This window comes from Antechinus flavipes, chromosome 1 (genome assembly GCF_016432865.1).
Source record: "Antechinus flavipes isolate AdamAnt ecotype Samford, QLD, Australia chromosome 1, AdamAnt_v2, whole genome shotgun sequence".
Classification (NCBI taxonomy): Eukaryota; Metazoa; Chordata; class Mammalia; order Dasyuromorphia; family Dasyuridae; genus Antechinus; species Antechinus flavipes.
Window position 1 is genome coordinate 398,604,701 of NC_067398.1, and position 72,089 is coordinate 398,676,789.

Consider the following 72,089-nt stretch of genomic DNA (forward strand, 5'->3'; position numbering starts at 1 on the left):
GAGCAATTTGGAACTATGCTCAAAAAGTTATCAAACTGTGCATACCCTTTGATCCAGCAGTATTGCTACTGGGCTTATATCCCAAAGAGATACTAAAGAAGGGAAAGGGACCTGTATGTACAAAAATGTTATGGTAGTCCTCTTTGTAGTGGCCAGAAAGTGGAAACTGAGTGGATGCCCATCAATTGGAAAATGGCTGAATAAACTGTGGTATGTGAATATTATGCAATATTATTGTTCTGTAAAAAATGAACAGCAGGATGATTTCAGAAAGGCCTGGAGAGACTGACATGAACTAATGCTGAGTGAAATGAGCAGGATCAGAAAATCATTACTTCATCACCAATACTATATAACGATCAATTCTGATGGATGTGGCCCTCTTCAACAATGAGATGAACCAAATCAGTTCTAATAGAGCAGTAATGAACTGAACCAGCTACAGTCAGTGAAAGACCTCTGGGAGATGACTATGAACCACTGCATAGAATTCCCAATCCCTCTATTTATGTCCACTTGCATTTTTAATTTCCTTCACAGGCTAATTGTACACTATTTCAAAGTCTGATTCTTTTTGTACAGCAAAATAACTACTTGAATAAGTATACATATACTGTATTTAACTTGTACTTTAACATATTTAACATATATTGGTCAACCTGCCATCTGGGGAAAGGGCTGGGGAGAAGCAGGTGAAAAGTTGGAAGAAAAGGTTTTGCAATTGTCAATGCTGAACAATTACCCATGCATATATCTTGTAAATAAAAAGCTGTAATAAAAAAAATAGTTTTCCAGAAAAAAGAAGCATTTGACAAAAGCATTAATATAATTATTGCAAGAATAATTTTACATTAGCAACTTTGACCACAAATAAAAAATAAAGTTATTTGATTTGTGAGGGAATAATATTAGATGTGAATTTATACTCTAATGATGCAGAGCTGAAATTTATCTGTAGTGGTTAGGTTTAAAAAGCTTTCAAGAAATTTAGTGATTTGCCAATAGTCACAAACCTAGTATGTTCAGAGACAGGGCTTGAACCCACATCCTTCTGATCTCTTTGGCCTGACTCTATTTATTCTTTGGTACGTTTCTTTATCATATATATTTGTAAAACCTAGAACTGTGCTGTAATCTATGTAGGTGGGAAATACTATGCAAAATTTATAGGCCAGAATACTATGTTCAGGGATAAGTCATTGAGAAATCAGCCAAAATCTTTCAATTATCTGTGTTCAGCTGATTAGATATCATTGCATTAAGGTACTCCATCATTAAGGGGAAAATATATTTACCACACTATGCCTATTATATAGGGCATATAACAATTTAAAATTGACTTTATAGGCCAAAGTGTCTTCTATGCACTAGAAAATATGCAGGGTGGAATGAACAAATATTGATTACAAACTTGAAAAATGAGCAGTAAATAAAATAATCAGGTCTGGTATAAAGGCTCATAAATAACTGAAATGATGAAGTAGCCACATAAACTTTTGATAGCTTTATAGAATGAGAAGACTCATAAAACTGGCTTACTTACATGTTATTCATCACTAAAAATTCTCAGACTAATAATATCTGGGAAAATAATTTTGCATTGAAGCACATCACATATATGGGGTAGCTTGGTGGCAGAATGCATAGAACACTGGGATTGGAATGAGGAAGACACATATATCTGATTTCAAATATGGTCTCAGACACTTACTAGCTGTGTGACTCTAAGTAAAATTATTTAATCCTAGTTGCCTCTCTTCCTTATCTGTAAAATGAATTGGAGAAAAAAAAAAAAACATAGCAAATCACTCCAATATCTTTCCCAAGAAAATCCAAGAGACAAACATAATTGAACAACAATAATGTCATATCAAATATATAATTTAAAATATAGATTGTGTGAGATGATATAAAGCATTTTATTACCAAATTATTAAGAAGAATCAATTTTAGTTTAAATTTAAAATTTTACTTTATTTAGATTGAATTCTAAAATCCACTTTAAAAATTGACAATATACAAGAAATGCTATTGTTACTTTATGAGTATACATTGATTAACTTCTATGGAGGACTTGCTAAATAGAAATATGCATTTTGTGAAAATACATAAAATAATATGGGAAAGAAGAGAATTTATGGTTAGAATTAGCAATTCAGAAATAGCTAAAATGTTCTGTAATTTTCTCAGAAAGACTTCTGAAATTCTTAGATCTCAGTTGAAGGTTCCTAAATTCTGTGATTTATAAGTGAAAATAACTAGATTGTAAAAGTAACTAGAAAAAATTCAGGCAAATAGGTTATTTGTATAAGAGTCAGTTAAAATGTTTTGTGAGTTTCTTTGCCTTATCTGTACTTAAAAGCCAAGTATCTGACTGGATAAAAGAGACAATGATTTTTGCCACTGGGCTTAGTGTTTTCTCTATATTTAAATACACTTATAAATGCATATAATATGTTGTGTCATCTATTATTGATACATATTTTCCTTTACATGGCTACTGCATTATTCAAAGAGAAAATATATGAAGACAATTTCTCAGACCTTATTAAAAAAAGGCATTTTCAGATGAAGAACACCTAAAGATATTGATAGGCTTCTAATATCAGTTCTTGGTGTTGGGCCTATATATCTCAAAACATGAGAAACACTGACCTTTAGGAATCTTCTCAATAAAGGACTCATGACCCTCTGGGAAAATCCATGGAGCAGCATTAAATCATATGACTGAATCAAGTCATATAAAAGTTCATAAAATCTATCTCAATTTTAGCAAAATCTTTAATTTTCATTTTATGTAACTTTTCCAAAGTTCCATTCAGTTCCTTAAATTTTTTCTTGTTTATTTTTTGGTTAGATTTGTCTAGATTTGAAAAAGGAATGTTCTCTGATTTTCAAACCAAGATTGCTGGTGTAATAGTATAGTCAAGATAGCTGTAGAAGTCCCAGGAAGTCAGAGTATCTGGCACTTGATCTTGAGGGGCTTATTTAAACTTGAAATTTGGACTGCATTCTGTAGGAATTAAGCTAAACTATGAACCTGATCTCTTTCCTTTTCCAGAGACTGAGTGGTGCAAGAGTGAAGAGAGATTATATTTCTCACAAATTGAGCCAGTAAATTAGTATATTATTAAATTAGACTTTTTTGCAAAAGCTATTTTGACTTAATGACTAAATCAAACTGAGGTACAAGGAACTGCTTTAAAATTGATGGAACCTGATAAATTGGTGCTAGAGTTATTTCTAGAGAGGCTAATTATCTTGAAATCCCTGTTAAGGAAAATAAAAGTTTCTTGAGTTGTGATGAAATGCAGTCAGCAGGGAAGTGTTCAATGTTTATGTAGTTTCTCTTTTTATTTCATTTTATTTCTGTTTCTGCTGTTACCATATCTAAGATTATGATTGCTACTGATGCCTTTAAAACCATGTCCCTCTGAATCATAATGGACATAATTCTATCCTCATGAAACATGATGTTTGCCTGTGGTTTTAAATACATTTTGCTATTCCCTTTTTTATTGGTGAGTTCATCCTATTCACATTCACAGTTTTGAGTAATAATTATCTTTCTTCCCATCCAATTGTCTTCTAATTTTTTTTGTCTTTCTTTCTTGTTTTTTCTTTATTTATAATTAATAAAGTGTTAAGATAGAAGAAATGTTCTTGCTACAAATATTCTAATTTTAGTGCAATCTTCTTTTACTTCCCTATTCTCTCTCTCTTACTAAGAACCTGATAACTTCTTATCCTTCCTTTAAAAAAATCCCTCTATAGAATCAACTGTTTGTCATTAGCTTATTTTAATGATACAGTTAATTTATACTGGTGAAACTTTGAATGAAAATATAATCATTGTCAATGTCCTTTCAACCATCCATTATACCTTTTATCCCTAATAACTCATTTGAGTAGCTCAGAACTAAGTTAGTTTTGTTACATCACATGTCTTTTGCTTATTTTAATTCTTCTGTAATATTGCCATTATTGATCTTTGTGCAAACAGGCTAGCAGTATTAATATACCTAGAGATCTGAGTTAAGAATATTCTTCCATCATTGAGTCTTTTCCTGTCTGCAAATATAAAATCAATTTATTTTGATGTGATTCAGTCCATTTCCAATGAACTAATATTTCTTCCCTGAAAAAAGTTTTTATAATATTTTTATATCACTTCTTTGTAGTTCATAACTCTTTTCTATCTTTCTCATTTATTATTACTGACCACGATTTTTTCATATACTTCTTGTGATGCTGATGTAATTCTACTTTTTCATTGATGATCTTAGTAGGAAAATCTGTGTTAGTTTTTTTTTTTAATGAGTTCTTTGAAAAAATTCTTCTCTTAATCCTGTGTAACCCTTGCTGTTGCATAATCTATAATTAATTCAAATAATCTTTTCACAAATACTTAAACATACTAAAAAGTATAAAGTTCTTACAAAATGATGTTTCTTCTTTCCTTTTGCCAAAAATAAAAGCAAATTCTTACTGGTTCCAAAATGCACAATGATATTCATTCTCTTTAACTGAACCACCTCTATTTTGGGTTTCATTTATAGCAAAAATATCAAAACAAATATTATGTATTTTCTGCTGTAATATGTCTTACTATTGATCATTGGACAAGATTCTCATATTTAGAATAGCAATATCCACATTCAAGTTTGTGAAAAGTTTAAGATATATATGATGCTGACTATGAACCTTTTCTTGTCATTCTACTACATCATCTCAAATGAGAAAATGAGAGCCACAGTTGTGATAATCATGATTTTCCCCCTTGTTTAGAATTGTTATACACAAAGATTTCATCACCATGTGGCAATGCATGTTGAATTTTTCCATAAATGGGTCACAAGAACATGTTGTTTATGTAGAATGTTGATTGAACAATAGACAATCTATTCAGCAGGGTAGAATCTTTCAAAATTTAAGCTCCGTCGATATAATCCTGGAAAACCCAGAATATCTATTATATTACAATAAGGCATCAAAGTTGGACTCTGATGAAGGAAGTAAAAAGGATAATGAGAATAATCAAAATAATATTTAGGACTATTTTTTCCTTTAGTTTATGTATAAATCACTGCTGCGACCTACATAATAAGTGCTTATTAAATGCTTGATGAATGAATTTTGAAGGCACTATTAATCATGGCCTGGTCAATGGATATTCTTAATTCATTCGTGTGTTTTTTTTTTTAAGAACCTGAACTTTACCTTATAGAAGTAGTATGGAACACAGATTTTGTTCTCCATATAGTGCAGTGGAAAGAGTGCTGGATTTTAGGTAATAGTTCTAGGGTTTAAAACTTGGCTTTGCTATTTACTATTTGTGTAATTATGAGTATATCACTTAAAACTACCTGATCACTAATTTTTTTAAAAATGAGGTTGTATTAGATAATGAGGTTTCTATAAGCTCTAAATATAAAACTCTTTGATCCTAGAATTTTAGAACACACCTGGGAATGTCAGTGGTACATTGTAATGGGCCAGAACTTTGTATTTGAAACAAGGATTCTTACAAGATGCTAACTTAGGGGAATTGATGAGATAATGGTTATCTAGTTTAGCTAGTTCTCTAGTTCAATATGATTGATTTAATCTTACAACAAATAATGATATAATAATTGGCATATACTCAGTATGATGAATGGATTTAATTGTAACAGAGTATTTAAGAAGGTCAGAGTCAGACCTAGAGGGGGATTCAATGGGACTGGAACAGATTTAGGGAAGACAGAGGACTGGAGGCTGGAGCACAAGCTCCCGAACTCAGGGAGACTTCAAGACAGAGACTGTTGTGGTGGTCTCCTTGCCTCCCCCACAGAAACCAAGACACATTCCAGAGAACCTGCACAAAGCTAGCCTGGGCCCCAGGCAAGGAGACAAGACTGTGAAGAAGACAATAAAAAATTTTGAACTTTATCTCTGGCTATTCTCATGGTTATTATGCTGTTGAAATGAAAGCTAGTCCCAAGACCTCCAGAAAACCATCCAGAACACTATAGTACATGGAAGACCTTATCCTTCATAACTTCTCTTTGGAGACTTAGGAGTATTAAATACTACTGTGTAGAGTATTGAATACTAGTGGTGAATATACATCTTTTTAAATATGTACCTTGATGAACATTAATAATTTGATTTTTATCAAAATCCTTATTGTGGTTATATATTTAAAGAAATTTTTATATATTACTGTGTGTATCTATATGTGTGTGTGTTTGCTAAAGGTTAGCACTATGGTTTCAGATTTTTCTATTCTACTAAATATTTATTTATTTAGATTATAAATTTAGCCTTCATAATTTGTATAATTAATAAAAACATTCAGGAACTGAATTCATATATATATATATATATATATATATATATATATATATATATATATATATATATTCCAGCCAATATTTCAGCCAAATTGCCCTCTCCCTATATATAAATATCTTCATCACCCTTGCAATTCCGTATTCTATCCTAGGCATATAGGGAGGACTTAACCAAACGCACCTACAAAAAATTCTAGCCTACTTATCCATTGCCCACATAGGCTGAATAACAATTATTGTCCACATCAATCCTACCATGACTATCCTAAACCTTACCATCTATATCATAACCACCCTAACCACATTCCTAACCATCAACTTTTCAAACAGCACCAAAATCAAATCCCTTGGAGGCCTGTGAAATAAATCAACACCAACAAACATCATCATTCTCTTCACACTCCTTTCCCTGGGAGGCCTGCTGCCTCTCACTGGTTTTATACCCAAATGACCCATCCTACAAGAACTTATTACCAATGGTAACATCACAATAGCTACCATAACAGCTCTTTCAGCCCTGCTAAACCTGTTCTTCTATATGAATTATCTATGCATCCAGCCTTACCATATTCCCTTCTTCCAAGAATTCAAAAATACGCTATAGTAACTCAATAAAACCCACCACAATAATTCCAACAACCACAATCATCTTATCTCTCCTACTTCCCCTAACTCCCCCTATTCATTACACTCTCATAAGTTAGAATTGTAAGACTTTATCTTGCATCACTGGAATGCACTTTAATTGAGCTAAGTTCTCTCCCCAGCTCCAGCAGCACTTAATCTACTTCTTTGAATTTGGAATTCAACCTAAATATATACTTCAAAGCCCATTCAAAGGCTTAAGTTCAAACTAGACCAAAGGCCTTCAAAGCCTTAAGCAAGTGTTAAATCACCTAGTCTTTGAACACATGCAGAGCCTCCTTACCTTGTAAGAGAAAAAGGTGGGGAGGCCCCAGGGGCTCAATAGGTTACCTGGGCCTCTAAACTGGAGGGTATCTAATCCCCTAACTCTTAGTTAACAGCTAAGCACCTTGACATTTGGCTTTAATCTATTGGTAAAAAGACATATCTAATTGCTGTCTTTAAATTTGCAGTTCAATGCTTAAGCTCAGACATTTTACCTATGTTCATTACTTGTAACAGACTGAAACTGAGCAGATGCACTGAGGTTCAGACAAACAAGCACATAAGGCTAATTACCAATTGGACAATATTAGCATTTGCTTGGAAAATGTCCCACCCCACCATTCTGTGGAAGTTAGATCTTTCGGTGTATAGGGAGAGGAGGAGTGGAGAGAAGAGGGTGGAGTAGGACCAGCGAGGTGACTCCAAGCAGTAGAAGAAAGAGGAGATTCCTGTGTCCACTCTCTCTCCTTGAACTTCAACAAATAATAAAAATCAAGGACTTTTGCTTATCCTGACTCTGGCTGATTTTAAAGTATCCAGGGTGCTAATGCGGTCATCACAATTACTTGATGACTATTCTCTAATAATCATAAAGACATTGGCATTCTTTGTTTACTATTTGGTGCCTGAGCAGGCATAATTGGTACTGCCCTGAGTTCCTTATCCCAGCAGAACTTGGTCAGCGCAGAACTCTAATCAGTGATGATCATATCTACAAAGTAATCCTCACAGCTCATGCCTTTGTAATTATCTTCTTCATAGTAATACCCATTATAATTGAGGGTTTTGGCAACTGATTAGTGCCACTAATAATTGGAGCCCCAGATATAGCATTCCCCTGAATAAACACCTTAAGTTTCTGGTTGTTCCCACCATCATTCCTCCTATTTCTGGCATCTTCAACAGTTGAAGCAGATGTTGGAATGGGGTGAACAGTTGACCCACCCCTAGCAGGCAATCTCACTCATGCGAGCTGAGAGGGCCCCTGTGACTGACCATGGGCTGGGGTTTACTATGTGGTAGGCATGAGTTTGGTTGATCATTAAGGTTTCATCATATAGTTAGGTGATGATAGTGCAACTAAGAATTGTCATGTAAGTACAGGCTTACTGGTTATGCGAAAACATAGGCCTGGATAATAGCTTCGACTAGTTCTAGGATTGTGAGAAGAAAGAGGATGATGAATATGATTGATGACAGTGGGATATTGATGGATAAGAGTGCTAAAATGGCTGAACTGATCAAGTGGATTAGGAGTGGCTGGTGGTGAAGTTAGCTGTTAGTTGTACTGCTAAGGCTAGTGGTTGAAAAAACAGGCTAATTGTTTAGATGGTAATTAATATAGGGATTAGGGGTGTTGGAGTGCCTTGTGGTAGGAAGTGAGCAAGTGAGACTTTTGGTTTTTTGCAAAAGCCTATTATTACTGTTTCTACTCAAAGTGGGGTGACTACGGTAATATTTATTGAGAGTTGTGTAGTAGGGGTGAATGAGTAGGGAATAAGGCCAAGAAGGTTTGTTGTTGCAGAAATAGAATTAGGGATATAGTATTAGGGCTCATGATCGACCAAGATTATTATGCATAGATATTATTTGCTTGGTGATAAGGCAGATAAGTCAAATTTGTAGAATTTAGATTCAGTTTGGGAGTCAATGCTCAGGCATTGTAAAGATCAGACATAGAAATAGGATAATAATAGCTAGGGTGGAAATGCCTATGATGGTAGGGCAGATGAAAGGGGCAAATATATTTTCATTCATTTTTTCTCTCAGGGGAATGGAATTTCTGGAAGTTTGAGTATTTCTTCTAGAGGATAAATATAAATTATTTCGATAACGATGATTTGAAGTTGAAATGCGCAGAAAACACTGAGTAGGGTAAAGCCAGCTATGTAGAATCAAGTTGTTGTGTCTAATTGTAGCATAGGCTTTGAGGAGATATTAAGCTCTGGTAATATTTAAGTATTATGTTGATTTCTCAAAGATGTCTGCATCATATGAGGCCAGGTTTCAAAATATTTTAGGATGGGTATTTCTAGTACAATAGGCATGAAGCTGTGGTTGGAACAACAAATTTCTGAGCATTGGCCATAATAAATTCCAGGACGAGTGGAGATTAAGGTGGCCTGGGTTAGTTGTCCTGGGATAGCGTCCACTTTTAGTCAGGGCAATTTCAATTATATATAGGAATTTCAGCAAATTGGATGAAAAAAGGAAGATATTAATTAGGTAGAGGTGAATTCTACAAACCCTTGATACCCTAAAAGAAAATGAAAGTGATTACTATAAGTATTCACTAAACTAATTGGATATTACAGATTAAACTTCTCTGCTTTTAATTTCTTATTCTTTTTCTTCCAAATTTGGTTTCTTGGTATCCTAGACGATAGAAATAGAAACAATGCTTCATTTTCCTATATATGTGTGTGTATGTGTGTGTGTGTATATATATATAATACTGAAGTTCTATTTTCTTAGAAATTCACAGAGTCCTCTGCTTCATAAGGTGTTTATTTATTTTTGATTTGAATATTTATTCATAGATGTCTGTACTTGTTTAGCTGAATATATTTATATTGTCTTCTATTATTAAGATATTTTCTAACAATCTATTTGCTTTTAGCCAAAGTCTCTGAAATCTTTCTTCTTCTTTCTAAAATCTTTGGTAATTTCAGTCTTTTTCTTTTATATTCCCTTACTAATCATAGTATGACTCTTTCCCCTTTTATCAAAGTTACTCTAGAGGCTGGATCTCAAATCTGTCTCATCTTTTTTCCCCACCTGTGAAATTCATAATATTCTGCCATTAGTTTCTGGCCCAAGTTACTTCTGTGAAGTAGACAACTCATCCCAACTTCTTTTGTCTTTTTCTAAGTCTAAATGAATTGTTAAACATGATGACATTCTGACTTTGTTTCCTATAATTTTCAATTCATTGGATGAACCCTGTTATAGAGCAGACAGCTATTATACTTCTATCCTAGTTAGAGAAAGATTCTTCTTTTTTTCTTTTCTTTTCTTTTTTTCCTATGGTAGCATCAGGAGGATATTAGGTAGATTTGAAATGTTCAAACCCTTGACACCCTGTAAGAAAATGAAAACTGGTAAGGCTATAAGTGATCAATAAGCTAATTTGATATTACAGATTAGGCTTCTCTGCTTTTAATTTCTTTTTCTTTTTCTTCCAAATTTGGTTTCTTGGCGTCCTAGACTATAGAAACAGAAAAATGCTTCATTTTTCCTTATAGATAATTTCTATTGTAAGATATTTTTAAGAGGTCTGCATTATGAATAAGAAAATGTACTAATCTTAATTCTAGAATTAGATTTTCATGCCTTATTTTAGGACTTTGACCAAAAAAAAAAAACAAGAAATACAAAGACAGCTATTTTGTGAGATTTAAAGTTAAAGAAAAGTGATGACTACTACTAGTGGACAATCATGCTAGTCACAACTATGAAACTCAAGATAAATTGGGAGCAAAATTTACAACCAACTAAATTTTTGGATAGTCTCAGCTTCAAAGAACTATTTCTTTATGTAAGTATATCATATAAACATTGCCTAAGTCTAAATTCAGTGGATTACAGAAGTGTAAGATTTAGTGACCTTAAAGACTTTCTTGTTCAATCCCTTTATTTTAGATTTTTCCACTCAAAGAAAGCAACTTTTTCCAAGGACACACAGATAATTGGTAGCAAATAGTAATCTCTGACACTAGATTCCAAATCATTGGCACAATGTTAAGTGAGACATTTAAGAGCTAATTGTATTGCTATAATTCTATCTTTAAAAAAAGAGGGAAAATGTATGTAGTGATCAAAAGATATTGTTTCTGCACTTCCCCTTTATCTCAGGAAATGTGTATACCATGTCTATCCTTTGTAACTTCCTTGAACTTTAATGGTTATTTACTTATTTATTTTAATATAAACAAGTCTCTAATGAAAGAGTCATCTCAAATGTCCCTAATGATGTGTCATCCCATACTATGTCTAATAAGAAAATTATCTGAAATTCTACTCCGGTACTCTTGGCTAGTTGAAATTTCCATTAATCATAGTTTCATGGAAGCAAAGTGGATATCATTTCCACTTCTCTTTTCATTCTGTAGCATCTGATGAATCTGAGTTACTTTATCACTTCTATTATCAAATTGAAGTTATTATATAGGATTAATGTATAGACTATATATTCTAATGGACAGAAATTATAACTGATGTATAGAAAGAATACTCTTTGATAGTGTAATGCAGAAGGTAGGAAGGACACTTGTACTTTTGTAACAGATCAAATGTAGATAAAATTTAAAATAGAAATGTTTAAGAATGTTACTAGAAATTGAGGAAGTGCCCTTGTAAAAAATTCCATCATCAGGACATCATAGAATATAGATATTTTAAAGTCAAATTTATAGAGAAGTTCAAATAGTCATATCCAAATACAGTGATTGCAGTGCCACAAATTCACAATGGAAGGAAATGTGGAAAAAATAGGATCTTAATTCATTGTTGCTGGATCTGTAAGCTGATCCAACTATTTTGGAGAGAGATATAGATTTATATCTAACGCATTATTAAACTGTCTATATCCTTTGATCTAGCCATACCACTATTAGGTCTGTTTTTCAAAAGGATTTGGGAAAATGGAAAAGTATTTAGATGTTCTAAAATGTTTAAAGCAATTTTCTTTGTGTTAGCAAGGAAATGGAAGTTGTGGGGATTTCCCCCAATTGGGGAATGTCTAAACAAATTGTGTTATATTTTTATGATGGAATATTTCTTTGCTATAAGGAATTATGAGCTCAGTTATTTAGAAAAGCAGGTGAAGAACTCCATGAAATATTGAAGAGTAAAATAAGAATCCAGAGAACCTTATATACAATAACAGCAAAATTGTTTTAAGACAACTTTAAGCAGCCAAGTCACTCTTATTATCATAAATATGCAAATTAGCCTCAAAGATCCTATGAAAGAAGATGATGTTTGAATCCAGAAAGGAATATTGTTGTGGGTAGGAAATGATGAACTGGTTGATTTAGAAAAAGTTGGAAGGATTTAGACTTATGAAGATAAATGGTATCCACTTTCAGAGAAACAGATGCTAGGAGGAAATGAGCATAGTAGTCTTACATAGATGTGTATGAATGTATATGTGTATTTATGTCAATATTTTATGTTGATATCTGTGTATGTCTATTTCTATATGGATATCTAAAATATATATGCATGTGTGTATATATCTTTTTTACTTTCCATCTCTCTATCTCTCCATATTTAATTATAACTTTCTTTAGGGTGGGGGGAAGACAGAGAGGAATAAAGAAAGAAAGAAGTACACAGAAGAGAACAAAAGAAGACCAACAAGGAAAGTTGGCCAGCATTGAAAACAATATGTAGTTTTTACAATGTATATTTTATTGAAATAGAAATTTATAGTTTTATAATGAGTCTTCTCTTATGATCTTCTGTACTATGGCAATATTTTTTCTTTTCTAATTTTGTATTTAAGTGTAAAAAAATTACCAAACAAGCCCACAAATTCAACATGAGGACAATCATTAATGTAAAATAATCGGTATAATTAATTTTGTGATTGTAAGATGCAATGTTGATTAGAAATTTTTACTAAGGGACTTATGTAGAAATTAAAGTTAATTTCTAGAGAATGGTAGCACATTAGATTTTATATTTACCAACAGTGATGACCTATATGAGAAATGTAAAGTGAGGTTTCAGATCTAGAAGAATAGAAAATAAGTTGTCAGAAGGGGAAAAGATAGCTCAAAATTTGTGTAATTGGTGAATGTCATAATTTTTCAGCATAAAAGTATTTATAACTAAGTTCAAACATGTAGATAATAAATTTCCAGCAAGTTAATAATATTATAGGAAAATTTTACTGGATTCTTCAGAAACACAATTGATTGTTAAATGAAAATGCAGGACAGAGGCTTGGGAGGAAGAAACAGGCCCACTCAGGAGAAAAAAGTATAATTACCCTTGCAGTTGAGGTGATCTAAAAACAAAATAAGTTAAAAATAGGTATGAAGTGAATTTTATAGTACAATAAGAGTAGTTGGAAGGGATCAGGAATAGTATCATATGCTCTTTGTCTAGCAGAAAGACATTCCTAGTAGAGTTCAGAATCTCATTTACTATAGTTCGAAGAATATTCTCCAGAAAGATTTATTTATAAATAGAGATGCTGAAGAAATGATTTTTTATAATATCCCCTCTTCTACTTCACTTTTGTCTTCATAGTATTATAATTTTGTGGATCTAGAAAAAATAGTAATTTATGTTACTATGTTTGAGAGTCACCTGGATGTCTATCATTTATTTAAATGACAAAATTTCCTTATGAAGCAATTTAAATATTTATGTCAGTTGGGTTTTTCTTCAAGTAGACACTTGAGCATCTTTTTATTTATTGATTTACAAGGATATCAAGAAATATGAATTTCTAGTTCTCTTTTCACTAGAAGAAATCACTATGCAAAATCAACACAATCAAAAGGGCTACTTTGAATAAATTGTCAATCAGGTTCCAACCTGTTTTAATTCCAGTATAATTCAATTTTTAACAAATGTGATTACTGAAATCACTGATATGTTTGGGATAGTTTTCTGTGATGAATATGAATAATAAACTCTCAATTTCATTCCTGCAACATTTTCCCCATATAAATCCAAGTTCTGGTCCTATCACATCAATGGCTGTCTATAATTTCTATGTTCAAAATTTGATTTTTAGTATCTGACAGAGACAGAACCTGTGTCCAGGACTTCTGAGTTCACTTCAAGAAATAAAAGTTTAAAAATATCTATGCAAATACAATTGGAATTTTCTACATCTCTTCCACTGGATTCATTCTTATCGGTACATTCATTAAATAAGCTTTTATTAATGAATGAAAAATGTTCACTGAGTACTTACTATGTGTAATGTAAGCTAAGTTTGTAGTAATGTGCTAACTTTCAGGGGATTATAAATACAAAAGCAAAGAGCTTATGTCCTAATGAAATGATGATGATAAGGAAAAGGAATTACCATATGGTGAATAACAAAATTTAGGAAGGAAATAATAAAGCAGCCAATTGGTAGAGCTTTCTAGAGGTGAAGTAGCATTGCTGTGAATCCAAATCATTGAGCAAGAGATAAAAAGCAATTTTAGAGGCAATTACCCAGTGGCTGGGGTGAAGATGAGCTTGCAGGCCCTAGAATAGAGGAAGAGAGCTAAACTCTAGTTCATTGAAATGTGGAAATACACAAACACTCTCTCTCTCTCTCTCTTTCTCTCTCTCTCTCTCTCTCTCTCTCACACACACACACACACACACACACACACATATACGATATAAGTGGACCCTGTTGGGTTCTAGATTCATAAAATACATTTAATAATGTGATATTTTCAAGATAATAGCAAAATTTTTGAGTGAAACTACAAGTCCTGGGCATGGAAACTAAACATAGTAAATACATATAATGATTTCATGTATTGTTATAGCAGGACATAGGATACATTAATCTTCGACTACTTTACATAAAATAATACATACAACAAAATGAAGGAGGATATAGTGAGTATCAGAATTTTCATGCATGGATTACGACAAGAGCTGTGAAGAAGAAAAGGAGCAAATGTATCAATGAAATCTACAGTAGGAAGAGAAGACAGCTAATCATATGGTAATAAGAGATGGCTGTGTTTCACTGAGATACATAGATGTTAAATGACTTGTCCATAACCATGAAGTGATCTAATATGAGGAGGTAGATTCAAATATTGTTATTTGTTCTTCATTGAAGAGGACCATGGCAAGGGGAAGGTGATGTCATTATAAGTGAAATTGATTTAAATGAAGCATGGCTATGAAAAGTCATCAGCTTCTCTCTTGTGGAGCTTTTTGTGTTGGATGACTAGAGATAACTCTGTATGCAATAGGAAACCTTGGGCTTTTTAAGCTAAGGTCTTTCTCAGGAATCAATTTGTCTGAAATAAAACCCATTCAGTGACTAGGAATAGGTAAGAAAGAATTTTGCAAAGAATGACCTCTTTCATCTATCAAGAATATTCTGGGAAAGAAAGTCCCTCCAGGGTTTTTGAATAAAGTGGAAACAGTTGCTATTTACATCCATTCTGAGTCACCAGAGATAAAATAATCAAATGAAGCTTGGGCTGGGACCTGTTATTAGCCAATAAAGGAGTTTCAGAGTAATTGGGATTTAAGACATAGTCTTAGCATTATGTCCATTACCATATATACCAAGTTACATTGCCTTTCAAATATCTGCAGGTAAAGATAATATTGGAAAAACTGAAAAGCAAAAAGTTTAAATAAAATGAGTCAGCATTCCATAGACTAGAGAATGCTATCATTAATAGTGAGGGAATACATAGAAAAAATGAGATTGATGTCATTTTTTTCCATGTAAATTTAAAAAAAGTGAAAAAAAGTAAGAAATTATATTATAATTAACCAATTAAAACATATTTGTTAAATGCCTATAAATGAGTGATTGTTTTTTTAGTTAAAAAACTTTTTTGCATTTTTTATTTATTTTAAGCTTAAATTCAACATGAGAAAAGACAAGAAAACAGAACATTTCCCATGTACACAGCAGAACAGAAGAGAGGATGCAATATAGAACAGTACATTTACATCTCAAGAAAATCTATATAAAAATATACATAGTTTTCAAAGCTTTCCATTTTTTCTTTGCTTCCTTCTAGGTTTTCTTGGCTTTCTGTTGTGTACTTTTTATTTTATATTTTTTCATTCCTTCTGTCCTCCACCTTAAAGAAGGCTACAGTTAAATGAAGATAGCTGTCCATGTACATAAGTATCTATAAAAATACACATATATAGTTACATATGTAAGAATGTACTATGAACATATCCACTTGTGAGTTTGAGTGAATTTATCAAACATTTATTGAGTTACAAAGATTAAGATGTAGCAATGGTGAGTGGGACCAAGATACTGTTTTAAGCCATGGGAACACTGTGCTTTAAAGGTTACATTCCATCTTAACGAATCACTGAAAATGCATGCCATCAATAATTACAATGATTTGTTTCTCTTTGTATACAATTGATCATGGAATGAGAATAATCCAATGATTTATTCAAATAAAGTAACATTTTGAAATTTGTGAAATTTTAATCTGATAATTGCAGACAAACTAGAAACAATTTGGAACATATGAAACAAGAACAAGTTCTTTGGTGGAATGTAAATAAATTTAGCTCAACAAATATTGATTGAAATTCTAGATGTGCTTTTGAGAAGTTGGATAATATTTTGATGAATAAACAAAAATAGACTCTCTCCTCAAGAGGTTTTTGATACTAGTGGAAGGGAATAGAATATATAAAAGTAATTTTATTATCAAGTGAATATTAATATAAAGCACAAATACATAAATTAAACAAAACATTATGAATGTTCAAAACATGAAATGATTTTAGCTATGTGAGATATAAAGAAAAAATTTTGGGGAAAGGATGATTTTAGGGATAACTCATATTTCAAGAATTTGAAAATGATGTGATTGTGGTATGTGCAGGATATTCTACATATGGAAGATAATAAGAATAAAGACATGGGAGCAGAAAAAAATGAGCAATATGTTCAATCCACTGGTGTTTGATTAGTTTGGCTCAGGTAAAGGCTACAAGAAAGGGCACACTAGGTGATATCTAGGTAGAGCAGTAGGTAAAGTATGAGAGCTACTCAGGAAAACTAGATTTAAATTCAGCTTCAGATACATATTAGCCATGTGACCCTGGACAAAAAACATAAAATCTCCTTTCTTCTGTTTCTTCATGTGCAAAATATGAATAAAATCTACTTTCTGGGATTTCTGTAACAATAAAATAAGTAATGTATCAATGCAAATTATTATTATATTATTGTTCAGTCATTTCAGTCATGTCTGACTCTTGTGGACCCCCATTTGTAGTTTTGTTCATTTGTTTTTGGGCAAAGGTGTTGTAGTTTTGTTATTTCCTTTTTTAGTTCATTTTATAGATGAGGAACTGAGACAAAAAAAGTGTTAAGTAATTTCCTCAGGCTCACACAGGTAGTTTATTTATCTGAGGCCAAATTTGAACTCAGCAAGATGACTCTTTCTGATTTCAGGCCTAGTATTCCAGCTGCTGCATCACCCAATTATTGAAATACTAGTCCTAAAATAAAATAGGGCTGGAAATTGTAATTAAAGTCTTTGAAAATTGTTAAATATGAGAGTAATGTGATTAGGGCTGTACATTAGGCAGCTTAATTGGGCATCTCTGTGTAAAATATAAGGAAGAGGAAAAAGGATATTGGAATTGTTTTGCAATGCATCCTTGCATTGTGGGCTAAAAGAAGAATAGGATATCATGGGTGTATCATTGAAGTAATTCTAATTACTGTGTACAAATCACTATATGATACATAATTGCATGCTATAATATTCTAGATAAGCCTTCAAAATATTATGGATGGCAGAAATTAGACTAAAATAATACATTGTTCATGTATCAGAAGGAATCTGATGAAATAATTGGAATTCACCTCTAAATTTCTCTTTTTGGGAAATGGCTTTTATTAAATCCATCAAAAGAGAAGTTAAACCCGATTAGTATTGTGATATTGTGCAAATGTCTAAAATTAATATGAAGAAATATTCTGTTAAAAATCAGATTAATTTATCTCTGTGGGACTAAGGATTAAATCCAAAGTTACAAAAAAGTTGTCAAAGAATAATGACTCAAAAAAAGTCTAGATTTGTCTTACTGAGAAATAAATTTCCTTCTATGTTGTATGTTAATAATAATTACTTATTGAGTCTGCCATATTTTTCAAAATAATTTGAAGTTAATTTCATAAAACAATAAATTTTATGACAGCTGGATTGATTTTATACTTTGGAATAAATTGAAAAAAAACCAATAATTTTGAATCAATGAAATAAAATAGACTTTTGAATACAGGAAAAAGAAATAATATTTCTATCACCACCATCGTTGCCCTGAAAGTTCTGGGATTAGTTGAAATATTTGTGTTCTATTTCATTATTTGACCTGATACAACCTCATTACTACATTTCATTGAAAAAAATTAGCCAAGCTTAGTATTAAAATGAAAGTGAGGAAACTGTTGGATTCCTCAAAAATAATGTAAATATGCTGGAAGCCACTGTTATAATGCCATAATGACTGAACAATGCCAGCTTAAGGGGTAGATTTAGAGCCAATTGGATCAGTATTTGGAGAGAAATATTCCAGAGTAAAAATCAAATATGTAAAATATGATACCTGGTACTGTTTTTACACCTGGAGAATTTTTAACCATTGGATTCATATTTTGCTAATTCTTCAAATGGCTAATAATTGAATTGATATCATAACCAGGAAGCATACATAGTCTACTTCATTTAGTTTTTGAAGTCATAAACACTTTTGCTGGAGGTAAAAACAAAGTAGCATGAGATTTATGGAACTTAGAATTATGGTGGGCTCTTTTCTCCTTAATGTTTTATAGGATAAGCTATATGAAATAACAGGAAGTGATAGAAAGGACCTTAAGAGGGTACCTAGTCTAGTCCCTCATTTTACAGAATAGGAAATTAAGTTACTTAATAACTATCAGGAGAGGAACAAGCAGTAAAATAAGGATTTGAACTCAGGTCTTCTGTCTGCATATAGAAAGCTCATCCTATAAAACTGTACTAGTTCATACACACAGGAGAGAAGTAACTTACAGTGTAATGATGCATTTGTTTTTCTACTTATTTTTTCCAGTTCAAAAATCTCTTAATATTCCAAAGGATCAATGATCTCCTCAATGTAGGTACTTTCTATAGTGGTATAGATTTCAGATTTCAACTCATATATATTTTTCTACCTGTATGGATTTTTTTTGTCTTTCCAATATTAATTATAGGTTTTTGGCTCAGAGCTATTGTAAATAAAGATGAAAATTTCACCTAAACTAGTTAACAATGTTGTTTGTCAAACTACCAAATAATTGCTTTGCAGAATGGAAAAAAAAATCTGGAGGTCAAGTAATTCAAGAAAATAATCCAAGAAAGAAAATTTATCAATGACAGAGACAAAACCATATACGAAACAGTAATCATTAAATCTCTTTGATACTAGCTAAAAAATAGAAAAACCTGTTAGTGACAAAAGAACACTCTACAACTCATGGAAGTTAATAAACATAATACTATTGTGTTCAATAAGTCACAAAGACCTCAACTACTTTGATAAAACAAATGCTGAAAAAATACATTCTGGCAGAAATTAGGTTTAAACTAAGACTCACACTATATACCATAATAAATCCTAAATTAATTTTTCATACTTAGGGCAGCTAGGTAGTACAGCAGATAGAGCTTGGAATCAGAAAGACTGGCCTTTAATGAATTCAAATCTGGCTTCAAAACTGTATTTATTGTTTGATCTTGGACAAGTCTCTTAAGCCTGTTTGCCTCAGTTCCTCATCTGTGCAAATGAGTTGAAGAATCAAATGGCACATCACTCCAGTGTCTTTGTTAAGAAGACCCCAAAATGAAGTCACACATGATTGGATTCTATAGGAGTTCATGACTAAGTAAGTGATAACACATAACAGGAGACAAAAATGTTTTGCATCAAAGAAATCAGAACAGAATTTGAAGGGAAGGAGTTGACTGGGAAAAATATTTACTGCAAGTTTTTCTTAGAAATCCAAGCTATACCATATAAAAATGTTTCATATTATTTATAATTAGAAAAAAATGCAAATTAATGTAACTTTGTCCTGGAGACACTGGCCAAAGCAACAAACAGAATTTTAAAATAGCAATTCTGGATGGTACTACATGGAGAAAAAATAATTCATGCTTTTTGCCAACCTGTGAATTAGTGTAGGTATTCTAGAAAGTAAATTTAGATCTGTGCCCAAATTTTCACTACATTTTTGTGGCACATTTTGTCCTAGCAATACTGCATACTACTTATGAGGCTTAAATTCCAAAGAAATCAAAGACAACAAAAACCTATACATGTAAAAATGTTTTGAAGATAGTTTTACTTCTAGAAAAAGCTTGGAAGCAAATTTATTGCCCAATTTTCTATTCTGCAAATGGATAATGCTTGAGCAACTTTGGTTAAATTTATTGAAATATTATTGGAATCGTATAATGGCAAAATAGATAGATTAAGAGAAATTTGGGATGCCATAAACTACTACTGAAGAACAAGGTGAACACCATCAGAAGATAATTATAAATTTATTTTAGCATTATAAAACAAAACAAATGAAAGATTTAAGAACCTTGGTTAATGCACTAACCAATTGTGATGAGAGTGCTGATAACAGGACTTCCGGTTAAGAAGGCGGAGAGGAGGCACACAGCTGCATAAGCTCCGTGCTTTCTCTCACTATCCATTTCATTACAAGCCTCTGAATTAATGCTTGACTGAAAAAAAAACCCACAAAAAGTTACCAAGAAAAGCCATCCTTGAGATTCGCCAAGAAAGGTCTGTCTTTACTGGAGGGCTGGGACGGTTTTAGATCGGGCGCAGGTGGTGGGCAGTGGCAGTGAGAGCACGGGAGCAGACTGGAGAGGGGGTGGGGAGTGATTGCAGCCGTCTCTGCGGGGAGAGCTTCACTACAGGTTTGGATACTTTGCTGCGGCAGCAAGTCAGCAGCCCAGCAGAGAAGCTAAAAACACCGGGCTGAAGAATACAACCCCAAACAGTTGGAGTCTCTTGGGACCTGGCGGGCTCCCCCGTCCCCCCCCCCCACAGTGACTCAGCATGCTCTGGGATCTCAGAGCGCAGGCGCACACAGTCGGGCTAGTGCCTCACTGCTGCCCCCCACAGTTTGGAGAGGAAGCTCGGTAACACACCCAGCCCCTCCCCCAAAGAAAGACTCCAGTTTTTTCTGTTTTTCTTTGGCAGTTTGTCTTTGATTATTAGACAGAATGAGCAAGAAACTGAAGAGGACTTTAACCCTTGACAGCTTCTATACAGATAGAGAGCAGACTCTAAATCCTGAGGAGACTAAAAACAGACTGTCTCCAGGTGAATCCCCAAAGGAGGAGATCATCTGTTCCTCAGCACAGATGAACCTCATGGAAGTAATTAAAAAGGCTCTCACAAGGGAGCTAGAAGAAAAATGGGAAAAGCAGAGTGAGGCTTGGCAAAAGGAGAGGGAAGCTTGGGAAAAGGAGAGGGAGGCTTGGCAAAAGAGCCTGGAGAAAGTTAAAGAGAGAGTGGATAAAGAAGTAAAATCCTTGAAAAATAGGATTGGTGAACTGGAAAACAAAATTGGCGAAATGGAAAAAAATTCCACAGAACAAAAGAACTCAATGGGACAATTAGAAAAAGATTTTAAAAAAGTGAGTGAAGAAAATACTTCACTGAAAATCAGAATTGAACAAGTGGAATTGAATGACTCGAGGAGACAAGAAGAATCAGTCAAGCAAATCCAAAAAAATCAAACAATGGAAAAGAATGTGAAATACCTTCTGGGGAAGACAACAGACCTGGAAAACAGATCCAGGAGAGACAATCTGAGAATCATTGGACTTCCAGAAAAACATGATGAAAAAAAGAGCCTGGACACTATTTTCCAGGAAATTATCAAAGAGAACTGCCCAGAAGTCATAGGAACAGAGGAAAAAATAAACATTGAAAGGATTCATCGATCACCCACTGAAAGGGATCCTAAAATCAAAACACCAAGGAATATAGTGGCCAAATGCCAGAACCCTCAGATGAAGGAAAAAATATTGCAAGCGGCTAGAAAAACCCAATTCAAGTATCAAGGAGCCACAATAAGGATCACCCAGGATCTGGCAGCATCCACATTAAAAGATCGAAGGGCATGGAATATGATATTCCGAAAGGCTAAGGAACTTGGGATGCAACCAAAAATAACTTACCCAGCGAGAATGAGCATCTTTTTCCAGGGAAGAAGATGGACATTCAACGAAGTAAGCGAATTTCATCTATTTCTGATGAAAAAGCCAGAACTTAACAAAAAGTTTGATCTACAAATATAGAACTCAAGAGAAATCTAAAAAGGTAAAGATTAATCTTGGGAACTATATTTCGACTATATAGATGTATAAAGAATACATGTATACCTTGTTCTAGAAATTGATGTGGAAAGGACATTGTACCAGAAAAAGGGTAAAGTGGGGGTACTACATTTCATGAAGAGGCATAGGAAACCTATTATATCTGAGAGAAAGAAGGGAGGGGGATGAATATAGTGGGTATCTTACTGCCTTCAGAATTGGCTTTAAGTGAAAAATCTTAAGACATATTCAATCTATGGTGAAACTTCTCCCACCTCATTGAAAAGTGAGAAGAGAAAAGTGAAAAGGGAAGGAATAAGCTAAGCGGAAGGGAATACGGGAACTGGGAGGGAAAGGGGCAAGATAGGGGAAGGAATTCTAAGGCGGGGGGAGGGATACTAAAAGGGGAGAGCTGTGAGAAGCAAGTGGTGCTCACAAGCTTAATACTGGGAAGGGGGGAAAGGGGAAAGAAGGGAGAAAAGCGTAAACCGGGGTTAACAAGATGGCAAGTAATACAGAATTGGTCATTCTAACCATAAATGTGAATGGGGTAAACTCCTCCATAAAGAGGAAGCGGTTAGCAGAATGGATTAAAAGCCAGAATCCTACAATATGTTGTTTACAGGAAACACACCTGAAGCGGGGAGATACATGCAGGTTAAAGGTAAAAGGTTGGAGCAAAATCTACTATGCTTCAGGTGAAGTCAAAAAAGCAGGGGTAGCCATCCTGATCTCAGATCAAGCTAAAGCAAAAATTGATCTAATTAAAAGAGATAAGGAAGGGCACTATATCTTGCTAAAGGGTAGTATGGATAATGAAGCACTATCTATATTAAACATATATGCACCAAGTGGGGTAGCATCTAAATTCTTAAAAGGGAAACTAAGAGAGCTGCAAGAAGAAATAGACAGTAAAACTATAATAGTGGGAGATCTTAACCTTGCACTCTCAGAATTAGATAAATCAAACCACAAAATAAATAAGAAAGAAGTCAAAGAGGTAAATAGAATATTAGAAAAGTTAGATATGATAGATCTCTGGAGAAAATGTAATGGAGACAGAAAGGAATACACTTTCTTTTCAGCAGTTCATGGAACCTATACAAAAATTGACCATATATTAGGACATAAAAACCTCAAACTCAAATGCAGTAAAGCAGAAATAGTAAATGCATCCTTTTCAGACCACGATGCAATGAAAATTACATTCAACAAAAAAGCAGGGGGAAGTAGACCAAAAAATAATTGGAAACTAAATAATCTCATACTAAAGAATGATTGGGTGAAACAGCAAATCATAGACATAATTAATAACTTCACCCAAGAAAACGATAATAATGAGACATCATACCAAAATGTATGGGATGCAGCCAAAGCGGTAATAAGGGGAAATTTCATATCTCTAGAGGCCTATTTGTATAAAATAGAGAAAGAGAAGGTCAATGAATTGGGTTTGCAACTAAAAATGCTAGAAAAGGAACAAATTAAAAACCCCCAGTCAAACACTAAACTTGAAATTCTAAAAATAAAAGGAGAGATCAATAAAATTGAAAGTAAAAAAACTATTGAATTAATTAATAAAACTAAGAGTTGGTTCTATAAAAAAACCAACAAAATAGACAAACCCTTAGTAAATCTGATTAAAAAAAGGAAAGAGGAAAATCAAATTGTTAGTCTTAAAAATGAAAAGGGAGAACTCACCACTAACGAAGAGGAAATTAGAGCAATAATTAGGAGTTACTTTGCCCAACTTTATGCCAATAAATTCGACAACTTAAAAGAAATAGAAAAATACCTCCAAAAATATAGCTTGCCCAAACTAACAGAGGAAGAAGTAAATATCCTAAACAGTCCCATCTCAGAAAAAGAAATAGAACAAACTATCAATCAACTCCCTAAGAAAAAATCCCCAGGACCAGATGGATTTACATGTGAATTCTACCAAACATTTAAAGAACAATTAACTCCAATGTTATATAAACTATTTGAAAAAATAGGGATTGAAGGAGTCCTACCAAACTCCTTTTATGACACAGACATGGTACTGATACCTAAACCAGGTAGGCTGAAAACAGAGAAAGAAAATTATAGACCAATCTCCCTAATGAATATTGATGCTAAAATCTTAAATAAAATATTAGCAAAAAGATTACAGAAAATCGTCACCAGGATAATACACTATGACCAAGTAGGATTTATACCAAGAATGCAGGGCTGGTTCAATATTAGGAAAACTATTAGCATAATTGACTATATCAATAACCAAACAAACAAAAACCATATGATCATCTCAATAGATGCAGAAAAAGCATTTGATAAAATCCAACATCCATTCCTAATAAAAACACTTGAGAGCATAGGAATAAATGGACTTTTCCTTAAAATAGTCAGGAGCATATATTTAAAACCATCAGTAAGCATCATATGCAATGGGGAAAAACTGGAACCTTTCCCAGTAAGATCTGGAGTGAAGCAAGGTTGCCCACTATCACCATTATTATTTAATATCATATTAGAAACACTAGCCTTGGCAATAAGAGTCGAGAAAGATATTAAAGGAATTAGAGTAGGCAATGAGGAAACCAAATTATCACTCTTTGCAGATGATATGATGGTATACCTAGAGAACCCCAGAGATTCTACTAAAAAGCTATTGGAAATAATTCATAATTTTAGCAAAGTAGCTGGCTACAAAATAAATCCCCATAAATCCTCAGCATTTTTATACATCACCAACAAAACCCAACAGCAAGAGATACAAAGAGAAATTCCATTCAGAATAACTGTTGATACCATAAAATATTTGGGAATCTATCTACCAAAGGAAAGTCAGGAATTATATGAGCAAAATTATAGAAAAGTCTCCACACAAATAAAGTCAGACTTAAATAATTGGAAAAATATTAAGTGCTCTTGGATCGGCCAAGCAAACATAATAAAGATGACAATACTCCCTAAACTAATCTATTTATTTAGTGCTATACAAATCAGACTTCCAAGAAAATATTTTAATGATCTAGAAAAAATAACAACAAAATTCATATGGAACAATAAAAAGTCGAGAATCTCAAGGGAATTAATGAAAAAAAAATCAAATGAAGGTGGCCTAGCTGTACCTGATCTAAAATTATATTATAAAGCAGCAGTCACCAAAACCATTTGGTATTGGCTAAGAAATAGATTAGTGGATCAGTGGAAAAGGCTAGGTTCACAAGACAGAATAGTCAACTATAGCAATCTAGTGTTTGACAAACCCAAAGCCCCTAACTTCTGGGAAAAGAATTCATTATTTGATAAAAACTGCTGGGATAATTGGAAATTAGTATGGCAGAAATTAGGCATGGACCCACACTTAACACCATATACCAAGATAAGATCAAAATGGGTCCATGACCTAGGCATAAAGAACGAGATTATAAATAATTAGAGGAACATAGAATAGTTTATCTCTCAGACTTGTGGAGGAGAAAGAAATTTGTGATCAAAGATGAACTAGAGACCATTACTGATCACAAAATAGAAAATTTTGATTACATCAAATTAAAAAGCCTTTGTACAAATAAAACTAATGCAAACAAGATTAGAAGGGAAGCAACAAACTGGGAAAACATCTTCACAGTTAAAGGTTCTGATAAAGGCCTCATTTCCAAAATATATAGAGAACTGACTCAAATTTATAAGAAATCAAGCCATTCTCCAATTGATAAATGGTCAAAGGATATGAACAGACAATTTTCAGAGGATGAAATTGAAATTATTATCACCCATATGAAAGAGTGTTCCAAATCATTATTGATCAGAGAAATGCAAATTAAGACAACTCTGAGATACCACTACACACCTGTCAGATTGGCTAAGATGACAGGAAAAAATAATGATGAATGTTGGAGGGGATGTGGGAAAACTGGGACACTAATGCATTGTTGGTGGAGTTGTGAACGAATCCAACCATTCTGGAGAGCAATCTGGAATTATGCCCAAAAAATTATCAAATTGTGCATACCCTTTGATCCAGCAGTGTTTCTATTGGGCTTATATCCCAAAGAAATACTAAAGAAGGGAAAGGGACCTGTATGTGCCAAAATGTTTGTAGCAGCCCTGTTTGTAATGGCTAGAAACTGGAAAATGAATGGATGCCCACCAATTGGAGAATGGCTGGGTAAATTGTGGTATATGAATGTTATGGAATATTATTGTTCTGTAAGAAATGACCAGCAGGATGAATACAGAGAGGACTGGCGAGACTTACATGAACTGATGCTAAGTGAAATGAGCAGAACCAGGAGATCATTATACACTTCGACAACGATATTGTATGAGGACATATTTTGATGGAAGTGGATTTCTTTGACAAAGAGACCTAACAGAGTTTCAATTGATAAATGACGGACAAAAGCAGCTACACCCAAAGAAAGAACACTGGGAAATGAATGTGAACTATCTGCATTTTTGTTTTTCTTCCTGGGTTATTTATACCTTCTGAATCCAATTCTCCCTATGCAACAAGAGAACTGTTCGGTTCTGCAAACATATATTATATCTAGGATATACTGCAACATATCCAACATATAAAGGACTGCTTGCCATCTAGGGGAGGGGGTGGAGGGAGGGAGGGAAAAAAATCGGAACAGAAACGAGTGTCAATATAAAGTAATTATTAAATAAAAATTTTAAAAAAAAAAGAGAGTGCTGATAACAAAACATGTCACCCACCACCTGATAAAGAAGGGTGGTATTCAGGTTTGAGATTGAGATATATATTTTTGGTCTTGGCCAATGGGATCATTATTTTCTTTGGCTATGCTTATTTCTTTAAAAAGTGTTTATGTGGGTGGGTGTGGGGGGAGAGAGTGTTTATATGGCAGGGATTGGTCAAGTGAAGGTGAATATCGATAATAATGATATACCAAGAAAACAAATAAAGGTCTTTGTGAAAGGGTTCTAGTGGCACTCAGAGAGTTGTGGACATCCCCTTTTTAGTCAAAGGCGCAGATTCTTCATGAAAGAATTCATGAACCTGAAGAGTTTTAGGTGGCAAAATGGAAGTTTATTGTTGGATGAGAAGTGAGCTTTGCTAAGACAGTGACTTCTTTATTGGTAAAGTCCTATTAGGGAAATCGAGGCAGGCACTGAAAAGAGAATATCTTCTCAGCATGCAGGGTCCTGGCAGTTATACCAACGGACAAGACATAATCTTACTTTGGACATTCTGCAAAGAAATGAGGAAACAGAAACCTATTATATGAGCAGATCTTGGTGGGAGTGGGGGTGGGGGTGGGGCAGTTTGAGCTGATCAGACCAGGAGCTCCCAAATAAAATTGCTCTGAAGATTTTTTTTGTCTGAATTTGAATAGAGATCTGGCTTGTCCTAGAAATGACCCAGTCGGATGATGCTACTTAACTTGTCTGGGGAGATATGTTTCCCAAGAGGGCCTGAGAGACTTGAATCTCCCTTCTTTTTTTTTTTAATTTTTATTTTATAATAACTTTATATTGACAGAATCCATGCCAAGGTAATTTTTTTTTTTTACAACATTATCCCTTGCACTGGCTCCTGTTCTGATTTTCCCCCTCCCTCCTTCCACCCCCTCCCCTAGATGGCAAGCAGTCCTATATATGTTAAATATGTTGCAGTATATCCTAGATACAATATATGTGTGCAGAACCGAGCAGTTCTCTTGTTGCACAGGGAGAATTGGATTCAGAAGGTAAAAAACAACTTGGAAAGAAAAACAAAAATGCAAATAGTTCACATTCATTTCCCAGTGTTCTTTCTTTGGGTATAGCTGCTTCTGTCCATCATTTATCAATTGAAATTGAGTCTTTGTCAAAGAAATCCATTTCCATCAGAATACATCCTCATACAATATCGTTGTCGAAGTGTAAAGTGATCTCCTGGTTCTGCTCATTTCACTTAGCATCAGTTCATGTAGGTCTCTCCAAGCCTCTCTGTATTCATCCTGCTGGTCATTTCTTACAGAACAATAATATTCCATAACATTCATATACCACAATTTACCCAGCCAGTCTCCAGTTGATGGGCATCCATTCAATTTCCAGTTTCTAGCCACTACAAACAAGGCTGCCACAAACATTTTAGCACATACAGGTCCCTTTCCCTTCTTTAGTATTTCTTTGGGATATAAGCCCAATAGAAACACTGCTGGATCAAAGGGTATGTACAATTTGGTAACTTTTTGGGCATAATTCCAGATTGCTCTCCAGAATGGTTGGATTCGTTCACAGTTCCACCAACAATGCATCAGTGTCCTAGTTTTCCTGCATCCCCTCCAACATTCATCATTATTTTTTCCTGTCATCTTAGCCAATCTGACAGGTGTGTAGTGGTATCTCAGAGTTGTCTTATTGCATTTCTCTGATCAATAATGATTTGGAACACTCTTTCATATGAGTGGTAATAGTTTCAATTTCATCCTCTGAAAATTGTCTGTTAATATCCTTTAACCATTTATCAATTGGAGAATGGCTTGATTTCTTATAAATTTGAGTCAGTTCTCTATATATTTTGGAAATGAGGCCTTTATCAGAACCTTTAGCTGTGAAGATGTTTTCCCAGTTTGTTGCTTCCCTTCTAATCTTGTTTGCATCAGTTTTGTTTGTACAAAGGCTTTTTAATTTGATATAATCAAAATTTTCTATTTTGTGATCGGTAATAGTCTCTAGTTCATTTTTGGTCACAAATTTCTTTCTCCTCCACAAGTCTGAGAGATAAACTATCCTATGTTCCTCCAATTTATTTATAATCTCGTTCTTTATGCCTAAGTCATGGACCCATTTTGATCTTATCTTGGTATATGGTGTTAAGTATGGGTCCAGTCTCCCTTCTTTATATATCAAAGACTACACAATTTTAGAGTGTTAATTTTACAGATTAAAGGGAACACAATTTCACACCCTATCAAATGCATTAAAAAAAAACAGAAACAAAAAGCAGGAAGAGATTAATAAGGAAATTATATATATATATATATATATATATATATACATATATATATATATATATCTGTCAAACTACCAAATAATTGCTTTGCAGAATGGAAAAAAATATTAAAAAATTAATCTGGAGGTCAAGTAATTCAAGAAAATAATCCAAGAAAGAAAATTTATCAATAACAGAGACAAAACCATTCATCTGGAGGTGAAGTAATTCAAGAAAATAATCCAAGAAAGAAAATTTATCAATAACAGAGACAAAACCATTCATCTGGAGGTGAAGTAATTCAAGAAAATAATCCAAGAAAGAAAATTTATCAATAACAGAGACAAAACCATATACGACAAATATAATTTTGAAACACGTGGAATCTATTATATTATCTTGAAAATAAATACAAACTAAGTTCTGGGGTCAGAGCCAAGATGGCAGAGAAGGCACACACGACTTTCTAAGCTCCTTTCATTCCCCTCATAACCAACTATTTAATTCAGCCTCAAAAATAGCTCTTTACTGCTTAAATTCATGAAGATTAGAAGCACTACAATTTAACAGCCAATATCAATCTGGAAGATCGCCAGGAAAGGTTTGTCCTGAGGAGCCAGGAACAGACTAGCACAGGCAGCAAATTTAGAGACTAGCATCCTGAGCAGACCCTGGGTGGGGGTGATCTCTGTAACTAGAGTAATTATAGAGCCGACTCTGCTATAGGCTAACTACTCTGCCTTGACTACAAAGCAGTAAACTGGCAGAGAAATTAAAATCGTAAAACAGAGGGAACTCTAAAAAACACCAGAACCTAACGAGAGCTGGCTGTAATCACTCAAACCCAGAAGTGACTCAGGCAGACTGTAACGCAGCCCTGCAGCCACATCCAGCAGTTCAGGGCTTTTGCAGGGGCAGTCATAAATCTGTACAGCAAGGGGGCACAGCCTGGGCAGCCTCTAATCAACACAATGGGGGCTCAGCCTGGAACAATAGAACTTCCCCAGCAGACTGTGCTTCCCAGGGAGACACTTCCAGTCCCTGCAAAACCATTCATTGCTCAACCACTAATACCCACAGCTCCAAGGCCGGATTTGGCTTGGGAAGTGAAATTCTCACTGCTCAGTGTCTAGCCCCAGGGCAGTCATTATCTCACACAGCTGGTGTTCTTTGCAGGGCACTTTCCCAGCTCTGCCCTGCAGGCCTGAGTTACTCTTGGGTAGGAAACTCTTTCCCAGAGCACTCCAGTACCTCGCTGCTTTTTGTAGCCAGCTGGCAGGACAGCTACCTGTCCATACACCTTTCACTGCTTTGAAGAGGAAGCTGGTAACCTCCTGGCCCTGAAGGTAGACCCTACAGGCTTTAACAAAATGAGTAAAAAAATCAAAAGAACTATTGATAGTTTCTATACAGAAAGAGAACAGCTTTTCAACCCTGAAGAAACTAATAGCAGACAGTCTCCAGACAATTGTTGGTCCCCAATACAAAAGGCTTTCCTAAAAGAGACTATTAAAAACCTTAAAAGAGAACTAGAAGAAAAATGGGGAAAGGAAAGAGAAGCTATGCAAGAGAGTACAGAAAAGCATATAACTCACTAAAATTTGATAAAGTGGAAAAAGAAAACAACTTCTTGAAATGTGAATTGGAAAAGGTAAAAAACTCCCAAGAAATGCAGGGAAACATAATTTGTGAATTGGAAAAAGAAAATAACTCACTAAAAAAAATAGTGAAATGGAAAAAAATTCCATAGAGCAAAACAACTCAATTGTACATATACAAAAAGAAGTAAAAAAGCTAATGAAGAAAATAGCTCACTAAAAACAGAACTGAATAAATAGAAATGACTGATTCATTGAGACATCAAGAATCAGTCAAGCAAAACCAAAAAAAAAAAAAAAAAAAAAAAAAAGATACATTGGGAAAAAAAATGTCAAATATTTACTTGGAAAAACAACAGACCTGGAAAATAGATCTAGGAGAGATAACTTGAGGATCATTTGACTACCCAAAAATTATGATGAAAAAAAGAGCCTAAATACTATTTTACAGGAAATCATCAAAGAGAACTGCTCAGAAGTAAATAGAACTGGAAGGTAAAATAGGTGTTGAAAGAATTCATCGAACAGCTTCTGAAAAAGACCCTAAAATAAAGACCCTGAGGAATATTGTGGCCAAACTTCAGAATTTTCAGACTAAAGAAAAAATTTAGAAGCAGCTAGGAAAAAACAGTTTAAATACCAAGGTGCCACAAGAAGGGTCACACAAGATCGGGCTGCCTCAACATTAAAGGATCGAAGGGCCTGGAATCAGATATTCCAAAAGGCAAAAGAGCTTGGAATGCAGCCAAGAATAAACTACCCAGCTAAGCTGAGTATTTTTTTCCATGGAAGAAGATGGACATTTAATGAAATAGAGGAATTCCATTTGTTTCTAAGGAAAAAACCAGACTTAAACAAAAAAATTGATCTCCAACAACAGGATTAAAGAGAAGTAGAAAAAGGTAAAAGGGACTCTTGAGAACTGTATTTCTGTTGTGGATATACATAAAAACCATATGTATAATTTAATTTTACTGATATAACATAAAAAGGGAAGTAGAAATGGAAAGGGGATATTGTCAGAAAAAGGGAAAAGGGGAGATAAAAAGAGGGAAACTACATGTGATGATGAGGCAAAGGAAACCTATCATCTCTGAGGGAACTTAGGGGGAGGAACATTGTGTGCATCCTACTTTCATCAGAGTTGGCTCAAAGAGGAAATAATTGACATATTTGATTTACAGAGAATCTTCTCTCACTTCATTAAAAAGTGGGAAAGGAAAAGGGAAAAGGAAAAAGAGTAATAAGGTAAGGGTACCAAAAAAAGAGAAGGGATTCAAAGGGAGGAGAGAGGGATACTAAAGATGGAGAACTGCTTGACTTAAGTGGGACCAATAAGTTTAATACTAGGGAAGAAGGGAAGGAGGGCCAGAAAAAGAAAAGTATAATCTGGGGATATTAGGATGGCAGGAAATATAGAATTAGTAATTTAAACCATAAATGTGAATGGGATGAACTCTCCCATAAAGAGGAGGCAGAGAGCAGACTGGATCAAAAGTCAGAACCCTACAATGTGTTGTTTATAGGAAACACATTTAAAATAGGGAGATACATACAGAGTAAAGATAAAAAGCTGGAGCAGAATCTATTATGCTTCAGGTGAAGTCAAAAAAGCAGGGGTAGCCATCCTTATCTCAGATCAAGCAAAAGCAAAGATTGATCTAATTAAAAGAGATAAGGAAGGAAACTATATCTTGCTAAAGTGTACTATAGACAATGAAGCAATATCAGTATTAAACATATATGCACCAAGTGGTATAGCATCTAACTTCCTAAAGGAGAAGCTAAGAGAGTTGCAAGAAGAAATAGACAGCAAAACTATAATCGTGGGAGATCTCAACCTTGCCCTCTCAGATTTAGATAAATCAAATCACAAAACAAATAAGAAAGAAATTAAAGAGGTAAATAGAATATTAGAAAAATTAGGTATGATAGCTCTCTGGAGAAAACTGAATGGTGACAGAAAGGAGTATACTTTCTTCTCAGCAGTTCATGGAACCTACACAAAAACTGACCATATATTAGGACATAAAGACCTCAAAATTAAATGCAGAAAGGCAGAAATAATAAATGCTTTCTTTTCAGATCACAATGCAATAAAAACTACATTCAACAAAAAATTAGGTGTAAATAGACCAAAAAGTAATTGGAAACTAAATAATCTCATCTTAAAGAATGATTGGGTGAAACAGCAAATTATGGATACAATTAATAATTTCACTCAAGATAATGACAACAGTGAGACATCATACCAAAATTTATGGGATGCAGCCAAAGCGGTAATATGGGAAAATTTTATATCCTTAGAGGCTTACTTGAATAAAATAGAGAAACAGAAGATCAATGAATTGAGCCTGCAACTTAAAAAGCTAAAAAAAGACCAAATTAAAAACTCCCAATCAATTACTAAATTTGAAATTCTAAAATTAAAAGGAAAAATTAATAACATAGAAAGTAAAAAAAAAAACTATTGAACTAATAAATAAAACTAAGAGTTGGTTTTATGAAAAAACCAATAAAATTGATAAACCTTTGGTAAATCTGATTAGAAAAAGGAGAGAGAAAAATCAAATTAATAGTCTTAAAAATGAAAAGGGAGAACTTTCCACTGATGAAGAAGAAATTAAAGAAATAATAAGGGGTTACTTTGCCCAACTTTATGCCAATAAATTTGATAACTAAGCAAAATGGATAACCACCTCCAAAAATATAGGCTTCCCAGATTATCAGAGGAGGAAGTAAATTGCTTAAATAGTTCCATTTCAGAAAAAGAAATAGAACAAGCTATTAATCAACTCCTTAAAAAAAATCCCCCGGACCAGGTGGATTTATAAGTGAATTCTACCAAACATTCAAAGAACAATTAGCCCCAATGCTTTATAACCTATTTGAAAAAATAGGGAATGAAGGAGTCCTACCAAATTCCTTTTATGACACAGACATGGTAGTGATACCTAAAACAGGTAGGTTGAAAACAGAGAAAGAAAATTATAGACCAATCTCCCTAATGAATATTGATGCTAAAATCTTAAATAACATATTAACAAAAAGACTAAAGAAAATCATCCCCAGGATAATACACCACGATCAAGTAGGATTTATACCAGGAATGCAGGGTTGGTTCAATATTAGGAAAACTATCAGTATAATTGGCCATATTAATAATCAGATGAACAAAAACCATATGATCATGTCAATAGATGCAGAAAAAGCATTTGATAAAATCCAATATCTGTTCCTACTAAAAACTCTTGAGAGTATAGGAATAAATGGACTTTTCCTTACAATAATCAGTAGCAATTATTTAAAACCAGCAGTCAGCATCATATGTAATGGGGACAAACTGCAACCATTCCCAATAAGATCAGGAGTAAAACAAGTTTGCCCACTATCACCGTTTCTATTTAACATTGTATTAGAAATGCTAGCTTTGGCAATAAGAGTTGACAAAGAGATTAAAGGAATAAGAATAGGCAATGAGGAAACCAAATTATCACTCTTTAGTGATGATATGATGGTATACTTAGAGAACCCCAGAGATTCTACTAAAAAGGTAGTAGAAACAATCCACACCTTTAGCAAAGTTGCAGGATACAAAATGAACCCACATAAATCATAAGTATTCTTATATATCACTAACAAAACCCAGCAGTTAGAGTTACAAAGAAAAATTCCATTTAAAGTAACTGTTGATTGTGTAAAATATTTAGGAATCTATCTGACAAGGGAAAATCAGAAACTTTATGAGCAAAACTACAAAACACTTTCCACACAAATTAAGTCTGATCTAACCAACTGGAAAAATATTAAATGCTCTTGGATTGGGTGAGCAAATATAATAAAGATGACAATACTACCTAAACTAATCTATTTATTTAGCGCTATACCAATCAGACTCCCAAAAAACTATTTTGATGACCTAGAAAAAATAACAACAAAGTTCATATGGAAAAACAAAAGGTCAAGAATTTTAAGGGAATTAATGAAAAAAAAATCAAATGAAGGTGGCCTAGCTTCTACCAGATCTAAAATTATATTATAAAGCAGCAATTACTAAAATCATCTGGTATTGGCCAAGAAATAGACTAGTTGATCAATGGAATAGGTTAGGTTCAAAGGAGGAAACAGCCAATAACTTTAAAAATATAGTGTTTGACAAACCTAAAGACCCCAGTTTTGGGGATAAGAATGCATTATTTGACAAAAATTGCTGGGAAAATTGGAAATTATTATGGCAGAAACTAGGCATTGACCCACACTTAACACCGTACACCAAGATAAGGTCAAAATGGGTTCATGACCTAGACATAAAGAATGAGATTATAAAGAAATTGGAAGAGCATAGGATAGTTTACCTCTCAGACCTGTGGAAGAGGAAGGAATTTATGGCCAAAGAAGAATTAGAAATCACTATTGACCACAAAATAGAAAATTTCGATTATATCAAATTGAAAAGTGTTTGTACAAACAAAACAAATGCAGACAAGATTAGAAGGGAAACAATAAACTGGGAAAACATTTTTACAGTCAAAGGTTCTGATAAAGGCCTCATTTCCAAAATATATAGAGAATTGACTCTAATTTATAAGAAATCAAGCCATTCTCCAGTTGATAAATGGTCAAAGTATATGAACAGATAATTCTCAGATGTAGAAATTGAAACTATTTCTAGCCATATGAAAATATGCTCCAAATCATTATTAATCAGAGAAATGCAAATTAAGACAACTCTGTGATACTACTACACACCTGTCAGATAGGCTAGAATAACAGGGAAAGATAATGTGGAATGTTGGAGGGGATGTGGGAAAACAGGGACACTGATACATTGTTGGTGGAATTGTGAACATATCCAGCCATTCTGGAGAGCAATTTGGAACTATGGTCAAAAAGTTGTCAAACTGTGCATGCCCTTTGATCCAGCAATGTTTCTACTGGGCTTATACCCTAAAGAAATAGTAAAGAAGGGAAAGGGACCTGTATGTGTCAAAATGTTTGTGGCAACCCTGTTTATAGTGGCTAGAAGCTGGAAAATTAATGGATGCCCATCAATTGGAGAATGGTTGAGTAAATTGTGGTATATGAACATTATGGAATATTATTGTTTTGTAAGGAATGACCAGCAGGATGAATACAGAGAGGACTGGCGAGACTTACATAAACTGATGCTAAGTGAAATGAGCAGAACCAGGAGATCATTATATACCTCAACAACGATATTGTATGAGGATGTATTCTGATGGAAGTGGATCTCTTCAATAAAGAGATCTAATTCAATTTCAATTGATCAAGGATGGATAGAAACAGCTACACCCAAAGAAAGAACACTGGGAAATGAACATAAACTCTTGCATTTTTGTTTTTCTTCCCAGGTTATTTATACCTTCTGAATCCAATTCTCCCTGTGCAGCAAGAGAATTGTTGGGTTCTGCACACATATATTGTATCTAGGATATACTGTAACCTATTTAACATGTATAGGACGGCTTGCCATGTGGGCGAGGGGGTGAGGGGAGGGAGGGGAAAAATCGGAACAGAAGTGAGTGCAAGGGATAATGCTGTAAAAATTTACCCTGGCATGGGTTCTGTCAATAAAAAGGTATTAAAAAAAAAGAAAATAAATACAAACTTTTAAAGGTTATTCACAATTTCAAGTGCAGTCCTCTGTTTCTCTGTCTCTGTCTCTGTCCTCTCTTTCTCTTTCTGTCTTTCTCTCTTACTTTCTCCTTCTATTTTCTCTTTCTCTCTCTCTCCCTCTCCTCTTTCTTTGTCTCTGGAAATAATTATGTATGCCAAATTAAAAATAACCAAAATTTATTTAAAACATTAAAAATGATATTTGTTGGATGACTTCTTTGTGTAGACACATCAGAATTTTTAGATAGTTCTTTTTTTTCTCATTTGAATAAACCTTTTTTTTCTACTGAATTTCATGCTTAGCTACTTCTGCTCCCTCAAGGACCAGTATTAAGCTTTTGGTTTCTATTTATCTTTTTTCAGAATAATTTTAAATATGATTTCCCCAAATGTAGAAGAAAATACATAATACTATTCTTGACACTCTTCTCAGTACTAGGGAGACAAAGACAAAAAAGAAATGACTTCATTCCACTTTCTTCACAAGATTTGTCTCCTGACTACTGTGATCAACTCCAAATGCCTGGACTCCTTTTTTTCATTTTTCAGTGGAATCATTTCACACTCCAAGCAAAATGAAATCCTTAAAAATTATGTTTTATTATGTTGATAATAGTTATATGTAGATATGTAAGAACAAGTATATCCAAAGTAAATCAAAGTGATTTTGAAGGGACACCAATAAATGGAAAGGCATAATTTAGAAAATGAAACCTCAGCTAGGCCTAGATGAAAGCTAGGAATTCTGAAAGGTGCAGGTGAGCTTATATAATTGGAGTGGAATATGTGCAAAGATAGAAAGGCCATAAATGAATGTCATACATAGAGAATAGTAGATAGATTAGTTTGGGATAGAACATAAAAGTACATGCAGGAGAGTAATGTGAAATATGTCTTATAAGGTAGATGAGAGACTGGGTTGTCCTATAAAATGTTTAACAATTGGTGTAAAATATATGTACAACAGACCTTTAAATTTAAATTGCATTTTTTCATTTTCTTTCTTATGTTTAGATAATCAACAAAATCTCTGATTTGTAGCACTTGCTTATTTGTGCAATGTAAATATACATACTAAAATTTTAATAATTCACTCTGGAAAGTTGATTCAAATTGACTCCAGCAACATCCCTGAATGTAGAGATAGATTGTTAAAGATTTTAATTGTTAATTAAAAGTTTTGTATTTTTTTTCCCTGGAGGAATTTTGGCTACGTAAAATCAGATGTATACTTAAGCAAATCGTTTTTTGCAGAGGTTGTAAAATGTAAATTGAGGGAAAAGAACATTTAAACGTAGAAAGAAATATTAGGAGGCTATTATAATAGTAAAGTATTTAATTAAGTAAATAGTCAATTTGAGCCATTATCATATATGTATGTGTGTATAAATATATATTTATGTGTGTACATATAAAACATGTATTGAATTTATAGGATAATATTATTAATTCTACAAATAAAAAATCTTGAGACAAAATGCATTCTATATGCTTTATATTATATATAGATTATTGTTACTACTTTTATAACATTTCATTACATCCTAATCATTGCTCTAAAACTCCATCTGGTACGTGTGGACAAGGAGGTCTAATATCACATGGGAATTCTCAAAAGGAAACTGAGATAAGGGAGCACTAATTGCAACTGATTGTTGAAATAGATTTATATTCTACCGCTCCATCCTTACATAAGATAAAATAGAGGATTATTTAATTGCTATAAATGTGTTTCATACCTCTAGGAGTAACATAAAGAGGATATTGTAATTTTTTTAATCAAATTGTCTAAATATAATTTTCTGTTGATTTATAAAAATAGTTGCCATCAATTTGTTAAAAGAGATGACTGATTACGCATCTGCAATGGTGATTTGCACTTCTACTCCTGATTCAATCCTGATAGAAGTGAGCTGTTTAAACAATTTCAGAAGGACTATGCAAATCAATAAGGCATTTGTGGATTCTCATCTGAAACTAATCCCAAGCTTTGAACCTTCACAGAAGAGAGTTTTTCTAGCATGATTAGAAAAGTCTCAATGGACTTTAGAATAGGATTATTTATTTTGAATTGTTTTCTGTGGCTCCTCTAATTAAGTCAACACACACTTTCTTGAGTGATTTCACATTGCTGCTGGTGAGTGTGTCACAGATCCCACACTTATGGGCTCCATAAGTGTCTTGCTGGTGTCTTTGAATGGAATGGCAAAAGAGCAGCTTCCTGGATGACTTTTTCTTGAGAACAAACAACTGTGTCAGAAGAAGAGGCAGGGACTGTCTCCTGCACAGGGTTGAAGCAATGTTATCTTCACTAAAGACCTCTGCTGATTTTTAATTATTATTTTTAGATCTCAGCTTACCTGGTGTTTTGTTATTGGGCAACTACACACACTCACACACAATAATAATTATATGAATTTATTACACCCAATTAATGCTTTTCCTCTAGTCATTAGAATGTTCATAATAAACATACATTATTTGCATTTCAGAGATGTATTATGGTTTTATGTGTCCAATGAAGTGGTGATCTAATAATAGCACAAGATACTGAAACTTAATGGACACTGCAATGAAGATTGTACTAGTAAGATGCTTTAATACTACAATGGACCCTGCAGATAGTGTCTGATCCCTGGCTTCTCAATATGGTATCATGAGAATAATAGCAGACTGTGACTCAAGGGAGACATCCTATTTTTGTCATTGATTAATTGTGTCAAAAGAAATAATTAATTAAACTTTCTGAACTTAAATTTCTTTATTTGACATACAGGGATAATAATACCTATACACATCTTGCAGAGGTTTTGTGTATAGTAAGAGTATTTGACAGAAATAAGAGAAAGGGCTGCTGTCTTTTCTGATTAAAAATCCGGGTTGAGATAAAAATTTCTCATCACCTGTTGAAATTTATGACTGTTCACTTCTGCTCAGTCAGCATTTATTAAGAGTCTACAATTTACCAGGCACTGTGTGTTAAGTGCTAGTGATAGAAAGGCAAAATAAAATCATTTTTTCCAAGCTTTCACAGTTTAATGGAAGAAATAGCATTCAAACTCCTATGTAAAAACAAACTACACATGTCTTAAGCTGGAGAAAGTAAATGTAGAGAAGGCAGAAGATTTAAAGGGGATCAGAAAAAGTATCCTTCAGAAGGTGAAATTTTCACTAAGACTTGAAGGAAGTCAGGAGGTAAAGATGATGAATGAATGTCTTCTACATTGGAGATAGTCAAAGGGCCAAAGAGGAATATCAGGGAAATCAGATGCTCAATGATTTACTGATAGAGTGGATAAAAGAGGGGAAGAAGAAGAAGAAGGATAGCATGAACATAAGGAAGCTAGGAAACATTTTTGAGAATTGTGAAGTCTTGAGTCAAAATCTGTAGACCTTAAAAGGGTAAAAGAGGACATTTTCATGTAAAAATAACTTGTTACACTTAAACAATTATATGCTATCAGTTATTGATAATTTTGTTCATATATTTTTATGAGATTTTGATAGAAATTGTTAAAGGTGAAGTCAAGATGTTATTTTTTATTTACTATTTTGGGGAGAAATCATGCATATGATGGCCATGGTGAACATTTTGAATCTATTCTTGACTTAACCATTTTATAGGCTGAGATAAACTAATGTTAGTTGCATTCAACCCCGAAGAATCTATCTACTCCTAGCTTTTATTATTGCTAAGTGAAAAATTATTTATTGTTTCTAAACCATTGCTCTAAGATTTTAATCTAATTAGATGCTATGAGAACATTTACCAGTCTTCTGCTTTCTTTTTGATGAGAAAACTTTGTCATTTTATAGCCTCTTTAGGAGTGCAAAGTTTTGGATTTTATGAATATTTAAATATCTTAAAATACTTTCTAAATTTCTTGTAATCATTTTACTCTTAAAATTGTGTAAGTTGTTTCATATTGTACAGATGTTAATTGCTCTGAATGTATTTCTGAAAATTGTCCACAGAGGATTTCTCTAGTGCATTGGAAATATTCCTCTGATTGCTTTTAATTTTCCTGAGATACCAGTGTAGCACTTGGGCTGCTCAAATATTATTTCACTGTCTTACTGCTGTACTAAAAACAGTTTTACCACTGGATAAATAAACAGAGCATTTAATAAGCACTTACTGTATGTTAGATACTGTGCTAAATGCCAGGGATACAAATACAAGCAAGAGCATTTTCCTCAAGGAAAATAAATTGTCTTCTCTAAAAAGAAAAGATGCTAGAAAGATTGGGATGTGACTGACTTGATGATTAGACAACAGGGCACTGACATGATAAAGTATAAGCCTACTTTATCAAGCTAGTTAGAGTTCAAGCTTTGAAGAAAAATCAGGATGAAAAATGAAATACAGATCACTACACACCTCTTGGACAGGCTAAGATGACAGGAAAAGATAAAGATGAATTTTGGAGCACCTGTGGGAAGACTGGGACTCTATTACATTGTTGGTGAAACTGTGAATGGATCCAACATTTCTGGAGAACAATTTGGAACTATGCTTAAAAGTTATCAAACTGTGCATACCTTTTGACCCAGCAATGTTACTACTGGGCTTATATCCTAAAGAGATTTTAAAAGAGGGAAAGGGACCCACATGTGCAAAAATATTTGTGGCAGCCCTTTTTGTAGTGGCAAGAAACTGGAAACTGAGTGGATGCTTATCAATTGGAGAATGGCTGAATAAATTATAGTATATGAATGTTATGGAATATTATTGTTTTGTAAGAAATGATCAACAGGATGATTCCAGAAAGGCCTGGAGAGACTTACATGAACTGATGCAAAGTGAAATGAGCAGAACCAGGAGATCATTATACATGGAAAAAACAAGACTATATGGCAATCAATTCTAATGGACATGGCTCTTCTTCAACAATGAGTTGATTCAAACCAATTCCATTGGTTTAGCAATGAAAAGAGCCATCTATGCCCAGAAAGAAGATCATGGGGACCGAGTGTGAACATAACATTATGTATGCATTCTCACTCTTTCTGTTGTTGTTTGCTTGCATTTTGTTTTCTTTCTCAGTTTTTTTTTTCCCCTTCTTGATCTGTTTTTTTTCCTTGTGCAGCAAGATAACTGTATAAATATCTATACATATATTGGATTTAACATATTTTAACATATTTGATATTAATATATTAGCTTTCATAATAATTTAAATTATACTTGGCAGTAGTGGGATTGGAAACAGGACTTAAGAGTCCTATTCTAAGAATTCCATAAATTTAAAATAATGATGTCATGAAAAGTACCACTTCAATAGAAAATAGGAATAGGCAAACCTTCCAGTTCACTAACCCTACTTCTGGACTGGACCTCAGAGCCATCACTGAAGGAAGCAATCCCAATGAAGAAAGGATCTAATCTCCTTGCCACTACAGCAATTGCTGTTGAGCATCAACAAGTAGGTATGTTAATGGCCTATGAGTCTCAGCACAGTCTCACTCTAAAATACCTAATTAAATCTTGCCATGAAAATCTTGGGTCATTTCCAATGATTCAACATTAACAAAACAAAACAAAACAAAAAAACCTTGATAAGATTCTTATTAATAGAAATTATTTTAAAGATGATGCATAATAAGCTGCTTTGCCACTCTTTCTTAAGATTCATGAAACCTTTTTCCTGTGACTAGTAGTTGGAATGTTCTTTGTATTATATATCCTATCAGAATATGAGCTCCTTTAGGACAAAGAACTATCTTTTCTATTTTTAGTCCCAGTGTCTAGCACTATGAAAGCATGTAATAAATGTCTTTTCATACATTCATTTATATAATTCTGCATTGTCTTGTTCAATCAAAATGATTTTGCAAATTAATTATCAGGACAAATCTATTGATTATAAATAGATTCCTTGTATCTTATAATTCAGGCCAGTTTTTACATACAAATAAGCAAATACTTATTTATATGTAGCCATATTATTTGAATATGAGGCAGTGCAATACAATAAAATCATAAAAGTTTGTTTTAAATTTTAGATTTGACACTTACTGTCTGTGTCACCTTGAAATAGTTATCTCCTTTAGTCTCAGTTTCCTCATTTAAAAAATAAAGACGTTTCATTAGGTGACCTTTAAGATCTCTTCCAGCTCTAAATGTATGTTCTCATGATTTGTAGGTAGTTTGACAGAGAATAGCAAGTACTTCTGTGTCTTTCATAGGGGATTTCAGTATTATATAAGATGTATATTCTATAAGGACACCGGATAAGCATGTAAATTCATTAATGCCTTTAGATATGATTGATCATATAAGCATTTATTACTTCTGCTTAATAGATTCCATTGCAATACTTTAATTTTTCTTGTAATATTTACATAGCAATGGATTTCAGATAAAGTTGCATTTTTCTTCAAATTATTGATATTATACCATTAAAATTACATATACACAGATAGTTATTCATATGCACATATACATGTGGGTATATACATGTTTATATAAAAAGATACATATATTATTACAAAGTATAAGTAAATTTCTGAATATCCCAATATTATTAGTTACTTCCATAGAAAAATTAGATAAAGTGATATTGCAAGAGAGAGTTAGGCAGACTCTTATTGATGGACAGGACAGCAAAGGATGTTATAAAAGGGAAACATCCAATATGTATGTGTCTATGAATACACACCTTATTAGACACAGCAAGGAATCTGATATTTTCTCTCATGCTGCCTTGAGATTGTTGCAAATATTATGTTACAAATGAGGAAACAGACAAAATAGACTTATTTTAGTTGGATTTGTTCATACTATTGTGAAATGTGATTACACAACAGAATGGGGGCAGAATTTTATGGGAGCATAACTTTTTATGGTATAAATTGTGATAGTTTTGAGTCAAAGGAGTCAGACATTTCCATTTTGACAATTTAACCTCTTGCATCTAGTCATGTGGGCAAGGTTCTTCATTTAATACTTGCTCTTCCTCACTAAAAAAACGGATTGAGCTGGATTCCAAATTCAATTGACAGGTAAAACGGAAATTGCTTAAGAACAGTCCTGGGGCAAGAATGTCAGACACTTGCAGACCTGATGCAATCAGGTACTTAAATTAAATTCTTTCACCTGAAACATGTAAGTTTTTTTTTTTTTTTTTTTTTTTTTGGATAGCTTTCCTTCTATTGCCATTGCTCATAGATGCAAAGAAAATAGAACTCTAAGACCCCGGTTCCCCTTTAAAAGAACACTTCAGCAGACCATCTGTATTTCATTCTCTTTTATCAAGCAGAACTTCAAGAAGCAAAGTGTTCCCCTCTTGTGAAGAGGAGGCTGTTTTTTCCCTTCTTCCCTTGAAAAAGCTTTAGTTTTAAAGCTGGTGAATAACACATCCCCCACCTCCACAGCTTCTGATTTGAATAAAATGATTGAGAAAATTAACTTCACACTTGAAATCATAGAGTCTGTTACTTTTAAGTCTTTTTCAGAAAATCCTCTTAAAATATGTACTTTCAAATAGAGAAAAGCATTTCTCATTATAACATCCTTAGAGAAAACTGTGGATTTAGACTGACTTTTCACAGAGGAGAAAAGATCAATTAACATGTAATCACTGAAGCAGTATAAGTTGCAGAAGGCTAACAGAGGCCCTACTTTCCTTATTTTCAAAAATTGATTTCTGCTTCTTAGCTATAACAAAGAAACTCTTGATTTATATAGATGCTACTCATTCACTTAAGGACTATGCCCACAAAACAATAAAAATGCATTTAAAAGAGCCTTTAAATATGACTCCCTGCCAATGTAGATAGCAATGTTATATCTTGTTATCTCCAGAATTACTTTGACCTAAAACAAAATGAATTCGCCACAAATCAAGTAACAGGAGCAATTATTAATATTACTTTATTTTTGTATCTCAGATGACTGATATAATAAATAAATATTTTGTAAAGGGTAGTGTTGGGAATAGAGAGAGATAAGGTGAAGAACTTAAAGGAATGTATGAATTCTTTTTCTGTATTTTATTTTCATTATCTCTGTGTTTCCCCTATGACCTGTATAATATGTGCAGGCTCATATTTACTTGAGCTGTGGCCAGCTAGAAACATATTTACTTGACCTGACCTGATGACATTTATCGGTACTTGACATTTATTGATATTTAGTCTATTAGCTTGACCACTATCTGCTTGATTAAGCCTGAAGGCCTGACTTTCTGTTTCCTAGAAATCAGGAGATTTTGGGGAAAAAGAAACCTTCCATTCCAATCTCCCCAAATAGCAACAACCAATTAGATGCCTCCCCCTCCCCTTCTCAATGCTCTCTTACTTGTGATGTAATTTCTTGTATAAAAGCTATGTATTTTTATTACATCTTTAGCCCTCCTACTGTGAGCTTTCTCTTTCTTATGTTACGATGGGATGGCTCATCCTCTGCAGGTTTTCAATAAACAACTTTTCTGCCTTCTACTGAGTGATCTCTGAGTAGTCATTTTGGGTAAGGGTCTTCTACATCCCTCACAGTATGTGACTTTATCAATGTGAATAACTTTAGTATTAAATCTCACTACTAACACAGATGAGGTCTCATTGACCAATCAATAGGTAAGTCCTAGGGAATTACTTGAGGCACATAAAGATTATTTTGTATTTAAAAACCTTTGCAACCTGGTACTATTCATCTTTCAAGACATTATAAATCATACCTTTTAAATCACATTATGCTCGATCCAAATTGACTTTCTATTCTCCTCCTTGGAGAACTTCATATTCTTTCTTTGCTTTTGTGTTGGCTATCTTCAGTGGATGGAATGTCCTTTATCCTTTGCACTTACTGAAACCCCTAGTTTCCTTCAAATGTCATCATAAACAACATTTTCTTCCCTCTAAAACAATATTACATTTAGTATATGTATTTATGTATGTATGTATATATGTATGTGTCCCATAGAATGTTAGCTCCTAGAGGTTTTTTTTTTTTTGTTCTTGTATCCCTCACACCTATTAAATTCCTGACACATAATAGGCATTTAATAAGTATTTGTTTATTGCTTAATACTTGCTCAGGATAGCTAACTTTCATGTGAATAAGTGACAGAGGCTATATATGAAATTGGGTCTTAGTCAATCTAAGATTGACACTTTATTCACAGGACTAATGAAAGCTTTATATACTATCATAAAAGTCCTCATAATCACAATTGCAAATAAGTTTTTATGTAACTGTTCCTTATTGACCCCTGAATATTATAGATTCCAAATAAATCCAGTCTAAGTTAAATGCAAGCAATAAAATAAACATGATTTACCTTGTAGCCTTTGGTTAATCACATTTCTAGTGATGTGGCATCATTTCTAGTTACCTCTTGAATGAAAAGTACTCTACTTAAAAAAAAAAAAACTTCATTTTTTACTCTATAAATCAAAAACATCATTCAGTAATTAAACGAGCAACATTTAAAAAAATAAATGATGCCATCATATCATTCTTCCATGAAAAGTACAACAATAGGATGAAACTAACAATGTATTTATGTCTTGTAGAAACTGATGAGATATACTGAGGCCTCTTTATATGCTCCAAGAACATTAAGATTCTGCCAGCAATACATAATAAGGATGTGTTTATTAAAACAGCTTAAATATAGTTAAAATTTAACCATGCAAAACATTACTTGAAAAGACATATCCTAGCTATTTACCTTCTTACATCTCTTTTGTGTGAAAATAACTACTTAGAGAACATTTTTAAAAACACAATTCATATTTGAAACTGAAGCAAAAATAATTTGCTTGTCCAGAGAGAACAAGAAAATTAAAAAGGACCTTAAATGATTTATTTTCCAGGAGTTTAAAATATGCAAACAACAATTCTAACATCATTTCTTGCTGCATGTTAAATTGTACATTTTCTAAGCATCTGCTTATGTACTTATGTACATAGTTTTATTATTTTATTTTACATTATGATTTTCTACTAATTCTTTTTGTCCATAAAAAACATTTATAGTATTTTAATAGACACTCAAATTTACAGATATGTATTTCCTTTTAAATATACTAAATAGAAAGTTATCAATTACCTTTATTTTAAATATTACTAAAACATAATTATGTAAAATAAGTCCTTAGGAATATTTTCACAAATTGAGTTTTACTTTTTTTTTAGTGATTGAATTCATTTGGAATTATGGTTCACAATAACAAGATAATGAAGGAGCAGGCAAATAAATATCTACATTATAACCAAAAAGTAGAATAGATAACTTGGCACTGTCACAAAGTCCAATTCAGGAACTAAAATTGATTAATAGAGAAAATCAAGTAAAATACTGAATAATATTTTAAAAACTAGATCTAGAAATTCCTAAAGATATGTGTCTTAAAATATCATTACAATAGCCACCAGTGATTCAAAGGAAAGAAAATGGATTTTGCAGAATGATTATATGAATCCTTCAAACAAATTAAGCACAAATTAAAAATAGTATTAAGAAAAGGTTATGGAGGAAGGACACAAAGGAGAATAAAAGTTTACAAAAGAAAGTAGAGTAGCTGTAAGGTAGAATTAAGATGATAGCATAAGATGTAGTCTTTTTACAGGTGCAATTTATCTCACCTGTAAACTAGAAAACATACTAGAATAAATTGAGAAAGCCATGAAAAAGTAACAGAGAGAGAGTTCTTCAAACATTGGGTCAGGGGCTGATCAGGAATGCAATAGTCTAGTAAGTGGTAGTGAGCATGGCAATGGCCTGTAGGAGTGGTATAGTGGTGGACACCATTCTATCATAGGAAAAGTAAGACTAAGAAAGGAAGCACATGAGCAAAAAAAAGATCACAGTAGAACCCTACACTTGTACAGGGTGCAGGAGCAGTGTGTTCTAGCATTTCTGTTGCCAATTATCCAGGCCCACTTCACAGTTCCAAGGCAAAGAGGAGTGGTCATGAGGGAGCAAGTGTCTTTCATTTATAAGGAACAAGGAACAAGTTCCAGAAAAATAGTTGTGTGGCTCTAATCATAACAGTGGAATGGAGAATATTTTTATTAAATATTTACAAAACATATTCATAGATAATTTTCAAAATTCACTCTTGTAAAACTTTGTGTTCTGATTTCCCCCCTCCCTTCTGCTTATTCCCACCCCTAGACTACAAGTATTCCAATAAATATTAAACACATTCAATTCTTCTATACATATTTCCACAATTATCAAGCTGTATAAGAAAAATCAGATTGAAAAGGAAAAAAAAAAACCAAGAAAGAAAAAATGCAAGCAAACAACAACAAAAAAGTAAAAATACTATATTGTGATGCACACTCAGTCCCCACAGTCTTCTCTCTGAGTGCAGATGGCTCTTTCCATTATAAGTCTATTGGAACGAGCCTGAATCACCTTGCTGTTGAAAAGAACGACATCTATCTGAATACTGTTGCTGTGTAAATTCTTCTCCTAGTTCTATTCTATATAGTAACAGTTCACATAAACCATCCCATTGATCATTTCATATAGAAAAATAATATTCCATTACATTCATATACCATTACTTATTCAGCTATTCTCCAACTGATGGGCATCTACTCAGTTTCCAGTTCCTTGCCATTAAAAAAAGGGCTTCTATAAATATTTTTGCACATGTGGGTCCTTTTCCCTTTTTTACGATCTCTTTGAGATATAGTGTCCAGCAGAGACACTGCTGGAACAAAAGATACAGACAGTTTGATAGCCCTTTGGGAATAATTGCAAATTGCTTGAAGAATCATTTGTAATCTTTAGCCTTGCAAATAAACCTAGAATGGAACAAAATGGAGGGGAGACCAAAAACTAAGGAGAAGCAGTAATTCAGTAACTTTGAACTTACAGAACCTTCTAATCCCAGGATGAGAAGGATTTGCAAATAAATTCTGTCAAACATTTGAAGAACAATTTATTCCAATACTATATAACTATTTGAAAAAAAAATTGGTTCAAAAGAGAGTGCTAGTATATTCCTTCTTTGACATAAACATGGTCTTCACAGCTAAACTAAAGAGAGACAAAATAGAGCAAGGAAACTAGAGACAAATTGTTTTAATGAATATTGGTCCAAACATTTGAAACAAGATGCCAGCAAGAAGATTACAATAACATATTACAAAGATCATACATTATGACCAGATTAGATTTATGAGAATGCAAAATGAGGATGTGGGAAAATAGGTATAGTAATGTATATAATGTAGAGCTATAAACTATTCTAATCATTTTGGAAAATATTTTTTATATATTCTCCCAAAACAATTAGAAAGTACATAACTTTTCATCCAGGAATATTGTAGCTAGGAATAAATCTTTAATTAAGGAGTTTAAAGAAAAAGGGGAAAGGATCAATATCTTTTTTTTTTTAAGTCACAGTTATTTTTGTGGTGACAAACAATTGTAAATGGAAGAAATGTCCATAAAATTGGGAAATGAATAAACATTATGATTTGTGAATGCTATGGAATATTCTTACTATGTAAGAGAAAATAAAGGGAATAGTTTTAGACAATACTGAAAAGTCTTTTGTAAACTAATGCAAAAAGAAGTGAACAGAATCAAAATAAAAAACATACACAGAAAAAGTAATATTGTAAAGATGATCATCTGTGAAAGATTCAATTCTACTAAATACTACTATAATTTCAAAATTCTCATAATACAAAAATGTTATCCACTTCGAGATAATTTGTTAACTCAGAGTGCAAATTGAAGCATATTTTTCAATCTTTTAAAAAATGACCACTTTTAGTAATTTGTCTTGTACAACCTCATATTTGTAGTGCATTTTCTTTTTATTGTTTTCCATAGTGATAGATAAAAAATGGAAATAAAAATGAAATTAATTGAAAAGTTAAAACTAAATCACAATCCTTACATAAGAAATTATTTCCTTTAAATCTAGAATTAGAACAAAGAGAAAGAAATAACTCTATCCCATGGCAAAAAAAAAAAAAACCCAGAATTTTAAAACATTTTAAATAGAAGAAAATATAAGACATTTGATAAAAATGAAAATGACAAGTGAATCATCCAATTACAAAAACAAAAAATCATCTAAGTATCCAAAAATAAGATGTTTAAGTACCAAGGAACCATAATCAGAATCACATAAAACCTGATAACTTCTATTATAAATAAGAGGAGATCTTTGAATATAGTAACTTAAAAGTCCAAATATATATGCTGTAATCAAGAATAACATCCTTCAACAATGGCTTTATTTGGGTGATTGGTAGGGACTGCATTATGTTAAGATCCTAATAATGATTAAGAAATAAGTTTCTTATCTGAAGTTAAACGGGCTCAAGGCATACATCATGGGTAGGCTGAACTAATATAATAAAAATGACAATTCTGCCTAAATAGGTCTACTTTTTCAGTGTCATACCAATCAAAGTTCCATGCCAATCAAAGTAAAAAGAAAGTATTTTATAAAACCAGAAAAAATAATAACAAAATTAATCTGGAAGAACAAAAGGTCAAACATATCAATAGAATTAGTGAAAAAATACAAAGGATGGTAGTGTAACAGTACTACATTAAAACTACATTAAAAAGTAGTAGTCATCAAAGCCATTTGCTACTGGCTAAGAAATAGAATGGTGGATCAGTGGAATGGATTATATACACACACGACTAAATAATCAAGGCCTATAGCAATCTAGTATTTGATAAACCACCAAACTCCAGCTTCTGGAAAAATAACTCACTATTTGACAAAAATTGGTGAGAAAATTAGAAAACAATATGTCAGAAACTCAGCATAGACCTACATCTCACACCCCATACCAAAATAAGGTCAAAATGAGTACATGATTTCAACATAAAGGATGATACCATAAACAAATTAGGAGAGCAAGGGATCATTTACCTATCAGAAGGTAAGGAGAAGAAAGGAATTTATGACCAAAGAAGAACTAGAAAAAATTATGAAAGGCAGTATGGACAACTTTAATTACATTAAATTAAAAAGGTTTTGTAGAAACAAAACCAACAGAAACAAGGTTAAAAGGAAAGTAAAAAGCTGGGAAAAATTTACATCAGTATTTCTGATAAAGATTTCTTCTAAAATATATAAAAAACTGTCAAATTTATAACAATACAAATCATTTTTCGATTGTTAAATGTTCAAAGGTTATGAACGCACAATTTTCAAATGGAGAAATTAAATCCATCTAAAATCATATGAAAAATACTCTAAATCACTATTGATTTGTGAAATGCAAATTCAAACAACTCTGTGATACTACTACATACTTCTCATATTGGCTAAGATGACAAAAAAATAGATAACTGTTGGTGGGGATGTGGGAAAACAGGGACATTAATGCATTGTTAGTGTGTGAAATGATCCAACCATTTTGGAGAGCAATCTGGAACTATGCCCAAAGGGCTATAAAACTGTGCATACCCTTTGACCTAGCAGTGCCACTACTGGGTCTGTATCTCAAGGAAATCATAAAGAAGGGAAAAGGAATTACATATGCAAAAAATGTTTTTATCAGCTTTTTTGTGGTAGCAAAGAATTGGAAAATGAGTAGGTACCTATCAATTGGGGAATGGTTGAATAAGTTGTAATATATGGTGTATTGTCAATAAAAATGATAAACAAGTTAATTGTAGAAAGGCTTGGGAAGATTTACATGAACTGATGCTGAATGAAACAAACATAACCAAGAATACATTGTACAACTTAATAGCAAGAATGTGATGATCATCTATGAAAGACTTGATCCTTCACTGTGGTTCAGTGCCAAAGCAATCCTAATAGACTTTGGATAGAAAATGTCATTTGTATCCAGAAAAAGAACTATGGAGATTGAATGTAAATCAATACATATTCTGTTCACTTCCTTTTTCTGTTTTTTGATCTTTCCCCTTTTGATCTGATTTTTCTCTTACAACAATATTCATAAAGAAATTTATATTTAAAAGAATGTTTTTTAAAGAGAGATAGTAAGTTGAACAAGAAAAATAGTGGTCCAAATGTGAGCTGCTTTTCTTCTAAAAATTTAAACAGGGATATATTTTAGTGCCTTTTTAATATTTAATTAAAAATTTTTAGTTTACATATGTACATTCATTTGTTTTACATATTTCCATATGAGTCAGATTGGGAGAGGAAAATAAGAACAAAAGGGAAAAACCATGAGAAAGAAAAAAAAAAAGAAAAAAAGCTAAAAATAATGTCCATTTATCTAAATTCAGTCTTCATGGGTCTCTCTCTGTGTTTTCCTCCATCCTATTTTCTCCCTTGAGTATACTTTTTTCCCTCTCTTTCTATCCTATTCTCAGTCTAGTGTTTTTCTACAACCCACCCCACCTACTACCTTATATCCTATAATCCCTCTCCCCTTCTATTACTACTTTTTTTAATCCTCTCCACTCACTACCCTATCTTCTATTAACCATTTCTCCCTTCTCTTACCTTTTCCTCTAGTGTTTTTGTCCTCTTTTCTATCCTGTCCTTCCTTTTTCTTTTCCTCTTTCTCCTTCTAATTCTTTATAGGCTTAAATATATTTCTGTACTCAATTGGATGATTAAATTATTTTATTTTAAAGCCAAAACTGATGAGATCATGCTCAGACAATGTTCATCCCTCTCCCTTCTTTTCCTTGATTGTAATAGGTATTTTGCACCTCTTCATATTAACTAATTGTCCCATTATACCTCCCCTTTGTTTTTGTTTTTCAAATACAGATCTTTTCCCAGCCCCAAATGTCTTTTTCTTTGATATCATCACATTAAGGACCATTCACAACCATACTCAGTCCATAAGATGCCTCCCTCTGTCTGCTCCAATGACAAAGAGAATTCTCAAGTTACAAGTATTATTTTGCCAACTAGGAGTGCAAACAGTTTAACTTTAAATGTATATTTTCTTTCTGTTTACCTTTCTGTGGTTCTTGAAGTCCTGTGGTTAAATTTTTTGTTTAGTTCTGATTTTTCAATAGAAATGCCTTAAAATCTCTTAATTCATTGAATCTCTATCTCCTCTCCAAAAAAGATGATGCTGAATCTTGCTGGATAATTGATTCTTGGTTGTAACTCCAATTCCTTTGCCTTTTCTGAACTATGGTATTCCATATCCTCTGAACATTTATTTGAGAAGATGCCAGATCCTGGGTAATACTGACTGTGACTCCTTAATATTTGAATTGTTTTTGTCTGTCAGCTTGCAGTATTTTTTTCCTTGAGATTCTAATTTTGGAGTTTCACAATAATGTCCCTTGGGGTTTTCCTTGTGGGATCTCTTTCCAAAGGTGATTGAAGAATTCTTTCAATCATTAAATTCCCCTCTGAATTGGGGCAGTTTTCCTTAAGGACTTCTTGTAGAATGCTATTCAGGCTCTTTCTCTTTCTTTCTTTCTTTCTTTCTTTCTTCCTTTCTTTCTTTCTTTCTCTCTGGCATTTAAGTGACTTGCACAAGGTCACACAGCAAGGAAGTGTTAAGTGTCTGAGGCCAGATTTGAACTCAGGTCCTCCTAACTTCAGGGCTGGCACTCTATCCATTGCATTACTTAGCTGCCCCAAGCCAATAATCTTTCAATTGTCTCTTCTGAAACTATTTTCGAGGTTGACATTTTACATTTTCTTCCATTTTTTTTCATTCATTTTAGTTTGTTTGACTTTTATTTTGTTTGACTGATTCTTGCTATTTCAAAAAGTCACTAGCTTCTATTTGTTCTATTTTTTAAATTGTGATTTTCTTCGATTATTCTTTGTATCTCTTTTTCCATTTGGTTTATTCCACTATTTAAGGAGTTGTTTTCTTCAGACAATTTTTTTCCTTCCTGTTCCAAACTGTTGACTGTCTCATGCATACCTCTCATTTCCTTTCTATTTTTTTCTTTTACCTCTCTTATTTGCCTTTTGAAGTCTTGCATGAGCATTTCCAAGAAGCCTCTTTGGGCTTGACATCAATTTATATCAGTTTTTGAGATTTCTTCTGTGGACATTCTGTCTTTGTCTGAATTTGTGTTTTGATCTGCCTTGTCACTATAGTAACTTTCTGTGGTCAAGGTTCTTTTCTGTATCTTGCTCATTTTTTTTTTCCTTTTCTTTTGGTATTTCCTCTTTTGTTACTTTAAAGGTGGAGCTTTGCTCCTAGGCTCTTTCCCAAGCTTCCTATGTAGCTCTGAGACTTGCTTTAAGAACAGGGGCCCCTTTTGTTTGTAGGGAATAGCTCTGCCTGATCAGTTCAGGTTAGAGCCTGGTTTCCCCAGAATTTGCCTTCTGAGCTGGCACTGGAAGCTACCCCTCGGATTTGATCCTCTACTGAGCTAGGATTGACGGTTTTAGTTGGTGATTTACTGTGAGTAAGACTCTCTCACTGGCTTTCTCAGAGTCTATTTGACCTGAGTTGAATCCCTTTTTCACCCAAGGGAGACTGACCTTTCTTGAAATTGTTTCACTCTGTCTTGAACTGGAGAGAGAGGTTTCATTTTGCCACTCTCTGGTCAGATTCTTGGTTTCATATGGTTTTGGAGGGAAACTGGGAGAACTTGAGCAACTTCCTGGTTTTACTCTGCTATTTTGGCTCCACTCCCCAAATTCCAATGGATATCTCTCTGGATATGGATGGCATTTTCCATCAAAAGTTTATTGGATCACTGAATTAGTGAGAAGAATTAAGTTTATAATAGCTGACTATCACACAGTCTTCTTGTTGCTGAGTTGCGTGCTTGATTCTGCTTGCTTCACTTAGCATCAATTCATGTAAATCTTTCCAGGTGGAAATCACTTTTTTTAAAATGAAGGAAACAGAAATGCAAAGAGAAAAACTTGGAAAAATTTAAGCACTTTAATTCATCCAATGAAAAACCTTGTCACTAGATAATAAAATGCTGCAGAAGAATATAATTCTATACTTGTGTTTTACTATGCATATCAAATATTATCTTTCATGTTTACATTAAGGATATATATATATATATAATTTTTGAAAATGAAATATTTGTATATATAAGGTAGAGATAATAATCTAGATAATGTAAATTACAATCAACGGGCTAAACAGAAATATGGTAATACTTTCCACAGAAATAAGACAGTTTGGAGAAGGGGTGGATTTATTGTATAGGTGGGGATATAATAAGTTCTTTTTTGGGAATGCTGATTTTGTGATTACAATGGTACTTCTGTATTGTGGTGATATTCAACATTGAATACCTTATTATTAATATAAGTGTTGGTGATATGCAATAAATATTTGTCTTATGGATGTAGCCTATATATCTGGAATTCACCAATATAGATAGAAACCATTGTACCTATTTGAAGTGATTAGAACATAGCGAATTTCTGGTTGAGGATTCACTAATTTCAGTAATTCTTTCTTCAAAGCATCTGTAGCCCATGGCCCATTGCATCAAATATTGCTTTAGCCCATACCTATGTGAGTACCTTAACATCTCTGCTACTTTTCATTTTCCTTTCATGTCACCTTCCTTCACTAGAATGTAAGCTCCTTAAAGAGAAGAGTACCTTTACTTTTCTTTATATTTGTATACTCAGTGCTTAATATAATACCTGACACATAGCTATCAAAATAGCATGGAGAAAATGTCCAAAAGTCCAACTTTGGAGACTATTTACACTTAATATGTTTGAGACCTAAGATGATTTTCTAATGGAAACTAAGGAATGGTTAGAGAGCTAAGAAGAAATCTAAGAAAAAAGAGAGGCTCACATCAGACAAGCCAAAGGAACTAAGTAAAGAAGGAGGAGGTAGCCATTAATTTAAAAACTATAGATAAGTCAAGTAGAGGAAAGATTTTTATCAGATAGTAAAAAAGAGCATTGTAAATTTTGAACAAAGCAATTTTAGTTGAAGATCTGAAATCAACTTCCTCTTAATGCTTTGATGTTTACTTCAATCCCAACATGGATTTCTTTTGTTTACATTTGATCTTATCTAGTCCTTTTTTCTGACTTTTGAAATGTCATACCAATGTCCATATATAATCTTGATAGGAAGTATTTTCTAAATATGAGGATTCTGTTGTCATTTATGATGAAAATGAATCGTTATAGACATACATGTTGTTGTTGTTGTTGGGAGTCTTTGGGTATGTGGTTATGGCTTAGGCCAATCTCATATCAAATTATGTGTAAAAATGATTTTGCTTCCAATGCTTTTAGTTTAGTTCTTTTCAGATGTTCTACTATACACCAGGTTTCCTATAACAATTTTAAAAATAATTTGGATCATTCTGTTTGATAAGGAGGTCAAGTGGCTGATTCTTTCATTAGTTGAAGAATGGAGGCAGTTCATTTAATGATATCTCTGTATATTAATGTCAACCATGGAATGAAATAAGCTGTCTTAGGCTAGCGAAAAATAATTTCCCAGTGTCATGGAGATGGCCTACAAAAAGGTCACAATGAAGAAAGGTTCTAAATTTTTTTGCTAAAACAAAATGAGAAAACACAAGGAACAAGTTGCTGAATGGAAATGTTTAATGGTATCTACCTGGAAATGGAAATCAAGGAATTAGTCTATTTGTAGATTCTCAACTCTCATTCCTTGAAATATCATAAAGAGCAATATTTAAAAAGACTAATATTAACTTATTTCTAGCTTTTATACTTAAAAGTTGCAGGGAATCAATAGGTAAATATATTCCATGGCAGGAACATGGAGATGGTAGAGTTATGGTGGTATTTGAGCTCGCAAGACACATTCTAGGAAATTGTAGAAGAAATCTTTTTGAAAGTATTGACAGACAAAGAATGATAAAAGCATTGGATACCCATAAACAATTATTCAATGTATAAACACTTTTAAGGTGCCCACTATGTACCAAATGGGATACCTATATGGATAGAGCAATGAACTTAAAATTATAAAGTCTTATCTTTAAGAGTTCAAATCTGGGACTTCCGGCCAAGATGGTGGAGAGGAGGCACACAGCTATGTAAGCTCCGTGTTTTCTCTTAGAATCCATTTCATTACAAGCCTCTGAATTAATGCTTGATTGAAAAAAAACCCCACAAATAGTTACCAAGAGAAGACATCCTTGAAATTCGCCAGGAAAGGTCTGTTTTTGCTCGAGGGCAGGACGGTTTTAGATCGGGCACAGGCTGAGGGTAGAAAGTGGCAGTGAGAGCATGGCAGGCAGCTCACAGCCAAGCAGACCAGAGTGGGGTGGGGTGTGATCTCTGCCATCTCTGCGGGGGGAGCTTTGCTACAGGATGGATACTTTGCTCTGGTAGCAAGTCAGTAGCCCAGCAGAGAAGCTAAAAACACTGGGGGGTGAAAAATATAACCACAAACAGCTGGAGTCTCTTGGGACCTGGCCCCCTTCCCCACAGTGTCCCAGCACGCTCTCAGAGTCTCAGAGTGCAGGCGCAGCACAGTCCCGCTAGTACCTCGCTGCTGCTTCAGCAGTCTGTAAAGGAAGCTTGGTAATACCACCCAGCCCCTCCCCCCAAAAAAGTAGACTTCATTTAGGGGTTTTTTCTTTTTTTTTTCCTTTGCTAGTTTGTCTTTGATTCTTTGACAAAATGAGCAAAAAGTTGAAAAGGACCTTAACCCTTGACAGCTTCTATGGATAGAGAGCAGACTCTAAACCCTGAGGAGACTAAAAACAGACTGTCTCCAGGTGAATCCCCAAAGGAGGAGATCATCTGTTCCTCAGCACAGATGAATCTCATAGAAGAAATTAAAAAGGCTCTCACAAGGGAGCTAGAAGAAAAATGGGAAAAGGAGAGGGAGGCTTGGCAAGAGATTCTGGAGAAGTCATCCCACTCATTTAAAGATAGAGTGGATAAATAAATCAAATCCTTGAAAAATAGGATTAGTGAACTGGAAACAGAAAATAGCTCTCTAAAAAATTAAATTGGCAAAATGGAAAAAAATTCCATAGAACAAAAGAACTCAATTGGACAATTAGAAAAAGATATTAAAAAAGTGAGTGAAGAAAATACTTCATTGAAAATCAGAATCGAACAAATGGAATTGAATGACTCGAGGAGACAAGAAGAATCAGTCAAGCAAAACCAAAAAAATCAAACAATGGAAAAGAATGTGAAATACCTTCTTGGGAAAACAGACCTGGAAAATAGATCCAGGAGAGACAATCTGAGAATTATTGGACTCCCAGAAAAGTATGATGAAAAAAAGATCCTGGACACTATTTTCCAGGAAATTATCAATGAGAACTGCCCAGAAATCATAGAAACAGAGGGTAAAATAGACATTGAAAGAATTCATCAATCACCTACTGAAAGGGATCCTAACATCAAAATACCAAGAAATATAATGGCCAAATGACAGAACCCTCAGATGAAGGAAAAAAATACTGCAAGCGGCTAGAAAAACCCAATTCAAATATAGAGGAGCCACAATAAGGATTACCCAGGATCTAGCAAAGTCCACATTAAAAGATCGAAAGGACTGAAATATGATATTCTGAAAGGCTAAGGAACTTGGTATGCAACCAAAAATAACTTACTCAGCTAGAATGAGCATCAACATGTTGAGGCTAGCTCCATAAAAAAGAAGTGCAAGTGGGGATCCTGGAGCTAGCTGGCTTTGAGAGGTAACCTTAACCTGAACCATGGGAACTTTCATCTCCTGGACAGCATGGGGATGTAAGGGTCTTTGTCTGGGAACACTGTGGGAACCTCAGCTAATTAGGAAAACCAGGCTCAGATATGCTGCTGAGATACTGCCATGAGTGAGGAGGAAACAGCAGGTCAGGTGAGTGCAGAAGCAGTGAGGCAGGGATTGCTGCTGACCACAGGTATTTGCAGGAAGGTAGAACTTTTGGTTTGGGGTTCAAGAATAGAGGTAAGAATGGAGGTGAAACTAAACTAGAGGCACCATTCCCTTCACCCCCAAATTAAAGATTCTTACACTAATAGTTCTCATTTAAAAAATGAATTGGAAAAGAAGAAAGAACCAATTGTAGAAATTTATTAGGGTAATAAGAGAAGACTAAAGTTCTTCAGAGGTAGTCACTGACGTAAAAAATAAGCCTACTCTATCCAAAAATTTTAAATGTTAAATAACTACCTGTCCAGAATGAATTTATAGAATTGAAATAGATGTTAAAAATGAGAAATTGAGGACTATATATATTATGTATGTGTACATACACACTCACACACACATACACATATATTTGAACAATCTAAGTAAAACATGGAGATAATGAAAAAAAAATTTAACTTTTTTAGAACTTTTTTGAAAAGGAGATACTGAGCCTTAAAGAAGAAAATAATTCTACAAAAATTAGATTTAGGCTGGGGAAGCTAGTGAAGCTAGAAGACCAAGAAATAACAAGAAAACATATGAAGAATGAAAAATTAAAAGAGAATATGAGACATAAGAAAAGGGATAAATCAGGAGAAGAGATCAAATAGAGAAAATATGAAAATAATTGGATTCTCTGAAAGTTATGATCAAAAATTATCTTGACATGATACAGGAAATAATAAAAAAAAATTGTCCTGAAGTGATAGAGCAAGAGAGGAAAGAAGGAATGTAAATTTGAATTTTTAAAAATAGTTCTGAATTTCAATTTTGAATCAAGTACAAAAAATGATTACACTTACTCCAACTTGCCATTATGTTAACAGAAGTCAGTTTGAAACAAAAGCATTTATTTAACAAAATAATTTTAAAAGTAATTATGCTGCTTTGTGTTTACAAAAAAGTGAGAAATGTGATGGTTGAAAGAAAACTGTAACATATGAATAATATTTTGTTATTAGGAATAGTAAATATAATAATCTAGTGGAATATGATGTGTTTTATATGACAGATATTGGGTTTAAACAATAAGAATTGAAATGACAAATATGATATCAATGAAAAAAGGAAATACAACTCTGAATAAGTGAAAACCTTATGATCTTGACAAAGAATAAATGATGCATAAAAAGTTGGAAAATTATTAGAGCAGAATGCTATGCAATTTTCTAGTATTACTGTTTCAGGAGTTTTTGCTTAATTTCCTTTTTTACATTGTAGGATTTTAGCCTTTGAGGAGGCAGACATATGGAATAGACCAAACTTTTCAGAAAATAAGTTCAATTTAAAGACAAATGACATCAATAAAGTAGATTTTAACATCAGGGAAACAATAGCAAAGTATTATATATTAATAAGAAGAAAAATCATGTCATTATATCAAGGGATGCTTGATTTTGTTTGTTTTTATTGTGATCCAATGGGAATGATTTGGTCAAGATCACACACATTTGTCTGAGATCAAATTTGAATGCAGGTCCTCCTGACTCCAGGATCTGTGCTTTATCCCCTGCATCATCTAGCTGACCTGTCTAAGCTTGTTTTTTTTTTTTTCTTGGTTGTTGTTGTTGTTGTTTTTTTGTTTTTTGTTTGTTTTGTTTTGTTTTACAAAATGAGATACCTTTTTCTTTTTAAAACTCCAAAAATAAACATGAATAAATGAATATTTCCTTAATACCATGAAAGTATGTATATAATAGCAAAGTCAGTATTACATAAAATAGAGATAAACTAAAGACCTTTCCGATAAAATTATGTATAAGGCAAGAATGACAATAATCACAACCATTCTTTCATGGAGTTTTTGGAACATTAATTAGATCCTTTTCCATGGGATGGAATATCTCATTGCATATGCCCAGCATGAAAGTATGGCTTTCTGTTGGAGTCTTCTTGGTGTCTTATGTCTTTGGAAATCAGAACAGAATTGGGATCTGTTCTGAGCAGGTCAAAATTCTGGGGATAGTGACTAATAAGGATAAATGTGTAATCTAATGTATCTAAAAGTGTGATTATTAATAACTATCTGTTTTATCCCAATATATCTATAGCGAAAGAAGGAGAACTTTCACAGAAACAACATTTCTGATTGTTTGTGTGCTTGCATCTGCATGTGTGTGTACATTTTCATTGTTGGTATACCTCATGCATTATTTATAGCACTTTAATCAAATAACTAGAGAGAAATGACAATATTCATATTACATTGTTATAAAGTATCTGCTAGCTCCCAGAAGAGTCTTAGGGTCAGCTAGAGTCAGAGTAAATCAAAGTCTTTAGGGGAAAAAGTGAAGGAGGCAGGCAAGCTGCTATGCAGCTTGCCAAAGATGTATCCTGGATTCTGGAGTCTCCTCCTCATCCTACATCCAAGTGACTCTGACTTCTCTCCCTCTAACTTGTCTCTCTCTCCTTGCCCACAATTATCTTACTATCAAACATTCAGCAAGCACCAATGGTGAGGAGAGCTATCATCCAAATATATGCTAATAGAGCCATTGCCTCACATCAAATAGGTAGCCTTAAGTGCTCTCTTGTCTGATTCAGAGTTTCGGCCCCCTATACATTGTCAAAATACTGGATAAAAAAAAATGAAAACAATCCATATTTAAACAATGTTGATTTTCCCTAATTGAAAAATCTCTTGTTCTTTAATTTCAGAGAAACTGTCCTATCTTGTTTATTCTACTATCTCCTTAAGCATTTTAATTGGAAAATTTTCCTCCTCTAAATTTATTTGCTGATTATTTTTCCTAGTTATTCTCCCAGTTTTTTCTTTTCTTTTATATTATTATTCTTGCTTATCTAATGCCCACTATTTAAATTCTGATCATCATACAGAGCAACCAATCAATCATCCAAGCATCAATCAATTATTCAATATTTATTTGCTTCAGTTGCTAACTAACCTTACACACTGAATGGGTATAGCTTCAGTCAAAGTGAGAACTATAGAAAATTGTAGTTTAAAAAGTCCAAGGGTCTCTCTCTAGTCATTGTGATCTATATCTGGCCACTGGACCCAAATGATTCTGAAGGGAAGCAGATGACCTTGCACAGCCCTTCTTCACTTAAACCCAATTCACTTGCATATCATGGCATTACCTCTCTGATGTCATGGTCTTCTTCTAGAATAAAGGACAAACAACAATAACAACAATTAGTGTTTATAAAGTGGCTTCTATGATTCAGATACAATGGTAGGCTCTGGATATAAGAGAAAAAAAGGGGAAAAAAACCTTTCTAGAATCTCATATTGTATTGCAATAGAATAAGTATAACATGAATATGGGTATTTGTATTTATATATACATATATATGTATACATTTACATACAAAAAATACACAGTAGAAAAAATTCTTAAATGTTCATTTTTTCAAGAAATTTTCAGAAGTATAATTTAATTTGGAACATTATGCTTCAAGGAACCATTTTAAAATATTTTATGTTGAGCCATTTATTAAGATGTAAAGCTGGAAAAGTACATATTTGTTATTCCATTTGAACCTGGATAATAATACTTAGAAATTATATAAAGTTTTTAATATTTGGGACACTTTAAAACCATTAATTAATCATGTAGAGAGTATTGGCTCACCTCCCTATTATGTTCAATCTAAGTGCTCTAGGCAATTCAGTCATATAATCTTACCCTTTGAAGAGCAATTAAAAATGTTTTCATTTGGCTAGCAAGTTAGCACTACCTTCTAAACTGAATAATAGTTTAAAATTTGAAGGGTGAAATTTTATGTGGAATTGAGTATTGAAGAAGCACACAATGGAGTGCTGTAAAATTTGATATTTGCTTGGTTTTCTTTATTTCATATACTTAGTATTTGAAGGTAGAATCACAGAACTCTAAAATTAGAAAGGCATTTAGTCAAACCTATCAAACTCTCACTAGAGGGCAGTGAGAGAAGAAAATTCTATTGTAGCTCATGTTCCAATAAGGGATAATGTTTTATAGAATTTGTTGGGTTTTTTAAAGATATGTTTGTGAATGTATTAGATCTAGCAACATAATAAAATGGTTATTATTGTGTGTATCTTCAATATATTTTTTCTTTCTTTTATATATTTAAACATGCACTTTGATTTTGTTTTTATATGTGTTTGTATGTCATTGTCTACTTGGACAATGCCTTGTGAAGAAAGGTGTCAGAAGTATTTTGCCTCCAAACCTAATAAGGTATGTCATATATCATCCTCATTGAGGAATAACTTGCATTCTGAGAGACATTCCATCCCTCAGATTCCGTAATTCTGGTACAGAAGAAAGACAGAGGCATATTTACTTTTATCTATTTCTTTTAACATTCATTTAAAAAAGTTCCAAATTCTTTCCCTTACTCCACTCATTGAGAAGGCAAATAATATGATAACCATTGTAAACATGAAGTCATACCAAATACATTTACTTCTTAGTCATATTATAAAGAAAACATATATTTTAAAAATGTACTTTATTTTGCACTTAGAGTTCATCAGTTTTTTCTTGGAGATAGAGAACATTTTTTTTCATAAATCTTGGAATTGCCTCAGATTTTTGTGTTAATCAAAATAGCTAAGAAAAGGATTAATTTCAGGTAGATAATTTTAAAAATTCTGTTTTTGTGGAATCTTGATATGGCTATGTGATGTTGACAAGTTATTTTCTCTTTTGTGGCTAAATTTTCCTTTTATCATCTTTAATCATGCTCTCATATCAACTCTTACTGGAATAAATATGCTTTATTAAAATGTATGCAAGGTAATTGTACTCAATGTATTCCTTGGCATATGACAATCCTATAATGACTATAATGACATAAAGGCGTTCTCCAAGTTTCCTATCCTTTTACTTTGTCAGAGGAAGAGTCATTTTACCACTTCCTTAATTTTCAGAGAAATTAAATTATTCTTAAAACAAGCCAAAACATATATCAAATGTTGCACCTTCTGGAGAATGAAACTGGCAGTAGATGTATGATTTTGACATATTTGAAATTTATTTTAAATTTTAAATTAACTGTCATGTTCTGTAAGTTACCCTAAGATTCAATTGGTACCTTGAATGACCATGCAAAATGTTAAGATTTGTTCTGTGATCTTTGAAGATGTCAAATCCTAAGCACAATATGAGAGAGAATATGAGATTGGGATGGAAGAAAATAAAATCATTTCTAATTCTCATAATTTCACTCACAATTACCTTGTGTGTTTTATTTTATATTATAGTATCTTATTTTTCCCAATTAAAAGTAAACATAATTTTAGCATACATTTTTACAAGATTTTGTGTTCCAAATTTTCATCCCTCCCTGCCCTCCCCTCTTAAAATAGATGATGCAATATAGCTTATAAATGTGCTATTATATAGAACATATTTCTATATTAATCACAGTAGTTGAAGGAGAAATAGACCAAAAGGGGGGAAGCACATTAAAAATTAAAAAATATATATGATTCAATTTGCATTCAGAGTCTATCATTTCTTTAACTGGATATTAAAACTGCACTTTCCTTTGTGAATCCTTTGTACTTATCTTGGATTATTGTCATTCCATAGTAGCTGAGTCATTCATAGTTGATCAACACAAAATGCTATTCATACTGTAATCAATATTGTCCTAATTCTGCTCATTTCACTTTGCATTAGTTGGTGCAAATCTTTCCATGGTTTTCTGAAATCTTCTGGGTGATCATTTCTTGCACATTACTATTCTATTACATTTATATATCAAAACTAAATTGGTGGCCATCTCCTCTGTTTTCCAATATCTTGCCAACATAAAAAGGGCTTTGATAAATATTTTTGAGCAGATCGGCCATTTTCCTCTTTGGGATACAAACTTAATAATGTTATCGTTGGATCAAAGAATATGCATGATTTGGTTGTTCTCTCAGTATAATTCCAAATTGACCTTCAGAATATTAGATCAGTTCCCAACTTCACCAACAGTGTATTAATATCCTGATTTTCCCACATCCTTTCCAACATTTGTCATTTTCATTTTTTTTTTGTCATATTAGTCAATATGATATGTTGGTGGTGGTACTTCGGCTGTGTTTTAATTTGCATTTTTCTAATTTAAAGTGATTTAGAGCACTTCATCATATAACTATAGATTTGGTTTCTTTATATAAAAACTGTCTGGTCATATCCTTTGACCATTTATTAAATGGGGAATGGCTTGAATTTTTTTCTATTTGTTTTGCTTTTTAATTTTTAAAATTTATACATTATTATTATACATTGCTTTATGAACTATGCTGGGAGAGGAAAATCACAGCAAAAGGGAAAACCCTTGAGAAAGAAAAAAAAACAGAAAAAAAGTAAAATTAGCATGTGTTGCTTTACATTTAATCTCCGTAGTTCTTTTTCCAGATCAGATGGCATTTTATATTAAAAAATTTATTGGGATTGCATGGGATCACTAAACTATTGAAGTCTTTCATAGTTGATCATTGAACATTTTTGCTGTTATTGTGTGCAATATATTCCTGGTTCTGCTTGTTTTGCTCAGCATCAATCCATGTAAATATTTCCAAACATTTCTACAATTAGCTTGTTCACCATTTTTAATGGAAAAATAATATTTCATTACCTTTATATGCCACATCTTGGTTAGCCATTTCCCAATTAATGGGCATCTATCTATTACTTTGCTCCCACAAAAAGAACTGCTACAAACATTTTTGCACATGTAGGTCTTTTTCCCTTCATGATTTTCTTGGAATACAGATGTACTAATGGCACTATTTCATCAAAGTGGTATGCACACAGTTTTATAATCCTTTGGGTATAATTCCAAATTGCTCTCCAGAAAGATTGGATCATTTCACAATCCCATAAATAATGCATTAGTGTCCCAGTTTTCCCAATTCCCTTCCTTACTTATCATTATCTTTTCCTGTCATCTTAGCCTATGTGAGAGTTATGAGGTGAAACCTCAGAGTTGTTTTACTTTGCATTTCTCTAATCAATAATGATTTAGAGCATTTTTTCATATGACTACAGATGGCTTGAATTTTTTCATCTGAAAATTATCTGTTCATATCTTTTGATTTTTTATCAACTGGGGAATGGCTTGTATTCATATAAATTTGACATCTTTTTATATATTTTAGGAATGAGACCTTTATCAGAAGCTTTGTGCTTCCCTTTTAATCTTGTTTTGTTGGTTCTTTTTGTAAAAAATCTTTTTAATTTAATGTAATCAAAGTTGTACATTTTGTCCTTCATAATGTTCTCTAGTTCTTTTTGGTCACAAATTCCTCCCTTCTCCAAAGATCTGGTAGGTAGCTTACCACTAACTCTCCTAATTTGCTTATGGTATCACCTGTTCTGCTCAAATCATGTAACCATTTTGAACATTTTTTGGTGGTGTGAGATGTCAGTCCATCCTGAGTTTCTGACATTATTTTCCAATTCTCCCTGTAACTTTTGTCTAATAGTGATTTCTTATCTCAGAAGCTGGAATTTGGGGGTTTATCAAATATTAATTATTATAGACCTTGATCATTGTGTCTTGTGTTTCTAATCTATTCCACTGATTCACTCACTGTTTCTTAGCCAGTACCAAATAGTTTTGATGAGTGCTGCTTCATAGTTTTTTTTTTTTTTTTAAGTTTGGTTTTAAGTTTGGTACTGCTAATTCATCATCTTTTGAGGGTTTTTTTTTTGTTATTAAATCCCTTGATATTCTTGACCTTTTGTTCTTTTGTTTTTTTAATAACTTTTTATTGACAGAACCCCTAGGCCAGGGTAATTTTTACAGCATTATTCCTTGCACTCACTTCTGTTCCGATTTTCCTCCTCCCTCACTCCACCCCCTCCCCCAGATGGCAAGCAGTCCTTTACATGTTAAATAGGTTACAGCATAACCTAGATACAATATATGTGTGCAGAACCAAACAGTTTTCTTGTTGTAGAAGGAGAATTGGATTCAGAAGGTATAAATAACCTGGGAAGAAAAACAAAAAATGCAAGCAGTTTATATTCATTTCCCAGTGATCTTTCTTTGGGTGTAGCTGCTTCTGTTCATCCTTGATCAGTTGAAACTGAATTAGCTCTCTTTATCGAAGAGATCCACTTCCATCAGAATACATCCTCAAACAGTATCGTTGTTGAGGTATATAATGATCTCCTGGTTCTGCTTATTTCACTTAGCATCAGTTCATGTAAATCTCACCAGTCCTCTCTGTATTCATCCTGCTGGTCATTTCTTACAGAACAATAATATTCCATAACGTTCATATACCACAGTTTACTCAACCATTCTCCAATTGATGGGCATCCATTCATTTTCCAGCTTCTAGCCACTACAAACAGGGCTGCCACAAACATTTTGGCACATACAGGTCCCTTTCCCTTCTTTAGTATCTCCTTGGGATAAAAGCCCAATAGAAACACTGCTGGATCAAAGGGTATGCACATACCCTTTTTGAGCATAGTTCCAAATTGCTCTCCAGAATGGCTGGATGTGTTCACAATTCCACCAACAATGTATCAGAGTCCCTGTTTTCCCACTTCCCCTCCAGCAATCCGCATTATCTTTCCCTGTCATTCTAGCTAATCTGACAGGTATGTAGTGGTATCTCAGAGTTGTCTTAATTTGCATTTCTCTGATTAATAATGATTTGGAGCATCTTTTCATATAGTTAGAAATATTTTTAATTTCTTCGTCTGAGAATTGTCTGTTCATATCCTTTGACCATTTATCAATTGGAGAATGGTTTGATTTCTTATAAATTAGAGTCAATTCTCTATATATTTTGGAAATGAGGCCTTTATCAGAACCTTTGACTGTAAAAATGTTTTCCCAGTTTATTGTTTCCCTTGTAATCTTGTTTGCATTTGTTTTGTTTGTGGAAAAACTTTTCAATTTGATATCATCAAAATTTTCTATGTTGTGGTCAATGGTGATCTCTGGTTCTTCTTTGGTCATAAATTCCTCCCTCATCTACAGGTCTGAGAGGAAAACTATCCTATGCTCTTTGGATTTATTTATAATCTCATTCTTTATGCCTAGGTCATGAACCCATTTTGACCTTATCTTGGTGTACAGTGTTAAGTGTGGGTCAATGCCTAGTTTCTGCTATACTAATTTCCAATTTTCCCAGCAATTTTTTTTCAAATAATGTGTTCTTATCCCCAAAACTGGGAACTTTGGGTTTGTCAAACACTATATTATTAAAATTATGCTGTTTTGTCCTTTGAACCTAACCTATTCCATTGATCAACTAGTCTATTTCTTAGCCAATACTAGATGATTTTAGTAACTGCTGCTTTATAATGTAATTTTAGATCTGGTACAGCTAGGCCACCTTCATTTGATTTTTTTTCATTAATTTCCTTGAAATTCTTGACCTTTTGTTTTTCCATATGAACTTTGTTGTTATTTTTTCTGGGTCATCAAAGTAGTTTTTTTGGGGAGTCTGATTGGTGTAACGCTAAATAAATAGATTAGTTTAGGTAGTATTGTCATCTTTATTATATTTGCTCACCCAATCCAAGAGCATTTAATATTTTTCCAGTTGGATAGATCAGACTTAATTTTTGTGGAAAGTGTTTTGTAATTTTGCTCATAAAGTTTCTGATTTTCCCTTGGCAGATAGATTCCTAAATATTTTATACAATCAATAGGTACTTTAAATGGAATTTCTCTTTGTAACTTTAACTGTTGCATTTTGTTAGTGATATATAAGAATGCTGATGACTTTTGTGGGTTTATTTTGTATCCTGCAACTTTGCTAAAGGTGTGGATTGTTACTACTACCTTTTTAGTAGAATCTCTGGGGTTCTTTAAGTATACCATCATATCATCAGCAAAGAGTGATAATTTGGTTTCCTCGTTGCCTATTCTTATTCCTTTAATCTCTTTCTCAACTCTTATTGCCAAAGCTAGAATTTCTAATACAATATTAAATAGTAACGGTGATAGTGGGCAACCTTGTTTCACTCTGGATCTTATTGGGAATGGTTGCAGTTTGTCCCCATTATGTATCATGCTTGCTGCTGGTTTTAAATAGATGCTACTGATTATTTTAAGGAAAAGTCCATTTATTCCTATACTCTCAAGAGTTTTTAATAGGAATGGATGTTGGATTTTATAAAAAGCTTTTTCTGCATCTATTGAGATGATCATATGGTTTTTGTTAATATGATTATTAATGTGGCCAATTATACTGATAGTTTTCCTAATATTGAACCAACCCTGCATTCCTGGTATAAATCCTACTTGATCCTGGTGTATTATCCTGGGGATGATTTTCTGTAGTCTTTTTGCTAATATCTTATTTAAGATTTTAGCATCAATATTCATTAGGGAGATTAGTCTATAATTTTCTTTCTCTGTTTTCACCCTACCTGGTTTAGGTATCACTACCATGTCTGTGTCATAAAAGGAATTTGGTATGACTCCTTCATTCCCTATTTTTTTCAAATAGTTTCTAGACCATTGGGGGTACTTATTCTTTAAATGTTTGGTAGAATTCACATGTAAATCCATCTGGTCCTGGGGATTTTTTCATTAGGGAGTTGATTAAGAGCTTGTTCTATTTCTTTTTCTGAAATGGGACTATTCAAGCAATTTACTTCCTCTTCTGTTAATCTGGGAAGCCTATATTTTTGGAGGTAGTCATCCATTTCACTTAGGTTATCAAATTTATTGGCATAAAGTTGGGCAAAGTAACTCCTTATTATTACTCTAATATCCTCTTCATTGGTGGTAAGTTTTTAAGACTAACAATTTGATTTTCCTCTTTCCTTTTTCTAATCAGATTTACCAAAGGTTTATCAATTGATTTTTTCATAAAACCTACTCTTAGTTTTGTTTATTAGTTCAATAGTTTTTTTTTTACTTTCTATATTATTAATTTCTCTTTTTAATTTTAGAATTTCAAGTTTAGTAATTGATTGGGAGTTTTTAATTTGGTCTTTTTCTAGCTTTTTAAGTTGCAGGCTCAATTCATTGATCTTCTCTTTCTCTATTTTATTCAAGTAAGCCTCTAAGGATATAAACTTTCCCCTTATTACCTCTTTGGCTGCATCTCATAAATTGTGATATGATGTCTCACCATTGTCATTATCTTGAGTGAAATTATTAATTGTATCCATAATTTGTTCTTTCACCCAATCATTCTTTAAGATGAGATTATTTAGTTTCCAATTACTTTTTGGTCTATTTACACCTAACTTTTTGTTGAATGTAGTTTTTATTGCATTGTGATCTGAAAAGAAAACATTTATTATTTCTGCCATTCTGCATTTAATTTTGAGGTCTTTATGTCCTAATATATGGTCAATTTTTGTGTAGGTTCCATGAACTGCTGAGAAGAAAGTATACTCCTTTCTGTCACCATTCAGTTTTCTCCAGAGATCTATCATACCTAATTTTTCTAATATTCTATTTACCTCTTTAATTTCTTTCTTATTTGTTTTGTGATTTGATTTATCTAAATCTGAGAGGGCAAGATTGAGATCTCCCACTACTATAGTTTTGCTGTCTATTTCTTCTCACAACTCTCTTAACTTCTCCTTTAGGAAGTTAGATGCTATACCACTTGGTGCATATATGTTTAATACTGATATTGCTTCATTGTCTATAGTACCCTTTAGTAAGATATAGTTTCCTTCCTTATCTCTTTTAATTAGATCAATCTTTGCTTTTGCTTGATCTGAGATAAGGATGATTACCCCTGCTTTTTTGACTATACCTGAAGCATAATATATTCTACTCCAGCCTTTTACCTTTACTCTGTATGTATCTCCCTGTTTTAAATGTGTTTCCTGTAAACAACAGATTGTAAGGTTCTGATTTTTGATCCAGTCTGCTATCTGCCTCCTCTTTATGGGAGAGTTCATCCCATTCACATTTATGGTTAAAATCACTAATTCTATATTTCCTGCCATCCTAATATCCCCAGATTATACTTTTCTTTTTCTTGTCTTCCTTCCCTTCTTCCCCAGTATTAAACTTATTGGTCCCACTTAAGTCACGCAGCTCTCCCTCTTTAGTATTCCTCCCTCCTCCCTTTGAATCCCTTCCCCTTTCTTGTACCCTTCCCTTATTACTCTTTTTCCTTCTCCCTTTTCCTTTGTTACTTTTTAATGAAGTGAGAGAAGAATCTCTGTAAAACAAATATGTCAATTATTTCCTCTTTGAGCCAACGCTGATGAGAATAGGATTCACATAATGTTCCTCCCCCTCTCTAAGTTCCCTCAAATATGATAGGTTTCCTTTGCCTCTTCAAGGGATGAAGTTTCCCTCTTTTTATCTCCCCTTTCCCCTTTTTCTGACACTATCCCATTTCCATTTCTACTTCCTTTTTTATGTTATATCGGTAAAATCAAATTATACATATGGTTTTTATGTATATCCACAACAGAAATACAGTGCTCAAGAGTTCCTTTTACCTTTTTCTACTCTCTTGAATCCTGTTGTTGGAGATCAAATTTTTTGTTTAAGTCTGGTTTTTTCCTTAGAAACAAATGGAATTCCTCTATTTCATTAAATGTCCATCTTCTTCCATGGAACAAAAATACTCAGCTTAGCTGGGTAGTTTATTCTTGGCTGCATTCCAAGCTCTTTTGCCTTTTGGAATATCTGATTCCAGGCCCTTCGATCCTTTAATGTTGAGGCAGCCCGATCTTGTGTGACCCTTATTGTGGCACCTCGGTATTTGAACTGTTTTTTTCCTGGCTGCTTGTAAATTTTTTTCTTTAGTCTAAAAATTCTGAAGTTTGGCCACAACATTCCTCAGGGTCTTTATTTTAGGGTCTTTTTCAGAAGCTGTTCGATGAATTCTTTCAACACCTATTTTACCTTCCGGTTCTATTTACTTCTGAGCAGTTCTCTTTGATGATTTCCTGTAAAATAGTATTTAGGCTCTTTTTTTCATCATAATTTTTGGGTAGTCCAATGATCCTCAAGTTATCTCTCCTAGATCTATTTTCCATGTCTGTTGCTTTCCCAAGTAAATATTTGATATTTTTTCCCAATCTTTCTTTCTTTCTTTCTTTTTTTTTTTTTTTTGGTTTTGCTTGACTGATTCTTGATGTCTCAATGAATCAGTCATTTCCATTAGTTCAGTGTTGATTTTTAGTGAGCTGTTTTCTTCATTAGCTTTTTTATTTCTTTTTGTATATGTCCAATTGAGTTGTTTTGCTCTATGGAATTTTTTTCCATTTCACTATTTTTTTTTTAGTGAGTTATTTTCTTTTTCCAATTCACAAATTCTGTTTCCCTGCACTTCTTGGGAGTTTTTTACCTTTTCCAATTCACATTTCAAGAAGTTGTTTTCTTTTTCTACTTTATCAAATTTTAGTGAGTTATATGCTTTTCTGTACTCTCTTGCATAGCTTCTCTTTCCTTTCCCCATTTTTCTTCTAGTTCTCTTTTAAGGTTTTTAATAGTCTCTTCTAGGAGAGCCTTTTGTATTGGGGACCAACCATTGTCTGGAGACTGTCTGCTATTAGTTTCTTCAGGGTTGAAAAGCTGTTCTCTTTCTGTATAGAAACTATCAATAGTTCTTTTGATTTTTTTACTCATTTTGTTAAAGCCTGTAGGGTCTACCTTCAGGGCCAGGAGGTTACCAGGTTCCTCTGCAGAGCAGTGAAAGGTGTATGGACAAGTAGCTGTCCTGCCAGCTGGCTACAAAAAGTAGCAAGGTACTGGAGTGCTCTGGGAAAGAGTTTCCCACCCAAGAGTAACTCAGGCCTGCAGGGCAGAGCTGGGAAAGTGCCCTGCAAAGAACCCCAGCTGTGTGAGATAATGACTGCCCTGGGGCTAGACACTGAGCAGTGAGAATTTCACTTCCCAAGCCAAATCCGGCCTTGGGGCTGTGGGTATTAGTGGTTGAGC

The 72,089-nt window shown here is 33.3% G+C and overlaps 1 pseudogene; it reads right to left on the minus strand.

Moving 5' to 3' along the window:
* Window positions 1-38,340: 38,340 nt before the first annotated feature.
* Window positions 38,341-41,836, minus strand: LOC127546050 (40S ribosomal protein S20-like; annotated as a pseudogene).
* Between the last annotated feature and the right edge of the window lie 30,253 nt (window positions 41,837-72,089).